Genomic DNA, 71,512 nt, shown 5'->3' with positions numbered 1-71,512 from the left:
CATCCGCACGCTTAACCGTGGAGAGGCACACGCAGCACAGCTGCTGTTGGGGTTTATTAATGTTGCACTGGGTATTCTGCCCCGTAATAGTACATGTACCAGGGAACCCGAATGTCAGAGAACGTGATGATGGCCATGTCTGAATTTACCATCATTCTTGGATGCAAGAGCGCTACAGGATTCCCAAAATCTTTAAAGTCAGCGTTAGGCGAAGGGGTCCATGCCAAGTGTCCCAGACGTCACGCTCAACCATCGCAGGTTTTTTGATAAAATTCGTGACTTAGCAACTGCCATGTGGGTACAATATTTTTTGGTGCCGTGGTGGCCGACACGAGATTCGCTCGGTAATTGAATGTTTTGTGTCATAGAAAACCTAATATTAGCATTTTACTGGTATGTAGCCTTACGAACGTTGCATGCGCCTCTACAGAGACTGATTAGACATTTTATTTTGAGAATTCAAAAATTCCTTCGTTCCCCTATGTCTCATTTGTTCTCGAAAACAAAGAAATTGATCAAGGCTATGATTCTGCATCAGGTAACTCGTTCGTTCCTTCAGCAGAATTGGTCGGAAAGCCTACTTGAATTTGAAATGCTCGGGGACTGATATGATTTAAGACATTTTTGCAAATGAAATAAGATAGTAGACAGTGTAGGTGACACTGCATTTTCGCCTGTAATTTGTGCAGCGATGTGCACCAACCAAAACATTTTGTATGTCGCCTATGATGACATTCCTTATTGGAAAGTCCGAAATAAGGCCTAAAGAAATTTGTTTTTGTTTCAAGCGAGAAAAATTCAATTGAAGTTGTCCTGCACTAAGTGTTCGGTATTGCTTCGCCTTGCAGCTTTGCCTCACAGCACGCCGTCCTTCCACTTTATCGCCAGTGGGCACTGCTGCAGGTTGCAAGGCACATGTCCGCAGTCTGTGAGTGCTTGTAAACCTTCCTTCGTCAGATGTGCCATTACAAATAAAAATTGCAGTGTTATTGCCTTGCCATGTCCGACAGTGCCGCCGACGGATGTAGCAAAAATATTCGCGGACGTGCTGTGCTGTACTCTGCATCGGCACGTTGGGCCTACTTAGGGTACCTAGCCTCTGGCAGGGTGGGCCAGCGTCCACAGGCCTTAAAGGGATCATATTATGGCACCAACACATTAACAGAAAGCCACATTAAAACATAAGTCCTTCGTGTGCACATTAGCACTGATGAAGAAAACAAAAAGCTCGGCTAGCACTACGGTTCAGGGAGACAGCTCCTTTAAGGGACAAAGGTAATTTTCACTTTTTAGAGCGAAAGAAGAAATTGAAATGTCGAGTTAGGGTCATGCAGTCACGCCGAATACTCTCTTTGATGTCTACATGCCACATGCGCACCCAATGCTTACAGTGAAAGCCTTGATTAAACATTCAAACCAGTACCGTTACATAAGAACAGAGGCGAATCATGCCCCTGATTTATAATTTTGGCGTGTTTATGCCTTTCTACGGGTATAATGTTTGTGCCGAAGTATATGTAACGCGATGTGCCAACTGACAATCCCGGAAGCCGAACTTCCCGCATTCGGCAGTTCTCAGCTAGCTTGCCAAATATCCTCCTGATGCAACGCGGAATCAATATTTTTAATTTTTGCGTAGAGGTTGCCATACGTTTGAGATCTTGCTAACCATAGATATGCGCCTTGAAACTGGAAGTAGCCGCCGAGTTTTACAATAGTGAAATGCCTCATTTTGCAAACCCATTTGTAGCTGCTCAACATTATATCCCAGCCATGGCTATTTTCTAGCGTGCATATGTATGCCATACGTAATTCCTTCTTGTGTGTGCAACAAATGTGCACTGGCCTAATTAACAGTTGTTGACAAGTAACCGTATGTCGCTTTGTTTGTATCCGTAATGCTGCCACGTGGAATATACCCACGTACGGCCGACATCCACAGTGTCTGTTCTGAAATTTTGAAGGAAGAATTTTAGCCTTGTGTGAAAGTTTTTATTTTCGCCTTTTTCTTTGTAAGTCAATAGCGGGTGCTATAAGATTGATAAACATGTTTTTTGTTTAATCGATGCTATTGAACAATTAAGCAATCAGCATAGGCGATTACCTGTCAAAACGCGAAATAGCGTGTTTAATATTTATTGAAATAACTAAGGATACCCCACTGCTTTCCTTCATGTTAGTTTTATCGGTATTTACAACAGGGTTTTGATTCGTGTATTTGATAAATATGCCATTAGAATTGCTGAATGGCTTTTACTTTGGGTTCCTTCGTTATAATTTATTAGGTTAAAGCTATTTTTGTGAACTAATTTTACATTCCAGAGCGCACCAACAACTATGAAACCACAGGAAGAGAGAGAGTGAACTTTAATGAGCACCAGCAGTTCAGTCGGCTGGGCCTAGGCCTCCCACGATGGGACGTCGAGGTCATGCCTCTTCGCCGCTTCGTAGGCCTGCTGGGTCGCCCAGAGTTGGTCGTCGAGTTGGGAGCTGCGCAGGGCGGCGTGCCATCCGACGAGAGGGTAACGGGATTAAGGTCTGCGTATTGATGTTTGCACTCCCATAGCATGTGGGGGAGTGTTGCTGATTCAGTTTTACAGACCTTGCACGTCTGGCTCGGGTAGATGTCGGGGTATATGGTGTGATAGCGTGTGAGGGAGGGGTATGTATTGGTCTGTAACAGCCGAAGGGTGGTTGCCTCTGCTCTGTTTAACTTGCGGTGAGGGGTGGGGAAGGTTCTTCTTGCGAGGTAAAATGACCTTACAAGGTCGTTGTATATTGTAAGGCGGTCGCGTCCTGCGGGTGCACCTGCACCGTCTCCAGCACGGTTGACTAGTCCTCGTGCTACGGAGTGTGTAACCTCGTTGAGGTTGGTGAGGTGCGGGTGGACAACGCCCACGTGTGCTGGGATCCCGACGAGGGTGATTTGATTTTCAGACGAATGCGGGGCTTGTTGTAAGATACGGAGTGATTGCTGAGAAATACGACCCTTGATGAAGTTGTTGATTGTTGTGCGAGAATGGCTCAGTATGGTGTGACAGGCTGCGTCAAGAGTGGCCAGGGCGATGGCCACTTCCTCGGCCGTCTCGGCATTTTGGGTAACGATGCTGGCAGCATGTAGGAGGAAGGCGCCTGCTGTGGTAACCGCCGCAAAGCGCCGTCCATCTTGGCACTCAGCTGCGTCGACGAAGGTGACGCCCGCGGTGTTAGCATAAGCTTTGATGAGGGAGGTAGCTCGTGCCTTTCTGCGTTCTTTGTTGTGGTCTGGGTGAATGTTTTGGGGAATAGGGTCGGCGTGTATCCATTGCTGAATGTCGCGTGGTATTGGGTGTTTGTCTCCATGTTGACGGCGGTACGTGATATGAAGCTTGGTCAGAATGCTGCGGCCTGTTTCCGTGAGGGTAAGCCGCTCTAGTTGAGAGCGACGTTCGCCTTCGCTTAACCCGTCTAGCGTGTTGTGGGTATCGAATTGTAGGAGAAGTTCCGTGCTGTTGTGGTTGGGTAGTCCTAAGGCCTGCTTATGGCTCCTCTGGTGATGATGTCTAGTTTAGTCTTTTCAGCTTTGTACCAGTTGAGAAAGGGCGCAACGTAAGTAATGTCACAGATGATAAAAGATTGGACAAGGCGGATGAGGCTTTCTTCCTTCATACCCCCTCGTCGGTTCGTCACTCGTTTCAGCAGTCTGGATATGTATTGGCGGTCTGTCGAAGGATCTTGGAGATAGCTGTAGAGTTAGCTCCGTTGGCTTCTATGGTCATGCCAAGGACGCGGATGCTAGGGACCACGGGTATGGGTCTGCCATCCCTCAGGTGGAGTTCGATTTCCTCGTATTGGCATTTATTCGTGAAGCCCCGTGGGGGCCGTCCACGGAGTGTTGGGCGGTATACGAGAAGCTCCGACTTTTCAGCGGAACAGCAGAGTCCCGTGCCTTCAAGATAATCTTCTACGACGTCAATGGCGTCTTGTAGAGCAGTCCCGATTTGGCCGTCAATGCCCTTTGCAACCCACATTGTAATGTCGTCGGCGTATATGGTGTTCAATGCCGTCGAGTTGTTGTAAGTGTTGTGCTAATCCGAGTATAACCAGATTAAACAGTATTGGGGAAATGACAGAGCCTTGCGGTGTGCCCGTGCTGCCGAGGGAGAGTTCCTCCGATCGAATGTCTCCGACAGACAGGAAGGCCTTCCGATTGGATAGAAAGTCTCTTACGTAGTGGTAAGTGCGTTCTCCAAGGCTGAGCAAGGAGATGCGTTCGAGGACGGTGGAGTGCCTTATGTTATCGAAGGAGCGCTCGAGGTCGAGGCCCAAGATCGCCTTCGTCTGACGGGATTTGCCATCTAGCATTTGATGCTGAAGTTGGAGCATAGCGTCTTGCGTGGAAAGATGCTGTCTAAAGCCAATTATCGAGTGGGGGTAAACAGATGTGTCTTCGAGGTGAGTGTTTACACGGGTTAGGAGTGCGGGCTCCATGACCTTGCCTACACATGAAGTTAGCGATATGGGCCGAGATTGGCGAGGCTAGATGGCTTACCGGGTTTGGGGATGAGAATTACTTTGGCCGTTTTCCATGTCGGAGGAATGGATCCTTGGCGCTAGCAGTTGTTGATGTATTCGGTGAGTTGTTGCACCGAGGGGTCGTCTAGATTTCTTAGTGTTTTATTCGTAACACCATCTGGACATTGCGCCGAACGGTTGTTCAGCTTGTGCAGGGCAGCATGAATCTCTTCCACGCTGAAATATTCATCAAGGGCAGGGTTGGAGGTCCCTGTGTATGGCTCGTGAGGTTGAGTGGGCCCAGATGGGATGTACTTTTGCCATAAGCTATTCTTACCGTGGTCTTGGCCATGCGTCTTGCTTTCTGTGAATAAAAGCTTGGTGAGGCGATCTTGTTGATATGAGCGGGTGGTGGTGCTATCAATCGAACGTTTAAGGATTTTCCACGAGCGGGGGTGGTGTAGTTGCCCGTCTTTAGAGTAAGAGAGCTCTGTCCATTGCTGTTGACTTAGAACACGGCACTGTGCTTCAATTTTCTTGTTGAGAAGTGCGACCTTCCGTCTGAGTCTTCTATTGAGCCGTTGTCCCTTCCATCTAGAGAGGATGGATGACTTGGCCTGGATAAGGTGGGCGAGTCTGATGTCCATGCGCTCAGTCGGGGCATCTGTTGTGATCATGCGGGTGGCCGATTTAATATCAGACAGTAGATCGCATGACCATGATTCTATGTCGGTAATGGGAGTGTCCGTCGTTGCTGTTACACGGCGTTTACGGAACGCATCCCAGCCCGTCTAAGTCCCTTGTCTTCTCATAACGGCTGTTACGTGTCGGACAGTAATTTCTGAGGTCGTGTTGGGTGTTGCGCCAATGGACGTTGTCTGCGTTTTTGGTCAAAGTGAGGTCTGGTGTCGTGTCTCGTTCAGTAGAAGTGCCGAGGCGAGTGGGGAAAGCTGGGTCGGTAATGAGTGTAAGCCCCAGATCACGGGAGTCTTCCCATAAGTTACGACCCGCAGCAGCGCTGTGTCTGTAACCCAGTCCTGTGCGCGGGAAATTGAAGTCACCTGCGATGATAAGGGGGCTGCTACCTGCGATGTTAAGGGCCTTTTTGAAGAGGGTTAGAAATCGGCTATGGCATTGGGATGGAGTATTGTAAATATTGAGGATAAATATTCCTTCCTTTCGTTTTCTGTGCGGGATGAGCTCAATGAAGAGATGATCGATGCGCCGATCGTGGAGATCGTGTTCGGTTGCGGTAATTTTTTTTCGAACGAGTGTGGAGACTCCGTGTGGAGCTTTGTTCGCGGTGAAAGGTTGATATCCTGGAAGGTTAACGGGAGTGTCGTGCGTTTCCTGGAGTAAGATTACGTCGGGTTGACATGAAGTAGTACGAAGGTGTTGATAGAGAACGGGATGTTTATGGAGGTAGCCTCGGCAGTTCCACTGCCAGAATGTTGTGTCATTGTTAGTGTGGGCCATAATGAAGGATAGGGGATGCCACAGGTGGCAGGGTGGCGGTGACGGTTACTGTGCTGTCCATGGCTACGGCCTGAGCGGTGGAAACGGTTTGTGTGAAAAGGGTTTGAATACTAGCTTACATGGCGGTGACTCTGTGCATAAGGGCGATTAGAGAATTCTGTAAAATTTCCACCGTGCTTTGGAGTGTTACGAGCATATCCTGGACTTCGGAGCGTACTTGGCACTGAGCTCCTTCGTGGAGGGCTCGCTTTTTGGAGCTGGTCTTAAGAGTTCTTCGGTTTGGCTGTTGGTAGCGGGTTCTGGAGCTTCTGGATTAAATCACGCATAACTGTGTTTTCTTTCTTAAGGTGTTCGATATCTGTGTTGTCTGTGTTGGGTTCAGGCAGTGGGGGGTATCTTACGTGACCCTCTCGCGAGGCGCCCGTCAGGGCCTCTGCGAAGCTCACCTTTTCTGAGGTATATCTGGGTCCTGGAGTCGACGTGGATATCGATGTGGAACGGCCCGACCTCGGTTTGGAGAGGGGGCGGGACCGGGACCGGTGTTTGCTCTCCATGGACGGCAAATCTTCTGACTGAAGGGCTCGATGCTGTGCTACTCGGCGTTCTCCGAGGCGTCTTCGTATAACGTACGGCGTTTTGTACCTGGCAGTACAAGCTTTGTCCGCTGTGGGGTGGGGTCCACCACACAACGTGCACTTGGGTGTACACTGGTGATCTTGATCTGGGTTGCGCGCAATCATAGGGACCCTTCAGGTGCATACGCGCCATCATCATCGCCACCTTGATGTTCCGTATTAGGTCCGAGTGCAATAAAATGATACCACGCCCCGCGCACCCTGTACTGCAGCAGAGACGAAGAGCGCACCAGGTGGAGGAGGTGGGTTGGTGGGCGCTGTATTCCCATTCCCATTCGCTCAATGTTGGAGGTCACATGATCAAGCGCACGCAATGGGGGGTAGTAAGTGGTGAGTTGCGTGATCAAGTGCGCACTGAAGGACATGTCATGTGAACGGGCGTCTCCTCCTCTTGCCCGTCCGCGGCTGCGCGTGGTTCTCCGCGCCTCTGAGCGCACCCGCAGTACGTGTGGCATATCTTGGAAGCATTCTAGGTGGGCGCAAAGCATGGCCAAGCAGAGATGGCTGGTTCATAATTTTATTAGCAAGCGAAAGATTACAGCAATTTGTACGAAGGTTACGTTGTGTGGTTGCCTAATATATTGATATCGTGCACAATTTCTTTGTATTCTGAGGGAAACTGCGACCTATTCTTCAATATATTCCATTCGTGCGGTCAAATTAGAAATAAATACTGGGCACTGGATTGTGCCATTTTATTTATTCTATCTAGCCATCCGACTAATAAGTAAATATTTATGTAAAATTGTAAATTTTTTACGGGATTGTAGCATTCACATTATTATTATTATTATAACTTCTCTTTGGGCACCTTTTAATTTTATACCGCCTGCTTCTTGGCAAATTCCCAGTTGTGGTGTGTGTCAATCTCTGGAACCATGATCTCCACCTTTCTACAGGCCTGAAATCTCATTTCCAATAATGACCATGATTATGATGATGACGATGCCTTCTTGTATAATGGCACAAACCCCTTGTGCGAGAGAAGCCGCAACAAACCGAGTGGCATATTCATCCACTAATTTCTTCTTGGTCCCTCCTATATAATGGGCATCGGCCATATCTTTACTGGATGACCACTGAAACAACAGCACCACCTTGCAGTTATGCGGGCCGGGCGAAGCGGAAGAGGAAGAGAGGGCGGTCAGCATCCGCGCTTTCACGCGGACGTGGCCGTCCTCAAGGACGGGATCGCCATAGCAGCTGCAACCGCGTGCCGAGACGACGACGAAGACGCGACGCCCCCCAAGACGCCCCCGCGGCCACCTCAGCTGGCGGGCACTCGCCGCCGGCTCAGCGTGTGCCGACCCATGGAGTCGGTCATCTTGCTCAACGAGAGCCGGGGAACAGGCTCGCCCAGCACCAGCGGCGGCGAAGAGGAGACGTTGCGACTCGAAGGCTGCCTGCCGGCTGAGAAGGCGCTGCTGGACTTTGTGCGACAGTACCCGGCCCAGGGTCATACCCTGCTCCTGTACGGCGCCTCAGGCTCCGCCTTCATCTACCTGGCCAAGATGATCGCCAAGGAGGACCCACGCTGGGAGGTGCACTACGTGCGCATGAAGCAGTTCATGGGCCGCTCCCCGGGTCGCGACTGCCAGACGGAGCTGCAGACCCTGTTCACCGAAGGGGGCAAGGACAAGATCAAGATGCTCTTCTTCTACTTGCTGGACACCATCTACGGCAACACACTGGTGCCTGAAGAGATGGAGTACGCGCACCGGTTCAAGGAAGAACTCCCCGAATTCTTAAGGCGCGTGGCGTCTGCCGAGAAGCAGCAACTGGCAGTCGTCGCATCCGCGAGAAAACCCTGGCTCTTCCCGGCTGACCTGCAATCGCTCTTCCAGAAGTGGGTCCACGTCGGGCTGCCGGGTTCGGCCGAGAGGATCCGGCTCATCAGGGCTCACATCGGACAGGTTCCCTGCTCGCTGACCGACACCAACATTCTCCAGCTGTCGCGAATGACCGAAGACTACACCTATTCGGAGATTGGGAACATGGTGGAAGAGGCCCACCTGGGGCCCTTCAAGAGGATCGAAGCGGCCACGCATTTCCGGCAAGTAGGCAGGTACTGGGAAGCTTGTTCGCCCAGCGAACGCGGCGCCATGCAGCTGTCCTGGCACACGATGAAGCCGACAGATGTGAAGGAGCCCATCGTGTACGGAGATCTCCTGGACGGGTTTGTGAAGGTGGAGCTGCGTCGATCTGACAAGGAGCTGGCGAATATGGAGACTGTCCAGCTTGCTCACCCGGAGCCCAAACCAGATCTCAGTGATCACACCGATGGAGCACGTAGCAGTGAAACGTGCGCAAAAGTTCGGGGCTGATTGTGTGATGTCTTCGTTGGGCGGCATTTGGCAGGGTTACGAGTTTCTTTAAATGTAAACATGATTTTTTGGCGCACTGTTTACGCTGGGTTCACTGTATATTGGTACCTCGTGACGAGGGCAATGCGCGCCCTTTAATAATATTCATTTAGCTTGGTAGCCTTGAAGATTGTGCAGTTGCTTATAATGTCCACTCCAGCGAATGTTACCGCAATCGCTGGACCTTGGTTGAAATTATTATTGGTAGTTCCCTGGCCGTGGAAGTTCCAGTCCAGGCATGGAACAAATGAAACTGACGCAACTTTTCATCGCAACATTGCTTTATTTTGATAAGATTATGCAACTACGTACTTCAGAGGCGAATTACAGTCACATTACATACCTTGTGATGATTCTGCAGATAAACCATCACATTTCAAGTTCTGACCTCAATAATTACCAAACTAGAGCTTCATATTTGATAATGTTATTAGGATCTATGTAATCGCAATTAACTCCGGCATTTCTTCTCGGAACGCATTTGAATTTCGCATAAATTAAAGCATGCCGGTATTTCCATGTGTAGTCTTATCCGCCATACTGCTTAGATTTTGCGGCGCCCCGTGATGCGCACGGTACGCTTGCCTAAACATGATAATGCTCCAGCTTTAAGCTTTAGTGCTTGTTAGTAGGGACAGTTGTTCCAAGCTCGCAATAGGTGCTTGTTCACACGAATAAACTGGCAAAAATTGTTTGCTCATTTGCCACACTAAATAAACAAACGGGTATACGAGCTTCGGTTCTACACGTCAGATCATTAGCGTGATTTGCCACACAGCCGTGTATCTTGTTGTTATTACATAAAAATACTGATAAGAAGGGGAATCAATGTCTTACGTTACTAGAATATATATATATATATATATATATATATATATATATATATATATATATATGTGTGTGTGTGTGTGTGTGTGTGTGTGTGTGTGCGTGTGTGTAACCTGTACGTTTATATGATACCTGTGGCCAGTAGTTTTTCACCTGCTTGCATTCACTTACGGTACTACATTTTATAGAAATGAACAAGTAATCCCCCATATGCTCTTCTTGTTGTCATTGTCTGTTTGCTTTATGTACTTGTGATTTCCGAAAACCAGGCCCTCGATCGCACTCGTTATTGTTCTTAAATATTTATTTATATATTCAATTTCTTTTTGATAGTACGCTTATCTAAAAAAAGATAGGCGGCTTGGTGGTAAATAGCCCAAAGTATAGAAGTGAAAGAGTGCGCGACGAGTCCGCGTCCTCGCTGGACCTGCAATAAAGTTTATTCACTCACTCACTCACTCACTCATATATATATATACACTGCTAATCCCAATCGACCTTATTGCAGGAGGGCGAAACAAAATGAGGAAAATAACAATTACAGATAAACTGTCAATACGCAGTTAAAGAATTTGTCCAATATTATTTGGGATTGAGGGAGCGATAGTTATATAGCGAAAGCCTTATGAGCAGATATACAGCAAATAATGATCACATTCAAGAATTGCCTTAGTAAAAAAAAACAGTACACAAGGTTTTAACGGTGGTGGTACGTAAGGAATTCTCAAGTATTGTTGCAAAATTACCCAAACCTTTACAACTAGTTATACACTCGGGTAATCTGTTCCATTGTTAAGTTACCTGTGGGAAGAAAAAAATATTTGAGACAGTTGCACTGGGATTCTTGTAAGGTTAGTGGAGAGAGAGAGTAAACTTTATAGAAGAGAGAGCACGAGCGTAGATAGCTCTTCCGCTCTGCAGTGGGTGGTCCCTTCAGTCCAGGAGTCCAGCGGCCTTAGCTGCCCTTCTCGCTCGGTTGACCAGGTTGAGCTGGTCCGTCGAGTCTGAACATGACAGCTCGGCCTTCCATTGCCTTGTGGTGGGCTTTGTTATGGGTGTGAGCTGCGGTGCGCTTGCGCAAGCCCATACCGTGTGGTAAAGCATTTCGCATTGATCGCAGTGTGGGCATTTATAGGAATGCAGCGCAGGGTGCATGGCGTGGTGGAGACTCAAGTGAGGACATGTGTTTGTTTGGAGTTTTCGCCATATTACGGCTTCCTCTAGTGTCAGAGCATTATGAAGCGGCGGTAGCGCTCTTCGTGAAAGGCGATAGTGTTGTAGAATGTGCGCGTAGGTTAATGGTAGATAGGTTCGCGGTAGAACTGCTCGGCGTGACCCTCTCGCGGCTCCTGGTGTGCATGCGCTTGTGCGTAGGCGTGTGCCTGGTGATTGCCGCATAAGGACTCATGCCCCGGAGTCCACACAACTCGTGTGTATGGCGCGAGCTCGTGCGCCCCAATCAGAATGCGACGTGCGGCCTTGGAAACCATGGCCCTGGAAAACTTTCTGCAGGCCGTCTGGGAGTCCATCAGAACTATGATACCCTCCTAGTGCGGTCTCGTTGTGATGGCTGCCTCTGCAGCGCTTGCTCTGGAAACCGACAATGCATTTATTTCGGTCCCGTGATTTTCGACTACGCTGGTGACAAATGCAGTGCTTCTTGATGTGCTGGCCGCGTCTGCGTATAGGACATTGGGGTGGTTCTCATACTTCCTCGCGAGCACCTGCGCTCGGGCATGTCGCCGTCCGGTGTGGAAGGTCGGGTGCATGTTTCTGGGTATTGGTGAAACTAGACAATCACACCCCAAACATCCACAAAATAACGTTAGTGGACGTTTGGGGCATCGTGATTGTACAGTTGCACGTTCAGATATAAACCTTGAACTTTCGCTCTTAAGCTGCTTATGAAGGAGTTGGAACGGCATTCTTTGGCGTGCGAATTCAGCGCGATTACTTAATGTCAATAGTCCAAATCTTTCACTTAGTTCTGTGAGTGAATCGAAGACACCATATTTCTTTTAAAGAAACCTAACGGATTTTATTTGTACACCTTCCAGATTGTTTATCGCTGGGAAACAAACTACGTCAGCATATTCTAATATAGGTCGAATAAAGGTAGCGTAGGCTAAGAGCTTTGTTTTTGGCGGTGCAGATTGGAGACGCCTTTTAAGGAAGAATAACCTCTTTAAGGCGGATGGTATAACATAGTTTTCCTGTGCTTCCCATCTAAAGTCATTTGAAATCACTAATCTAAGTTACTTGTGTTGCTTGGCAAAAATTGTTGCACTGTGCCAACGGTGGCACATACCTACAGGCTGGGGCAGGCCCACTCCTTGGACGTTATCTTGAGCTCAATATGGATGCTGATGATAATGAGCCTTAAAACATGGAATGTACCCGCAACCCGCATGGGAAATAAGTCAAGAATCACATAGTAGTAAGTTCAAATATTAACACTGAATCGTATAATTATAAAAGACAAACTAGAGACAGTGTTATAATGCAAAATTTAAAATTAAGACCAGGATCGTAGGTGAATAAATATTAACTAGCGTATGCAGAGCAGTTCACCTTTTTTCACCACAGATCAGCGCACGGGGAAGACGACGGCGAAGAGCGGGAAGCCGCTCCTACCGTAGGTCGCCGAGAAAGGAGTGCCACCCATGGCGACCGAAAAGTATTCGGCGGCCGCCTTCCAGTCGGTCTTGGAGAAGGCCAACGAGCAGGCGACCAAGGCTGAGCAACATGACCGCGACAAAAAGCTGCCGCAAGCGTTCGTCATGTACAAGCAGACCCTGCAGACCTACCTCACTGTCATTGAAGACATGCTATTCCAGTGCATCCGTTTCCAGGAGCGGAACGAGGACCTGCTGCGTATCATCACTCCGAACGACAAGTACCGCAAGCCCACGCATCCGCAACCCGACCGATCGAAGCAGGACACGGACGTCAACGACTTCGAGCCGACGTCGAACATGAACAGGCTCCCCGGAGTGATGTCCATCACGCCCGACAAGCCCGTCAAGTGGAGTGACGTCATAGGCCACGAGACGCCCAAGTTCGTTTTGAAGCTCGCCATCCTGGACCGGTGCCCGATAAAGCACCCTGTTATGTTTACCGGCAAACGTAAGATGCTCAAGTCGATTCTCCTGTTCGGCCCGACCGGTTGCGGCAAGAGCTACCTTTCCAAGGCCATGATTGGGGCCGCGAAGGACTGGGTTTGCATTGACGTCAACGTTGCCTCACTGATGAGGGACGCGCCAGAGGGTGCAGAAGACCTGTACGTGAAGTCGCTGTTCAAGGCAGCCAGACTGGCGGCTTGGTGTCTCCTAGTTCTCCAGGACGTCCAGGAACTCTTCAAGCCAACCGACATACCTGTAGAAACGCACAGGTGCACATGCCTGTTTTCTTAGTTGCATTTCATTTTTCACACGTTAAGCAGCTTAGAATAAGCAGGCGTAATATTCAGAGAGGCAATTTTTAGTAGGCAGGCGGAAAACAACCTAAAACCTAGCTCGTAAATCAATATACATAACGACGCCTTGCAGGACTAAGTGTTTGGTTTGGAGACGAGATATTTAATACTTCATTTACCTGCATGTACATCCGACCAGGAAACTAATTCTACTGCATGGGAACTACTCGCAGCCAATTCGAGTGAAGGGTAATGGTTGACGAGTTCTTGCTTACAAAGGAATGGCCTAGGTAGGACTAGGCAATAATAGATGTGCATAGAAATATCGCGTTGTCATACCACAACCGTGAGTTGAAATTCGCATCCCGGATGCACACTTGGTGCCTTCGTTATGAAGGATGATTTTACTATTTATTTCAAGCAAATTTGTCCAAGGTCCTGGCGGCTGCTAGGGTGGCATGGCGTCGGCGAGTATTGGTGGTGGCCGCGGAAGTCACCAGCATGGGTAGTGCGTCCACATCCTATTGAGAAAGGGGATAAGCGCTCGTCGATTAGTTTGCGACTTAGAGGTAATGATATCTGCATCACTACTAGTCATTTAGCACTCGTTGCTGTTGTGCTTCAGCAATACGCTGCAGTAGCACTTAAGTTAACCTGCATTTGGCCTAGTTGATCCGAAGAACGTTCAGCATTGATATAAAAATATTTTAATTATTTTTCTCTATTTCTATTCTCTATTCTATTCTATATTCTATTTTCTATTCTCTATTTCATGATCTCACAAAAAATGCGTGTAGCTCTGAATGAGCTGTAGTGCTAGCGATGGTTACTTAGCGTCAATGAACACAATAATATAGACAGGAACAGCATATAATACAGACGCTCCTATCCATATGGAAGCGAGCTTTGGTCTCGTTCATGCTATCACTTTCATCCTCATCTACGTTTAAGGCGAGCGTACGTGCTATCTTCGTAATACCCAAACGATTTCATAATCTTTGCTCGCGCTCAGCAACCCCAGAGCAATGCACTACGAACCAGGCGTGTAATACTAACAGATTAATCAGGCACGTGCACTTCTACGGCATCTTTATACGAGGAATGTTCGCGATTGGCAAACGCATAAGTGGTGATGTTTAATTTCATTTTAGTGGCGGGGCTGGATGGATAATTTAAGCAATTTGCATCTAGACTACAGCAGTATGGTATTCAATGTAATCAGCTTTTTTTTTCTTGGGCAGATACCAGAAGCTGCGCCAAAGCATCGCCAACGAGGTCAAGTTCATCAACGACAACATGACGGCTGAGATCACGCTGTGCATCGCTACCACTAATGCACCGAAGCTTATCGACTCCTTCTTCGCCACTGCATTTCAGAAGCGCATCTTCATCCCGATGCCGAGGCCTGAAGAACGCATGCGCATCTTCAAGCAGCACATTGGCAAGTCCCCGAACACGATCACTGACGACCAGTGGATCGAGCTAGCCGACAGGACGTCGGGCTACAGCGGAGAGGACATCCTGTCTATTGTCATGCACACTTTCAAGGACACCGGCGAGTTGACCTTCGAAGAACTCACCGCCGCCATGGAACAGTACAAGCCAAGAAACACTCCTGAAGACATCCAGGATTGTCTCAAGTTTAAGGAAGAGCACGCCAGCACTTCCGCGTAAAGGTGCGCCGCCCTGACATGATTGGTCGATATTCGCGTATCAACAGCAAATTGTCTGGCCAGGCCAGCGAGCCATAGAAGTCGGCGGTGTACAAAAATAAAGACCTTCGCTTGTTCGCTTCAGGAATCGCAGTTCATTTTTGCACGGTGGCGTTTCGTTTGGAAACGATTTTACTAGAAAGTCCATTCCCATCTAGCTGAAGATCCCAGTATTGCTTTACATGACCAAAAATTAAGGAAGGTGCACCATTAGGATGCATATATATCTACCTTTTCTGTTGTTGTTGTTTCCATGTAGGGACTTGCCTAACTCGGGGAAAAAGATAACGTGGACTCTGGAGCGTTGAATCAATGACTGCGCCGAATAGCTCGAACACTTTGTACACCTTCGCATGAAATATTAACCACAGCCGTACGGATAAGACCTATTGAATGTTCACAAGAGCTATGCTGAAAGTTCGTATTTGCTTGGTCGCCATTGTGCCTCTGCACTACTGTGCGCCAGTTTGTTTCTCATCAAGCCGGTAAACATCCACGAAGTCGAGACTGTGCTGATATGGTAAAGAGGTGAAAATTGTTATTTGGTGTGTCCGATGCAAGAGTAAGGAACAACTCTTGTGCATGTGTACAACTTAACAATGTAACATATGACAAGTACCATAATGCGAGAAATGAAGGGAAAAATAATTCGGGCAGGAATTGTAAGCCAACCAGCTCAAGAGCTGTGCTATTGTCCGCCTTTTTGTGTGCTTTTTCACGTTATGTAATCACACCAACTAGCCTTGCTTGTACTCACGATTGTACAAGTGTATACAAGCAGAAGTCACGAATAAGAATGACGATGGCCCCGGTCTTTCCACCGCATGTTCCGCTAGAACGACGGCATGCAGTGTGTGACGGTTTGGATATACAAGGTATGTGAGTGCGTACGCATAGAGACACCCTAGTGCGCGGCGTCTGTAATCTCAGGGGCCATAGACTGGGCAAGTATACTTTGTCGTAATTCTGGCTCATGGCATTCTCTACTCTACCCTTCATGATTCAGTCTATGTCCTGCAGTTGATGGAGTTATTTAATACAATTCTTCAGCCTCGTCTTGATCGGGCTTGTTAAGAAAGAGCCACAATTGCTTAATTCAAAAGACGTCCGAAACTATCAATCGTTCGCGAAGAACACTTCCTGCACTCTATTTCCAGGGATTACGCAAGCCTCCGCGCGCCTTTCAAGTCACTAAAAAACGCATATAAGCACAGGTAGGGCCTCACGCCATTTTCTCCCTGAATAAGGAACATGTCAGTTTCAGTTTCAGTTAATTCTTCATTAAAAAACAATGAGTAAATAACAAATAGTATGCAAACGAGGGTCCCAAAATCAATGACTGCAATGGGACCCTCGGTTCTAAAAAGAAAAAAAAAAAAGATGTGTACAAAACGTGGGTTAAAGCAGCAAAGATTTAAAAAAAGAACTACAAGGAAAACAAATTAATGCCCGTAATGCAATACATTGGTAAGAGAAACAAACAGAAAGTGCATATATCAAAACGCATAATTATACAGAGAACATGTTATAGGATATGACACTATTTACAAAAAGAAATAAAACATCCTAACTCATCTTTGGATAAATTCAAAGACGACGTTAGTTTAAGTGAATGGGGTAGGTCATTCCATATTTTTAATGCTGAAAACGGGGATGTCATTTTTCCACAGCTTGTGCTACATTTAGGTAATAAAAAGTTCTAATTATGCGCAAACCTAGTGCGGCTGGCATCAGTGAGTAATTTATAGTCCACAAATTCGTAAGGAAGCTGTTCGTTAAGTAATTTTAAAAAAGAGAATACTTAGATGATGTATAAACAAGCTGGATACAGGTAGTATAAAGTTTGCCTGAGAAAGCGGGAAAGCATTTGAGTAAAAGGAACCGTTGGTGATTATGCGAATAGCGTGGCTCTGTATGTGTTGAATACACGAGAGGTGGCAGTTATACGTGTTTCCCCAGGAAGCAATACCACAGGTGATATGACTATGAATGAACGCAAGGTATAAAGATAATTATGCGTGTTCTGAAAATAATGCACGTAACGCTATGAGAGTTCTAATGCCAAAAGCTGTTTTACGTTGAACAAACGCAATATGATTAGTAAATTTCAAGTGAGAATCTAATTTTATGGCAAGGAACAACACACAGTCCGCTGCAGGAATAAGGTGACTGTCGAGAGTTACTTGGGGGATGCACGGAACTATCCTCTGCTTTGTTTTAAATAACATGACTGAGTTTAGAGGGTTTAAAATTAAATGATTTAACTGACACCATTCAACAACTTTCGCTAGGTCATTGTTCAGTTTAAAGAGTAAGGTTGTTAAAGAGTTATCAGACATCGAAACAGTGGTATCATCACGATATGAAATAACATTTGAAAGGTCAAGAACATCGGGTAAGTCGTTAATGTAAATGCAAAACAACAAGGGTCCCAGTATTGAACCCTGTGGTAACCCTTGATTAATAACTGTCGACTGAGAATTAGCGCCGCCTACACAGGCTGTTGCTCACGGTCATGTAAGTAATATTTAAGAAAAGTTAAAGCTGGACCTGTTATAGCTAAAATTCTAGTTTGGTGAATAAAATGATATGATTAACAGTGTCAAAAGCTTAAGTAAGATCTAAAAATACTGAGCCAACAAATTTACCACTGTCAATAGAACACCATAGAATTGGCAAGATTTCAACAACTTAAACTTTGTTAGGTAGCTGTTTATACTTTTCAGAAATAATTTGTCGATAATTTTACTTGGGTGATAATTAGACACCAGAGATTTATCACCTTTTTTAAAGACAGGAAACAGTTTTGCCTTCTTAAGAGAACTAGGAGAGGTACCGCATTTAAAAATTAGATTATATATGCTGCTTAGCGTTTCCGCAATACAAGGGGAAACAAGTTTTAAGTGATAGGCAGAGAAATTATCTAGACCTGAGCAAGTGTTTTTTAGATTTAATATAGCAGAACAGACCTCATCGGCTGTGACGGGAAAAAGAAAGAATGTGTGAGTGCAACGGTTAGATGGATAGGAAGATCCTATCGCTCTATTACGATACACTTCCATAGAAGTACTCACTAAATGCTTGGGCTATGCAAGACGATTCAGTGTAAGTTTTATGTTGTTTTATCAATGGTTCTACTAGCCTAAGGTGCATTCGAAAAGTCGTAGAAAAGTTGCCCTTGTTTCTTGGATAATTGTTAGCCTTGCAGAATTCTTTCTCATAATAAAGCCGTCTTCATTTTTCGCCAAGCTTGTTCAAAACGTGATACTGCATTTTTTATAGCGATGTGCTGGATTTACATTGAACGGCTGTATTTTAGTCTTCCTGTAAAGATGATCTTTTTACGCATGCTGGTGAACAAACCTTTTGTTATCCAGGGATTACGTGGAAATTAAAAAATTTAAACTTTTCTTAGCATTTGACAGTCCCTGAGACAGGAATTCTTAAAATATTTTGGTTGCAGTTCCTGTATATCTTATTTCAACTCTTTATGAAGATGGTAAAAAGCAATACTAGCCAGACAGAATGTTTCTGCTAAAACCCGAGCTAAATATTACTTACTCACTTCCAAGCATCGGGAGCGTGTAATGTCGTTCTAAAGATTGGTCATGTTTTCCAACGGTTTCGTGCAAGCCCTGTCATCTAAATTGCACATCATGCCGCAGTGGTGCCCTCATACTAGTATTGGTAGGATCTGTGAAACTTCACGACTATAAAAACTCCATGAATGCCCACAAGAGCGTCTGCAACGGTAACAATGATCATGATACATTACCAATAAGCCATTACGAAGTAATCTTGTGCTCAAAGTATGAACCTATAAACTCACTTGAATAGAACGAAGTTCCCGATGTAACCAATGTCTTTATAACTCCTAGTTCATACAACATGGTGTATATTGAACTTCAACATAACACACTGAGTTTATACACGATCTCGATAAAACAAAGTTTCACTGCCACGACGAAGGAATAGAGAGACAAGAAATGAAAACTTCTGTGAACGCGGGTGGTCAAATGGTTGGATAACATGCGGCTGTTTGCGAACGCACCTGTCAAATCGCTCACCGTGCAATCGAGAGCGACCGCCAAAACGGAGCAGGGTCAGGTTCTGTATACAGTCGAAGTGGCGCCTCGCGCGCTGCATGTTTTTTGTGCGAGTGAAAGTTTCTGAGGGTAAGGCAAAAAGGGTGATCTCTTGATGAGCACCGCCTTCCCGCTCGAGCAAGGAGTAAGGGACGGATGGGAGCGAGCTCGCGGTAATGAGGCCATGCGAGGGCGCATGGGGTGGGGGTGGAGTGGGGGTAGGTTGGAGTGCGTCTCCTTTTGTAACTAAGGTCGATGGATATAAGAAGTTTCTTTTTAGTCCCCTAGCGCTAGAGCTTCCAATATGGCGAAAAGCCGTTGTCTCTCTGGCCGTGTGCTACAGGACCATGAAAAGCCAGTAGCAGCGCAGCGCGGTGGAGTGGAAGCAAGGAGTATGTGCGCCGCGCGTTAGAGGAGAGGAGCTAAGGTCCCTCTATAATTTTCAAGGTAGCGACATCTGCCGCGCGCGCCACGTAGGAACTTCCTGTAGCAGACGTCGCCCACGCTAAACCACGGCGCCGCGGCATTCGTGAAGTGAAAAAATATATGCTCACACGCGGAAATAAAACCTACTGGTGCCTGACTGTGGTGAAAAACGAAAGAAGGGCCCGAACTGTTAAATCTAGTCCTTTAATTTGAAATGAGCGCTGAAAGAAAAACGCTCAAGAGAGTGGAATGAGGGCTTGATCCCCTCGATTCCACATGTTTACATTTCGTTCGTTTGCGCTCAATCACCGCGAGCAGTCTTGGTGATTGCTTGCGCTGAATCCCGTTTGCTCTGTGAGTTCTTTTGCTTGTAAGTGTGGTGCGTACACATAGCGGTTACTTTGAACGAAGAATTCGCGTAAAAAAGAAGGCTGACAGTCGCCTGGACCGAAAAGCTTTCGATATACCGTCACTCAAACGTGCGACCCACACGGCAACTAAACAACATCCTGTGTGTGTGTGGAAACGAGTGCGTCAACAGCCTTCAGCCTTCTTGTCGCTGAGTGTGTTTATAGTGTAACGACTACGCGACGACTGTTCTGTTTCGTGGTTCAGTGCTACCAGCCAGTGCAACTTTTGTGCCATTTTGAAGCAGCGATATGGACCGTGCCAGCCTGTCTCCTCGATCGTGTTCGGGCTGCCAGCGCGATCTAATCTCGCGGCACACCAACATCGAGCGTAGTGTGTGCGCGTGTGTGAATGCGGTTGACCGTTCTGGTGAACCGTGCGACGTCGCCATGTAAACATGAATCATGACGCGCATTGTTGTGTTTATGCCTTTTCGCCTCCGTGCACCGCTAAAGCCGCGTAAGAATTTGAGGGCCTTTATACGAAACGCACTCGGATTGGCCTAGCTATTACTGTACTGTGTTTCCCTGGCAATCCGTGTATCGCTTCCGGCGTTTTTCTTATGTTGATTTGGGGTTGTGTCTTTTTCATCAGTGAAATGGCATCGCCAATTACCGAGACATCTTCGAGTGTAAGTGAAACCAGGAAAGAACGAGCTCGCAGCTGGATGTAATGTACTTTGATATATTGTATTATACTTTATTATTTGATGGCTAGTAGCAGTGGCTATGCAGCATTTGTTTTTAAAATCAGAGTAATGCAGGCACTTAGGAAGATGTTCATTCAAATGTGCAATGCACAAAATACGATTAGGATATTTGAAATGACTTTTTGGACATATTGCGTGCGAGTCTGCGCTGCGCTCTCGCCTCGCACAACGCAGCCAATTAAAGCGTGCCCGCCACAACTGCTGCAGCCAATAGGAAGCCGCGCTTGGCCGTAGTTGCGTCCGGCGGGGAAAGTGCCACGCGCGGTACTCCTCGTCTCACAGATGCTACATCAAGGCCTTAGAAGAAGTCGCGTCACAGTTCTTCGGAGATGGGCCATGGATGAGGCGGCGGGTTCATCTGGAGCACTGAGCTTGACGGAGCACACAACTACGGCTGAAAGAATACCGTGAATGTGCGTCGGTTGATCCTGAGATTGTAGCTAAACGAGGGAAGAGGTTGGAAGCAGACAGGTTGAGAAGAAGCCGCGCATGTGGATACTGTTGTACACAGAGGACGCCGTCTCGACGCTTATGTTCAGGCTACGCGAAACGTGCGGGCTAACGAAACTCCCGAACGGCGACAACGCGGCGTAGACGCCGACGTTCAAGCTATGAGGACTCGACGGGCGAAGGACACTGCCGGAGAGTAGGCTGCGCGCTTGGTCAACTACGTGCATTGAAGAGCGGTACGCACCTGCTGGGTGTGGAACATACCCAATAACCAATGGCGTAGCCAGAAATTGCGTTCGGGGGGGGGGGGGAGGCAGGTTTTGTCTATTCAATAGACAAAAAACCTTAGAACTATATCAGTTTGAAACCAGCAAGGCAGGGCATGCTGCTGATATGAAAAATGTAAAGACCATGAAATGAACACGTTGAGGACAAGTATGTCAATGAAACTTTGTCATTCAAGGACCTTGTTTATATTTTTGTACATATGCAACGGCCAGTGAAAAATCTCAATGACGCTGTCATTTGTTCCAATGTATTACGCAGGAGCAGCTGTCACCGGTCGTGTATTGTGAGTAATTGTACCGAAATTGTAATCGCAACAGACAAGACGTATAAAAAGCAGGAGTTCTGCAGAATGTACGAGGGCGAGCCAAGTGAAAGTGAGCCAATGTAAATATACGACAAAGGGTGTACTTTATCTTAAAGTAGTCTCCATGAGCATTTAGATATTTCTCCCATTGAGTAACAAGTCGCGTGATTCCCGTCTCATAAAATTCATCTGGGTGCTGCTTGAAAAAGCCTGTAACTGACTCTTTCACATCATTGTCCGACACGAATCTGGTTCCCTTGAGCCATTTATTTTTTCAGTTGCCCAAAAATATGTAAGCCGCAAGGCGACATGTCTGGGCTGTATGGCGGATGTTGCAGTGTTTCCCACTTGAAATTTGCCAGTTTTGTATGAACCACATCAGCTACGTGGGGACTGGCATTGTCGTGGAGCCAGATGACTCCATTTGTCAATATTGCACGTCGTTCTTGACTGCGAGACGCAGCCGATCCAGCGTTTCATAAAAACGGAAACAATTCATAGTCTCTAGAGATTTAGGAAATTCTGTCAGTAATAGCCCCTGACGATCGAAAAAAAAAGTCAACACCTCTCCGGCGGACTTGATGGCCTTTGCTTTTATTTGGGGGTGGTGAATTGGAATGTTTCAACTGTAAGCTTCGCCGACATGTTTCAGGCTCGTAGTAGTGGCACCATGATTCGTCCACGGTGACAACTGCTGAAGATAAGTCGTCACCATCATTGTGATACCGGATCAGATGAGTCAACGCAGCGCCGAACTTCTCCGTCTTCTGGCGGTGGTTCAAAGTCTTGGGCATCCGTTGCGCACACAAGAGCCAATAACCAAGATGTTCAGGAATTATGGCGTGAACCGAACCGTGACTAATGTTCACACGGCCTGCTAGTTCATCGATGCTTATCCTCCGTTATTGTCTAATCAGCTCATCTACCTTTGGAATTGCGTTGGGGGTGATTGCACGGTGGTTTTGGCCCGGTCTTGGATCCTCTTTGCAACTGTCACGTCCTTCTTTGAACCGTTTGCTCCAACGCTTCACAGTGGCCAATGAAATACAATGTTTAACGTACACGGCAGCCACACGGCGAAAGCCCCCCCCCCCCCCCCCCCCCCCACTCCCTGTACTCCCTCTAATGTATCGCGCGCGACGGAAGGCGACGCACATAAGACTCAGCCACCATCGTCGACTCACCCATGCCTCCCCTCTCCCCCCTACGCTTTCACTCGCACATACAGCATGCGGCACGCGGCGAAGATGTTATCGCCCTTGGACTTTATACGGAACATGAGGGCGACGGCGACGGCAGGAATACGCCTGAAGTCTCCATATTGCTATCGCAAAAATATAATAAGAGTATCCGGCAACTGACGCGTCCTGTGGCCTTTTACTTTCCGCAAAAGAAGTAACAGAATCGAACTTTCACCTTGAGACAAGTCGTTGCACAGCAACAATGTCTTCTTTTTTTCTTTTGGGGGGCGGAGGTACCAAAATGAAAAAAAAAAACGCAAGGGAAAGCACGATGGCCACAATCGAATTCCTACTTTGCGCACCTAATGTGGCTACCGAAGGAATATTGAAAAAAAGAAAACGTGAGAGGCTTGGTCCACCAAGAACCATACGCATACTGCTCGGTATCCTACACCGGCGAGACGAGACTTTCCCGAGAGGTTGCGCTTAAGCGAACGCATTGCAATCTCTCTAGTCCCCACAGTGATGGTGGCGAGCCACCATTGTTTCTTTTTCTCGTCCGCTAGCTAGAAAGCGTCTAAAATTTGCCAGGCGAAAATCCACTCGACCAGGGAAGTCCGCTGCTTGGTGGTAGGGGCAACACGAGAAAAACACATGCGCACGGACTGGCTCTGGCAGCCCGCGGGTAGGGTAGAGAGAACAAAAAAAAATAAAATTAAAGAGGCTCAATGTGTCCTCGCGAATAAAAGTCAAAGTAGAAAAACAAATAAAACGTAGTCACCTTTGCTGGCATTAGTGCCTTGACATGGAGGCTTTGGCGTAGGTGAAAAAAATGTTGATATTTTTTTCTTTTACACGACGGCCTAAATGCACCACCACAACGCTTCGTCTCAGCGGACCCCGCTGCGTGCTTTGTCAACTTGTCTGATAGTGTGTTGATTTGTCTTGTCCGATGTACGAATTTAGAAAAGTCAATGCACCTTTGGCGTCAAACGTTTATAACAACATTAAACCCTCACAGTTGCGGAATCGATAATCTAAAGCACAACTTTGGAAATGTCAATACACCTTCCACACCAAAAGTTCACGAAAACTTTATACCCATAAATTTCGAAATTGACATCCATACGCTCCGCAGATTCCGTGGCCTCCGCGAGATACCGCGACGAAGCCGTTCGCCAATAAAAGCCCTTGAAACTTCGTGCATGTGCATGGGCGTTGCCGCGTAATCCAGCCCGAGTGCGCAATGTTCGCGGCGAAATGTCTTTTCGAGCGTGAAAATAACATTCTAGACGACATCCAGAATGATTGCCGGCGCCGGAGGTTTCTTTGGTCGGCGGTGCATGGATGGCACGATAAAAATTCGGAAGAGGCTGAAGCCCCATAAGCCCCACACCCCTCCCCTTGGCTACGCCCCTGCCAATAACCCATGTTGACATCAAAGATTTTCATTGGAGACCGGCAGGGAACGAGTTACGCATAGCCATTATAAACCAAGAGAAGCTATGCAAAACTAGGGTTAACGGTCCTAGCGCTCAATTGTTCGTGCTTAGCCTCAGCTAAACCGCCAGCAAATTTCTTTTCTAGGGTCCGTATTCCTAGCGCGTCTGTGGCATGGTTATAGCGTGTCTGGGTACATACGCAGTCCACGCGTCCTCCTTTACAGGTAATCCGCTGCTTGTGCAAAGACTGGGTGAGCTGAGATGGTGTGAAGTCATGCGTGCTGTCTTCCCACTTGTTTATTGATGGAGGTTGCGCAATCTCGAGTTTACGAGACGAGCTGCAACGAGGGACAGATGAAGCATTCGCTCCTCGCTGCCAGCGCTTGTCGTGATAGCGTCGTCCCACTATTGGCAACACTATCAGCCACGGGAGTGTAGTGGAAGCAATAGCGTGGCTTTGCTTCGTATCGTCGGTGTGAATACATCGTCGATACGACATAAAACCATATCTTACGTCTGCGACTCTCAAATTTAAATAAATGTTATACGAAGCATATGGACACTCCAGGTGCCTTTCCGCCTTCTTTGTCGCTTTCTGCGTCGTTGTGATGCTCCGTATAAAGTCCAAATGCGATAACATCGTGGCCGCGCTCCATTTTCTGCGGGTGCGAGTGAAAGTGTGCGAGGGTAAGCCAAGGATGGTGACTCAATCTCGCGAGCGCAAGGTGCAGGGGGAGGAGGAGGTGGGGGAGTGGACCACTCGGCTGAGCAGGGCCGCTTGGGCCACTGTGATTGATCTCCGATGGGCACAGAGTCTGGGTGTGCCGACGGCTCATAGCTTCATGTACGCTGTTCTTGCCGCTTGATTCGTGTTGGAGCGAAATGCAGCAAGAAGGTCAATTCGCTTGCTGCTGCCGCTGCTCTTACGCCAGCGTTCTGACAGTGTGTGTGCGGTCATCGAGTGACAGCTGTTTAGGTAGCCTGTGCGGGCGGGACACCATGCTTGTTAATTTGGTTAGTAAGCGAGTGTCTAGAAGTTTCTACGGCCGATAAAGCTACTTGCGCGACTTGTTTTACCTCTCTACTAATTTGATATCGCACTCGGTGTTTCGCATTTCGGACGACACTGCGACTTTTTCTTTCTTTCAAATTTCCCGTTTCCGACTGCCGAATGATACGGAAAATTTTGCGGCCATTTTCGTGCAATAAATATCCATCGGCAATTATACTTATTAGCATAGAAAGTCAGCTTCAAATACACAAGGAATTTCGATATAATGAAGCAAATCGCTAATTTGATTGACTTCATTATATTGACGTTATTGCATTTTCCGCATTTGGCCGCAGTCGTGTGCTCAAGTTGTGCCAGTTCCATTACAGTGCAAGTTCGTGGTGCCATTGAAGTTTTGCTCACCGCAACCGCAGTGTGCGTCTATGTTCGAGTGAGTCTATTGTTTTAGGGTAGAATGTTTGGCGCAATGTACGGCACTTTTCAAGTCACAATTTAAAACCACGTAAGTAAGGATGTGTAAGTCTTTTAGGGGGGGGGGGGGGGGAATCAGGCATCCACGCATTCGTAGCAATTGCTATGAAGGAAACCCATACGGGTTCCTCTAAAGAAAAGCTTCACAGTCGAAGAAATATTTCTCCTGGTCCAGGACTCGCAGAACTATTACGTCAAACTCTTGCCTTTGCTTAGTGTTGTCGACAAATTCGACTTCGCCCTACCATCTGCTAGCCGCCTGGCTAGCTCACATGGTAGAGCAGCTGCCCCGGAAAGGCGGTGGTCCCGTGTTAGAGTCCCGGACCCGGACGAATTTTTCTTCAACTGTGAAGCTTTTCTTTCGAGGAACCCGTATATGGTTCTTTTGTAGCAATTGCTACGAACGGGTGGATGCCTGATTTTACCTTTATTAATTACTTCTCTCCACCTTGCGGGTTTCCGCAGAATTATTACATCAAGTTCTTTTAGGGTATCTGCAATCACCCACTGCATAGCGTACGAATTACCTACACTCGTTTCATTCAGGTGCTGTACTGTATATAGTTTATTCTCTCTCACCTGCTAATACTATTTTGTGAGCTATGTTATAGCGCGAGATTTATTATTACTATTATTTTGCGTGGATTTTGTGGAGCAGAAGTAGAGCATCGTAGAAGTATGGTAGCCGTCGGGCTCTTGATTCCAACTCAACAAATAACATTTCTTTCTCGTTTCAATTACCTCATGCATTCATTTCGTGATGTAGAGTAGTAGCCGGATACCAAGCTCGTGGCGGCTTAGCTTAGTGAGAAGATTCACGAATGGAGATGTTTCCCAATTTGAGGACACACCTACTATATCGCCCGAAGTGGAACGCTAGAAGGCACACAGCTGTGAATCGTGACAAAGGAAAAGTGAGGCTACTCCACGGAGCGGGCAGTTCTAGGCCTGCACGTGGGCTAGTCCACCAGGTCTTGCAGCTTGGTGTTGAAGCTTATGTTTTTGGGATATTGGTGCTTACTTAATGACGTAATGCAGTGCAACGTGAAAACTGCAGCTAAGGCACACTGACGCACGTCACAAACGCTGATGTGAAGATCCTGGGTAAAAGCAACGACAAAACACCATGTGAACTTTTGGAAGCCTTTTACACACAAAAAAAATGAAAATAATGGAAGTGTGAGGTGTAATGTATAGCGTGCAGCATAGTTTTTTACAATCTTGCCAATGATATTGCTGACTTTGATTAAAGCCCTCTTTAGCGTTACCGTCCGCGCACTGTTAGTGGTGCATGCATAGCACATCTCTCAAATTTATCGATTAATGCTGCCAGCATTTGTGACGTGTATCATTTGTGTAACTACTTTGTGGTTGCTCTCTTGCGCTACACTGTATCAAGAATCAGCTTAGTGTTGCGTGACCTTGAATATATAGCGGGATTCCGAGCTCATGGCAAAAGCATGGCAAAAGCAGCACAAACATAATGGCAACACAAGACAGAAAAATCCACAGGACATGCGCTGAACGAACAAATATTGCTCGAACAGTAAACTCCATAAGCTTCGTAGCGGTTTTTTGTTAGTTTTGCGTAGTGTAATGACTATCATGACTGCACTGCTTCGACTAGCCGAAATAATAACACTAATAGTAAATTTCATATTCTGCTAAATTTGAACAATATTATTTCTTTCGGGGGTTTCTGTTACGCAGTGGGATATGATGTTATTTTTCTGAAGAGAATACTCAACAAGTCACAAAATTGTGAATCGTCTATTCGGATTAAGCCAATGTAATACGGCCAATTTGTCATATTATATATAAATATTATTCCTTCTCCATTCGGTTCCTCTCTATAGTTAGTCTGTGTTCTATCATTTGAATGATGGCTACCCTGCTATGCCTTATTTTCTTTTTAAAACTATCTCGCGGGCTACCTATTCTTATACACCGGCTTCTTGGCCGATCCTCTGTAGTGGGTAACCGGCATCAATTGACGAGCAAGCAAACAAGCAATAATCTAGTCAGCTACACACAAGCGAAGCAATTGGCAGTAGTGTGTGTCGCAACATTACTTGATCGCTAAACACTTAAAATTTGTAATTCGTCGTGAGATGGCTTCTTCCGAATTTCCCCCTACCATTGAACTCCTGTCCTTTTTGGAGCTCGGGACGACTCATCATTGAAGCACGCCATGACCCGTGGAAAACGACGAAGTGCGACAGGCGGACTGTCCCGCCAGGAAGGGCGCCGGCGTGGCTCGAGAATCGGCTGGCGTCACACCCCTGTCGCGCCTTCCTAGAGGTCCGGCGAGCTAGCGAGGGACAGCAGGGAAGCGGCGTCACCCGCTAGCCATGGTGATTCCGGTGACGCTCATCAACGACATCAAGGCGGCCGTCGACCTGTCCAACCAGGCGAACGTCGAGGATGCCAAGAAGCAGTTCGCCAACGCCATCCGGCTCTACCGCAAGGCCATGGAGTCGTACCTGAACGCCGCGCTGCTCATACGCAACACGTGCGCCCCGTTCGTCGAGAGGGCCCAGAAGCTCAAGGAGTTCGCGGGCGATGCCGAGCAGGAGGTGGTCGGCGAGGGAATTCCCGACCTGAAGAAGGTCCACCAAATCGCTCTGCTCTCGCAGGTGGGTTCGCGTTCGGTTTGGGGGCCTTACCGTTTGCACGTGGTTGGGACCCCTGCTATCCAGTAGCACAGCGTGAGACACTCTTGTCTGGAGCTGACGATTGCCAATTTTCAACTGCAGCGCAAGAAAAGGCGACGAAGCTCAGAGTAAGAGGAGGCACACAAACACGATCGCTACGCTCGAAACATTTCTAAAGCTATGTCGTGCGTTGGACTCCTCTTTCTTTGTGCTTCGAGTTACGAAATTTTCTATTTTGAATAGGTATAGGATCAGCTTATTTTGTCGCTGTCTTAAGCTGCCTATAGGGACACCAGTGCGAGACAACTGTGCAAGCGAGTAGAGAAATCATATATCGTAGAACACGTCGCGCGTTCACAGGTGCCTCGAACAATCGCTCATGTCGCGGCAGCCATTTCCACGCTTTCGATATACATATATCAAAATCGGAAGTTTTAAGTCATAACCAATTCAGCAAACATATCACAAAAAGACGTGGATTTGTTCAAATATATGTTCACTTGCCAGAAACTCCTAATCCTCATGTATATATAGTCATAACCTATGGCAACAAACATAGACAGGGAGTACAGAAAGGGAAGGTATTTGTAGTTGCTAATATAATTATAGAAATGATAAATGAATGGCTATAGAAAGTGAATGAAAAAAAAAAGTAGCCTCTGGTGGGGCACGGCACCGCGTCTTTGCATTACACTTGCGATGCTCTAACCAATCTAGCTACTGCCGCGCCGTCTTCCCATCAACTTTCTGGGGTATTTATGTCTGTGTACTAGGAATAACACTGCGAGTCTTTGCCAGCGCCACCACTAACGGCCATGGCAGTCAATGAAGAACATGCAATCTACCTTGGGCAACACGTGTGCGTGAATTTTTCGGGAGAAGGCAACTGCTCAATGAAATCATACATGCTACCTTAAAGTTTCAATACTGCTGAATTTTGGACCCTCGCTGTGTAATGAACAAGAAGAAAGGAAACCGAGCTGCGCCATTTTTATTATTCATATCATAGCCAGCCAATAAACAAATACACCAAGGAGAGTTTAGAGGAAAACACTTGTACTTTTATTTGAATTAAAGAACTGATAAATAATTATGTGATAAATAAGTAATGAATAAATTCGTAAGAACATTGCGCACCTAATGCGGCTATGTGGGTTTGTTTCCAAGCTGTGGACAAGTTTGTTTTTTAACCCACTTTTATTTCTGTTTATTCATAATTTATTTATTTCAGTTATTAACAACAAATAATTACCACTTTGCAGTCTTTCATGTCATTGTTTCTTGCCTACTTATGAATGGCTAATAATGTTGCTAAAGTTTCTTAAGTAAATTGATTAAGCAGCATTTCGAGTTGGAATTGCTGGCTCTTCATAACTACAAGCGTACAGAAACACGCAGACAAAGACAGGCACATAGAAGACACGCATGCCGGCGCTGTTAACTCGTAAGCAAGCTGAACAAGCATCGGGGACTTTTTGTCATTCATAAGTTTTGGTAAGTGAATATTTTTGTAAGGCAGCAAGAGCTGTCAAAACTAAACTGCGCGGATTTGGCAAGGAAAGCGGCCAACTTTTTACTGCGAAGTACGACAAGCTGTATATGAATATGTTAGATTTAGTACCCTGTTACCGACAGTGTCTGTCAAGTGCAATTGGTCAATGTTCCCAGTAATGTCGAATTATCGTCTGCGGCTAAAAACCGCCGTTCTTATGCGCCTTTTGCTCAGCAGAAATTAGGCACCGGCAGCGCAGTCAACCTTGTCATGATTTATCATTTTTATTACATCGAATGCACGAAAAGCAGTTATTAAAGGTGAAGCTCTAACATGACCATCTTGACCATCATGACCGCGACCTAAAACCAGGTGGCGATCTTTCAATTGCCGTCGCCGACAATATAGTGTCCAATATGATTTCACTTTGGACGTCTTTTGACTTGGTTTGTGTTCGTGTTGTTGCAAGCCAACAAAAACGTTGCTCTGTGCGTGTTATCCGCTGCCAATTGCACCACCTACTTTATTTTTTTTTTTGATAAACTGCATGACACTCAGAATTTTCTCCTCTCATTATTTCCACGCTCACCTTTATTGCTTTTAGGTGACTTTAATTTCCCTAAAATAAAGTGGACTTTGCTGTCACCCTTCATTGTCGGTAGGACCGCCAACTCAATCTTTTAATAACTTCTACTTAGACTTTAATCTTACGCAACTTACATCTGGGCCTACTAGGACTGGTACTTCATCTAACGTTTTTGAATTGATCCTTGTCACAGAACCTAACTTAGTACATTCTTTAACGCGATCGCTGCTTTTAGGCATGAAATGCTTTTGGCTCCCGTTGTCGGTGACTTTCAAGTGACCTTGATCCTAAAGCCTGAGCTGTCATCCGGGCAAGTTGCGGGAACAAAACGAGATCATCCGAGCATCCAGTCAAAACTCAAGAAAATGCTGTCTTTGGCCCCCAACCCATTGTACAGGACAGCATTACATGCGCTAGTTACTGCCCACAAAAGTCAAAAAGATTTCGATTCCGAGTTCTTCCTAATGTTTGTTCACAATACCACTCAAACTGTAACTTCTGGTGCGCTGAAGTTTTATTTGTGATTCTCAACAGGGCGGCGTTCAAAAGGGAGATACAGGGCGCCGTACACGTCATTGTCATCTTATGGCGTTGAGGAGGGGCTGCATGTGCTCTTTTGAGCGCCGGTGGTCTGTGAGTTCGGCCGCGCGGGTTTTGCATCGCCTTGACAGATGGCGCCATTTTCAGGTGCTTTTGTTTTTTTAGCTGGGCAGTGCGCTCTGTACCCCTGGCGTCTTTAGCTGCCTGTCGTGCTGCCTCCAGCCGGTTCTCTTCTCCTAGCTGGGCAGCAATAATATGGACCAGTGCTGAGTATGGTGTGATGAGGTGGGGTGTGCCGTTGCGAACGTGCACTACACCCATTTTAAGATTGGGCATACTATCATCTCGAACAAATCTGCTTTGCCGGTAGACATTTCATGCTTACGCCTACTCTCGATAACGGGCGAGCCAGCCAGCCAGAGCAAAGCAAACTTTATCAGAGGTTATGCGAGCAGCGGTTACGCTGCAATTACTCATGAGTTTACGGCATTTATTGGCGACTGTATACCAGAATTTTTGAGCCATACCGTAGTAACTTGTTTAAAAACAAAGCCACCTCACTTGTCGCTATATATCTGCCACTGCGAAGACTTCGCAGGAAAGAACACTCTCCTTGGTTTTTCACGACATTAAAAAGACTGTCTCACAAGAAAAACAATGCCTTTTCCGTCATGCAAAATGCAGTCTGTCATCTACACGTTGGAAAGATCATTTTAATGCGTTGCATGCCTATCGTACCGCGTTAGAAGAAGAGAAGGACGCTCTTTATTATATACCAACCTACGCTCACTTCTTTCTATTAACGCATCCTAATTGTGGAGCACTGTTGAAATAGAAAACTCGCAGTTTGGCCCGAAAGGCGAAGCACCGATTGCGACAGCAAATTAGTAGACACGTATACAAGTAAGCATAGTAGTTTTATCGGCCGTGTAAACTTGTAAATATTCGCTTACTAACTCAAGTAACAATGATATAACGTGTAAGCGCAACTGAACGAGGATGAAGAAACAAACCGACGCACTAAGACAGCTGTATCTGTGTCTGTTTCTTTCTACGTCCCTGTTCAGTCGCGCTTACACATTCTATGACGGATTGAAACCAACTAGCCCGCCAGCGAGCTTTAACTAAATTAACCAGTGCGGTGTCACGTGCGCCCTGGTAAACATGAACCCATCTCGCTCGACGAGCGCTGAAACTCGCTGTCGAGATGCTGGAGTGAGGAATCGTGGCAGCAGCAGCGATCGAATAGACCTTTGTACAACCGTCGCTTTAACGCGAACGAAAAGTCTAATGAGCAGCGCATACGAAGCTACCGGCGCTACGCGCACCCTGGAAACATCGCAGCTCACTTTGAAGATAAGGCCCGCGCGGGCGCGCACTATGGCCACGTTGCAGCCCGCTTTCAACATAGAGCTTCCTACAATTTACTAGAAGGAACTCTGGCCCTGAAGTTGTTGTTCTACCTTGGGAAAGATGGGAAGTACGTGGTTTTCTCTGATCTTCGTGCTTGTGGTTTCAGATGTTCTTGTGGCTTTGTATAATACGCTACATAAACCTCCTTGTTGTAAGTTTCAGAGCAATCTATACTCGTCGAAGCGCAGAAGACGCCGCGAAATACGCGCAATCGCTACTTATTGCAACGATTGAACTTGTCGACGTTCCCTAATCGAAACACGCCGAGCGTCTCAAGGCACCGGCATGCCCGCGATAAATGATTAGGGCGTTTCACATCGCTTATTGTCCGTGGCTCATATGATTCTGCTTCTGGTCACCGACGCGAGCGGACGCAGGAGGGCTACAGGTTTTTTGCGAGCTGCCACAACGGCCGACGCTGGCCGCGGATCATAGTTGTACGATGTGCCAAAGCACTACTGGATTGTTTTGCCACCCATGCCCAGCGGAGAAGGACTGAATGCAATGGCTGTCCTACATTGCGACATCACAGGACGCCCGTACAACATAGATGTCTTTAGTCAACCAATGAGGGACGCTTGCATTATTGACCAGGTTCGTTGATGGCAAAGGGGCTTCCCAGATGTCACACGTCTGGCTAACGGATTTCCGTACTAAAACAGCGAAAAAGAAGTTGCTAGAAACAAAGCCTTTCCTTGTAAAAGGTAGAATGTGTGTCGTTATCGACCCCCCGAGGCAGGAAGTGCGCCTGAAAGTGCACTGGTGCGCGGTCAACGTGAGCTACGACGCAGTGAGACGGACTTTCGCAGAGTACGGGGACGTGGAGGAGATCACTGGCGACAAGTGGAAGCCAGGTGGCTTCGACAACGCTGACACAACAACGCGTATCGTGCATCTTATTCTCCGTGGTGGGGTAAGCCTTGAACGCGTCCCACACCTATTGCGCCTCGGAAACGGAACAGTACTCGTCACTGTGCCAAGCCGAGCATGGCACTCGTTGCCGAGATGCAACGAGTGCCATGCTTATGGACGCACGAAGAGGCGGAATGTGCAAGGTGCTATGCTCGAGTCGCTTTTCGAAAAATGGCAGAAAACAGCGAGTTCATAATGGCCGAGGATGAAGCGGAAAACGCTGCCGCGAACGCTGCCTCCGACACATGTGACAGAGGGAGACGCAGCTTATACAAGTGGCGCGAAATAAAGTGACCAACCCAGCGTCTCTATCTGCTTCAACCGAGGAAGGGTCAGTGAGTACAGGGACAGAGACGAAGGACGGTGGCGTTGCCTCTAGCAAGAAGGGGTGTGGTCGCGTACAGACGCGAGCTGATGATTCCACTGCTTCAATAGGAACAACGGCAGCGGTGGCGTAGAGGTAGAACACCCGCCTCGCGTGCAAGAGGTCCGTGGTTCGAATCCCGGTGCCGGCAATTTTCCACCGGATTAAAAAAAAAAAAAAAAAAAAGAAAAAAAAAAACCGCGTGTTGATAAAATTGCACAAACAGGCCTGGAGTGTGGCCTGATCCCGGTGACCAGAACCGGTAACGCACTCCCTCACCAGAGCAGGATTGGCCACCCTGGTGCAGTACTTGGCCACAACCTCCTATATGAACACAACAATCAAACCCCGGCCCTCAGTCCCCAGCAGCTGCGAAGCTACTGACCACGGCGGCGGTCAGACCTGCGACGCTGCAGAGGGTGCTAAGAATCACTGGCTCCGGACAGGCCGCCATTGGAATATGAACCTGGCAACGTTTAACGCTAGAACGTTATCTAGTGAGGCGAGTCTAGCAGTGCTATTGGAGGAATTAGAGGGCAGTAAATGGGATATAATAGGGCTCAGTGAAGTTAGGAGGCCAAAAGAAGCATATACAGTGCTAAAAAGCGGGCACGTCCTGTGCTACCGCGGCCTAGAGGAAAGAAGAGAACTAGGAGTCGGATTCCTGATTAATAAGAATATAGCTGGTAACATACAGGAATTCTATAGCATTAACGAGAGGGTGGCAGGTCTTGTTGTTAAACTTAATAAGAGGTACAAAATGAAGATTGTGCAGGTCTACGCCCCTACATCCAGTCATGATGACCAGGAAGTCGAATGCTTCTATGAAGACGTGGAATCGGCGATAGGTAGAGTGAAAACTAAATACACTATACTAATGGGCGACTTTAATGCCAAGGTAGGCAAGAAGCAGGCTGGAGACAAGGCAGTGGGGGAATATGGCATAGGCACTAGGAATAGCAGGGGGGAGTTATTAGTCGAGTTTGCGGAACAGAATAATATGAGGATAATGAATACTTTCTTCCGCAAGCGGGATAGCCGAAAGTGGACGTGGAGGAGCCCGAACGGCGAGACTAGAAATGAAATAGACTTCATACTCTGCGCTAACCCTGGCATCATACAAGATGTGGACGTGCTCGGCAAGGTACGCTGCAGTGACCACAGGATGGTAAGAACTCGAATTAGCCTAGACCTGAGGAGGGAACGGAAGAAACTGGTACATAAGAAGCCGATCAATGAGTTAGCGGTAAGAGGGAAAATAGAGGAATTCCAGATCAAGCTACAGAACAGGTATTCGGCTTTAACTCAGGAAGAGGACCTTAGTGTTGAAGCAATGAACGGCAATCTTGTGGGCATCATTAAGGAGTGTGCAATAGAAGTCGGTGGTAACTCGATTAGGCAGGATACCAGTAAACTATCGCAGGCGACGAAAGATCTGATCAAGAAACGCCAATGTATGAAAGCCTCTAACCCTACAGCTAGAATAGAACTGGCAGAACTTTCGAAGTTAATCAACAAGCGTAAGACAGCTGACATAAGGAAGTATAATATGGATAGAATTGAACATGCTCTCAGGAACGGCGGAAGCCTAAAAACAGTGAAGAAGAAACTAGGAATTGGCAAGAATCAGATGTATGCGTTAAGAGACAAAGCCGGCAATATCATTACTAATATGGATGAGATAGTTCAAGTGGCTGAGGAGTTCTATAGAGATTTATACAGTACCAGTGGCACCCACGACGATAATGGAAGAGAAAATAGTCTAGAGGAATTCGAAGTGCCAAAGGTAACGCCGGAAGAAGTAAAGAAAGCCTTGGGAGAAATGCAAAGGGGGAAGGCAGCTGGGGAGGATCAGGTAACAGCAGATTTGTTGAAGGATGGCGGGCAGATTGTTCTAGAGAAACTGGCCACCCTGTATACGCAATGCCTCATGACGTCGAGCGTACCGGAATCTTGGAAGAACGCTAACATAATCCTAATCCATAAGAAAGGGGACGCCAAAGACTTGAAAAATTATAGACCGATCAGCTTACTGTCCGTTGCCTACAAAATATTTACTAAGGTAATCGCAAATAGAATCAGGAACACCTTAGACTTCGGTCAAGCAAAGGACCAGGCAGGATTCCGTAAAGGCTACTCAACAATAGATCATATTCACACTATCAATCAGGTGATAGAGAAATGTGCGGAATATAACCAACCCTTGTATATAGCTTTCATTGATTATGAGAAAGCGTTTGATTCTGTCGAAACCTCAGCAGTCATGGAGGCATTAAGGAATCAGGGTGTAGACGAGCCGTATGTAAAAATACTGAAAAATATCTATAGCGGCTCCACAGCCACCGTAGTCCTCCATAAAGAAAGCAACAAAATCCCAATAAAGAAAGGCGTCAGGCAGGGAGATACGATCTCTCCAATGCTATTCACAGCGTGTTTACAGGAGGTATTCAGAGACCTGGATTGGGAAGAATTGGGGATAAAAATTAATGGAGAATACCTTAGTAACTTGCGATTCGCTGATGATATTGCCTTGCTTAGTAACTCAGGGGACCAATTGCAATGCATGCTCACTGACCTGGAGAGGCAAAGCAGAAGAGTGGGTCTAAAAATTAATCTGCAGAAAACTAAAGTAATGTTTAACAGTCTCGGAAGAGAACAGCAATTTACAATAGGCAGCGAGGCACTGGAAGTCGTAAGGGAATACATCTACTTAGGGCAGGTAGTGACGGCGGATCCGGATCATGAGACGGAAGTAATCAGAAGAATAAGAATGGGCTGGGGTGCGTTTGGCAGGCATTCTCAAATCATGAACAGCAGGTTGCCATTATCCCTCAAGAGAAAAGTGTATAATAGCTGTGTCTTACCAGTACTCACCTACGGGGCAGAAACCTGGAGGCTTACGAAAAGGGTTCTACTCAAATTGAGGACGACGCAACGAGCTATGGAAAGAAGAATGATAGGTGTAACGTTAAGGGATAAGAAAAGAGCAGATTGGGTGAGGGAACAAACGCGAGTTAATGACATCTTAGTTGAAATCAAGAAAAAGAAATGGGCATGGGCAGGACATGTAATGAGGAGGGAAGATAACCGATGGTCATTAAGGGTTACGGACTGGATCCCAAGGGAAGGGAAGCGTAGCAGGGGGCGGCAGAAAGTTAGGTGGGCGGATGAGATTAAGAAGTTTGCAGGGACGGCATGGCCGCAATTAGTACATGACCGGGGTTGTTGGAGAAGTATGGGAGAGGCCTTTGCCCTGCAGTGGGCGTAACCAGGCTGATGATGATGATGATGAATAGGAACAACGACAGCAGAAGCTGAGAACCTCTGTCTCCCGCTTCGACGTGGCCAGGACAACTATCACGCGCACCCTCCGCGCGCATCACCCTGACTCACGTGTTGCGGCGGGGACACCCCCTCGCCTCCTCCCCCGCGCCGGCCTCTCCCGCTGGGACAGCTCCTTTCTTCTCCGTCTCCGCGTCGGCTGCTACAGCACCGCCGCCCGATCGCACAGACTGCGCGGAACTGGCAGCCCCGCATGTGCGGAATGCGGCGAGGATGAGACTCTCGCACATCTCCTGCTGCGATGCCCATCGTTCGACGCTGGGCGCACCGCGCTTTGTACATCCTATCGTCGAGTGGGTCTACCCTGTAACACGGAGACAGAACTCCTATTTCCCGCAGCCCACGCCTCCATCGCCAAGAGAGCGTTTACTGCCCTTCTCGACTTTTTTGTCGACACACAACTGAGAGCGCGGCTATAAGCCCCGCATTGCTTCTTCTTCTTTTTCAACCCTCTTGTCTTTTTTTTTTCCGCCCTCTTTCATTCTCTCTAATCTTTTTCTCCCCACTTCCCCTACCCTGTGCAGTGCTGTTGAGGTGTCCTCCTTTGAGAGACAGTTACGGCACTGCACTTCTCTCTTCCCTTCACCTAATAATCACTACACACACAGCTGAGAAGGTGGGCGGCATGGCGACAAGTTGGGAGGGTGGCGGTGCAGTGTGGATGGACCTGGAAAGCACGCCTCCTAAGCGCCGCCACAACGACGCAACGAGTGTTCCTCCGCAGCAGCAACTGCGTCAGCCGGAGTGACAGCGGCGGATCGCTGGGAAAAAAAAGCGTGTCACCAGAACGCAACGCTCGTGGTGGCTTCCCCGCGACGCCACTGAGAAATCGCAAAGGCTGTTTCATCAGCACCATGTGGGATGCTAGCGTTCTTGTTAAGGTGGGCACCATACTGTTTGTCTGGTAACAATAACGAAACTAACTATGGCTGACTTTGAAAAGCACATGTTTGTGGCGACATTAAACATCAGAGGGCTGGCCTCAAGGTGGAGGCAAAATCAGCTTTACAGGTTAATTACCGAAAAAGACTTGGACGTTGCCGCAATTCATCATCATCATCATCATCATCAGCCTGATTACGCCCACTGCAGGGCAAAGGCCTCTCCCATACTTCTCCAACTACCCCGTTCATGTACTAATTGTGGCCATGTTGACCCTCCAAACTTCCTAATCTCATCTGCCCACCTAACTTTCTGTCGCCCCCTGCTACGCTTCCCTTCCCTCGGAATCCAGTCCGTAACCCTTAATGACCATCGGTTATCTTCCCTCCTCATTACATGTCCTGCCCATGCCCATTTCTTTTTCTTGATTTCAACTAAGATGTCATTAACGCGCGTTTGTTTCCTCACCCAATCTGCTCTTTTCTTATCCCTTAACGTTACACCTATCATTCTTCTTTCCATAGCTCGTTGCGTCGTCCTCAATTTAAGTAGAACCCTTTTCGTAAGCCTCCAGGTTTCTGCCCCGTACGTGAGTACTGGTAAGACACAGCTGTTATACACTTTTCTCTTGAGGGATAATGGCAACCTCCTGTTCATGATCTGCGAATGCCTGCCAAACGCACCCCAGCCCATTCTTATTCTTCTGATTATTTCACTCTCATGATCTGGATCAGCAGTCACTACCTGTCCTAAGTAGATGTATTCTCTTACCACTTCCAGTGCCTCGCTACCTATCGTAAACTGCTGTTCCCTTCCGAGACTGTTAAACATTACTTTAGTTTTCTGCAGATTCATTTTTAGTCCCACCCTTCTGCTCTGCCTCTCCAGATCAGTGAGCATGCATTGCAGTTGGTCCCCTGAGTTACTAAGCAAGTTGCCGCAATTCGCGAAACTATAATAGAGAGTCAAGAACAGACAGATAGCATGGTGCGCCTCTTTACCAATAGGTTCGAGGTATGTGTCTGTCAAGCAGTGGACAAGTCGGCATGGTGTGTGCTGATGACCCGTAGGGCATTGGGTGCATTCCTAGAAAAAAGTGTCATGTAATTTCGAGCACTTCATTGTTTGTGATGTGATGTTAAATGCCATTGGCGCATAATATGTGTTTATGCATATTCAAATGCAGAAGAGAAAAAACACATGCTTGAAACTATCAGTAACTACTGTGCTACGGATGTATTTGTAATTGTGATCGGTGACTTCAATTGTTAAAAGACATGTTTTTTGCCGCAATTGAACCCACACAAAAAGAAGACAGATAAAGGCAACACGGGCGGCACTTCCAACTGATTTAATTTGGGCTGTCACCCATGAAGATATATACACATACACGCACGCGCTGGCTGTTCACAGATCTGCGTGAATTGGAAAATCGGAAACTAGATTGTTTGACCGCTGGGTAACTTAGATCTATGAACAGCCAGCGCATGCGTGTATGTGTATATATATTGATAGGTCACAGCCCAAATTAAAGCAGTTGGAAGTGCCGCCCGTGTTCTTTATGTCTTCTTTTTGTGTGTGTTCAATTGCGGCAAAAAACATGTCTTTTAGCAAGCACCAACTAGGCCATCAAGCAGTTCTGTTGATTTCAATTGTGTATGCATGGCAAATGACAAAACCAGCTCGACCCCTTATAGGGATGTCAGGGTTATTTCCTTAATTATCTCATCATTCAGCATTGTTTAGAAGACGTCGGTGGATGTTGTGGGTTTGGGACTGACATTCGCTTTACCAATTTTCAAGGTCATAGCCACGCTGGGTTGTATCGCGCCTATTTATCTACAAATTTAGTGACGTTGATCGAAGAGTATGGGGTTCAACCAGTATCATTTAGTGATCACTGTCTCGTAACGTTTCCTGTCGGAAAAGAAAAGATAAAAAGTGTAGATTTGTTTGGGAAAATTGAAAACTAAAGGGTAATCTTTTAATAGGCGACGTTTTTACAAGCTATGTCATGGATGCGATAATCATAAATATCATCAAATTAATATGGCTAATATCATAATCATTAATATATATATATTGAAAAGCAAAGGCCCTAACACACTGCCTTGTGGTACACCGTTTTGCACTGGTAAGAAAACGGCTTGTTGATTATCTATATATACTGCCTGCTTGCTGTTTTTTAAGTAAGACTTCATTGGAGTCAGAGGTGTTCCGCGGATTCCACTAAGTGAAAGCTTGTAAATTAAAATATTATGGTTCAGACAGTCAAATGCCTTACTAAAATCGATAAACAGGCCGAGATTGAAAAGGTTGTCTTGAATGATTTTTTTAATGGTTAGCAGGGTGGTTTCTGTTGATCGCCCTTTCCGGAAGCCGAATTGGGCGTCACATATAATATTCTTACAATGGAAAAATTTAGACAAACGAGTGAATATCACCTTTTTTATTCCCTTGGAAAAGACAGGAATGACAGAGACTGGCCAATAATTGCCTGTGTCGTTTCTGTCACCGCCCTCGAATAAGACGCTCACCCTACTTTTCTTCACTTCAACAGGATAGACGCCAGTTTCTAGAAACAGGTTAAAAATATGAGCAATCACAGGAGTTATGAATTCTATGACATACTTAACTAGTTTTATTTGAAGTTTATCTGTGTCTAAGGCCTTGCTATTGTTTAAGTTCGTGAATGTCCTGTAAACCTCTAATTAGTCGGTAGGCTCAAGGAAAACACTGTCGGCGCATGTGTTCATCGGCGTTTCTGAATTCGCTATCTGATTTACTGGTTTTCCAATGTTCGTGAAATGACTATGGAAATGGTCAGCAAGTGCTTTCCCCGACAGCTCACTTCCTTTATGGTTTATTCTTCCTACTGACGCGTTCTTTCTGCCGCGGCCCATAACGTCATTTATCAATTTCCAAACTACATCGGGCTGTTTCCTTGTAAGTTGAGAAAATATTTGCTGATAATATGTTCGCTAGGCGTGTCTAAGCTCAGCGTTTAGTTTGTTTCGTGCGCTCTTGAATCTAATCAAAATTTCTGGCGACCGAGTACGTAGAAAAGCGTGGTAAAGCTTATTCTTGTTCTTTATCATTTTATTATGTGCGGGTGTGACCCACGGTTTTCAGATTTTTTTTAGTGTAATTTATTTGAAAGGAAAATGTGAACCGTACATTGTTATGAACTCGGAAATGAACTTTGTGTACGCAACATCTGCGTCTTTTATCCTGTATAAGTGGGACCAATCGTGAATACTAATGTTGTACTTGAATGTTTCCAGAGCGCTACTTGATATATCTTGAGCATAAATTGGCGTTTCAGGACGCCTACAATTTTTCAAATCTGTGTAATAGAACATAAACACAGGACAGTGATCACTAATATCTGAGGCAATGGTACCAGCTTCGTTGACGATAGTTTCAATGTTGGTAATCAGGAGATCAATACAGCATAAAGTAGTCTGTGTAACACGTGTAGGTGTGTTGATTAAATTCATAAAACCAGTCGACTGAAGGGTAATAAAACGTTGGGTTAAGGTGCTATCCCCTGTGACATCTACATTGAAATCTCCTCCACAGATGAGGCGAAAATTATTTGCGCTAACGTAGTCTAAAGATGTTTCAAAGAAGTCTGTGAAACTTGAAGTAATGCCATTGGGAGGCCGGTATATTACCGTTATTATTTCTAAGTTGCATTTCAAGGTTAACATCTCATAATCACTCGTTGAAATGCAGAACTCCGGAACAGTAACGCAATTGCGCTGTGTTTCAATGTATGCGGCAACACCGCCACCGCGCCTGCTTAGCCGGTGATTGAAATAATTGCTGTATCCATTCAGGCCTAGTGCGCTGCTGTCGCTATTGAACCATGTTTCCGTTAGCATAATAATATTAAAATGAAAACTGAATTCGCTCAGCAGTTCTGTTATCTGCTCTTCTTTATTATTACCGGAGCGAACATTGATATGTAAAATTGAACTAAAAGGCTGGTGTGGAAGCTGAACGCGAAAGGGTAAAATGAAATCGTAATATTTCATTTTGGACCGTTTATGAAGACGTATCAAATTGCAGAACTTTGTTCAGGGCCCGCCTTGGCCGAATCCGCTTCACCAGATAAAGGAAAGGCGTTCTACACAGTGAAATAACTAATCAGAGTCATCAACCTATTCTTCAGTCAGATTTAGATAACATCTCAAGGTGGTGCTCACAATGGCTGATGGCTTTAATTCCACTAAATGCAAAACTACGTCCGACTTTCCTCACTCAAACTCCCCTACTGTTTTCGGCTATATTATCCATGAAACCAACCGTGAGCACATGAATTCCTATAAATATCTCGCAATCCAGCTGTGCTTTCGTCGCATGCGTCCATTGAACACATCACTAACAATGCAAGCAGCTCTCTTCGCTATATACGCAGAAATTTTTCTAAGGCGCCACCACATTTAAGATTGCTGCTCTTCAAAACAGTAAATAGACCCAGGCTAGAGAACGCCTCGTCAGTTGGGGACCCTGGTAAAAAATTAGTAGCAGATACCACTGAGTGAGTTCGGAACAGGTGAGCAAGTTTCATCCTTTCAAATTATTCCGTCACAGCTAGTGTTAGTTTAATAAAATCAGACCTTGGACCTATTAATATGCAGCTGCGAAGAAAGATTTCACGTCTCTGCCTCTTGCAAAAGATCCTTTACCAAAATAACTCACTTAAACAAGAATTCATTTCATAACCTTCATGCACACCACCAAGCCTTGGTCATCGGTCTAAAATGTTTATTCCTTTCTGCCGCACAAGCGTTTTGTCAGATTGTTTTCCGCCAAATACCAGTGTGAGTGTATCCGACTTCCCCCCTCCATCGCCTGCATAGAGGATCAATTATCTTTCCATACTGAAATAAATTAATATATCCTGAGTTTAAGCTCTAATTACCAATAATTCTTTGCACGTGTGGTATTTTTATTGGTTATTGTATCTACCCCTTCTGGAACGACCTTTCTGGCCCCGAGGGTTATGTAATGAATAAAAATAAATGTAGTTTTGTCATAGTATAGTTACAACGGATAACTATGAAAAGGGGGCGTTCTTTGGCTTTTTGGTACGTGGACGACCCCAAATGTGCTGTCACCATTTGCTATTTAACCTCTTAATGCCCACTCGAGCCATACAGGCCATGCCATATCTGCAAGGGATGCTTCTGACTTTGTGCTCGCGAAAATCTTAGAGTGGCGCAAAGGCATAAACATGCCCCTTATAATGTGTCATTGCCTCTATATACGTGCAAGTTCATTGTGCTTATTTAAAGAAGCTACTTTATATAGAGAAGGTATTTAAGCCATCACAATAGGTTTTTCTTGAGAGGGCCACGCAATGCGACCACTTTATTGAAACGCTAAGTAATTGTCTAACTGCGCATTTCCCTTTCCCTCTGTAAGGTCCTGCCTCCATGGTGCACCGCTGCTGGAACTGTCACCTCTGGTAAGAAGCTCAACTTCAACGACGACATCCAGGGTATTGACCCCATCAAGCTTGTCCTCACTCAGATCCTCAGTGACCCGAAGGCAAAGGCTGCATCGACCATCCTACTTCATGGCCCGCACGGCACGGGAAAATCTTTTTTGGCCAAGTCTCTGTACGTCAAGTACCCCGAAAAGTCAATCTTCATCGTCGATGTGGACCAGTTCGTCAACGGCGGCATCACGCACAACGCTCTCAAGATGGCGCAGATGCTCGTGAGGAACTACAAGAAGCACAACACGGGAGTGCTGGTTCTTGACGGTTTAGACCAGATGTACCTGTCGGATTACCCGGACGTCAAGAAGCCCGTCGTAGATGCCGTCAAGACCGAACTGCTTAACTACATGAAGGACCTGGCTGAGAAGAAGGAATACAAGGAGATCGTGATCGCGACGGCCTTCAGGCCATGGCTCATCACGGACGACATGAAGGGAACGTTCGAGGCCAAAATCAACATTCCCATCCCGGAGAACGAGGAGGCGCGCAAGGCGATCATCAAGGCGGAGCTGGGCAAGATTCGTGTGCCCACCTACAAGGACGGCGACATCGAGCACCTGGCCAAGAACACGGTTCGCTTCTCGCGCTACCAGATACTGCGAATCATCCGCTATGCGCTGGCACGCAACTTCAACAACGTCGAAGCCATCACAATGAAAGAAGACGCCGAGCGGCTGAGTCACATGGTCAAGGAGGACATGGACAAAGTTTCTGCGATCATCAAGGCCGACCTAGCCGAAGAGGACGAGCCCAAGCACCAGGAGTTCATCGCCGCCAACCCCACGGCAAATTAGGAGGAGGCCATCTGCTCTCGCTGAATAAAGACTAGCAGCGCCACCTATGTTGTGAGACAAAAGGGGGAAACGAAATTTACAAAAAAAAGTGTCGCAGTAAAATTCAGCGTACATATCTCTAATTTTCTTGGGCCTGCTGGCATTTACATCTTAGTGCTTACAAGTTCGAAGAAGTGTTCGCAAACCCGGTTATAGTAAAAACTTGTGATATCCTGGAACGCCTTAGATGAAGATGACCTAAATTACTTCTCTCATCGGGCCTGTCAAGGGGAACCTAAATATCTGCCCTTTATTTGGTCAATGGCTCCGGACTTCATTTCATAGTGGTGTAACTTGATGTTCACAGGGTATATTGATCTTTAGCTTTGTATTTCTGTAACATGTAGGTTTACACGGTTGTAGTTTCTTCACTATGCTACGTGCATAGCGAACCTCTGTATGGCGCACTGTACCATACCGATGCATCTCTCGCAACTTATTCATCGAGTCATGTCAATACCATCAATACAGTAAATCAATACAATACATTACAATAATCCACGTAACATCGTAATATCATATTTTCGAAAAGATTGAAATTTATTGAAAGTCGGATATGATTTAAGGATATTATCGTAGCTTCTAGAATAATTACTCATATTTCACACATTTCACAACGTCTCTAGGCATGTCTCATTAGTCAACTGGAATTGCGCGGACACTCTAGGAAAACAAAATGTATGATTAACTCTATCTTTAATATGAACATCGCAGGCAATTGCAATACAGGAAGAATGAGGCGTATGATACATTTTATAAACGCTAAGAAAAGGCCGGGAGTACGGTGCCCGATCGTTCTAGTGTCTTGTACACATTTGTTATGCGCATCACGCGTCTCTCTTATTGGACCGTGGTCCAGCATAGTTGCTTGAACTGTTGCGTTGACACACGACGCTCATAGTAGAAGTTTTGCGATATGCCTTTTACATGTGTCTGTGCTCCTCTGAAAATATTACATGCAAGGAATCCTTCAGAAATTATCTTAATTTTCTCATTCCTCGTGGAACATCTTCCCATGTACATACCTTCATTAAAGAGACCTGCACCCCCCCCCCCCCCCCCTGCCTCAATTAGGCCAAATAAGTTATGCCTAACGGTCAGCATAGAATAAAAAAAACAGACTGACCAAACGTGAGTCATTGACTCAAAATTAGAAACTCTCCCCGTAGACCTTATATTTTTCGTCGACTTCATCTGTGCAAAAGCCTACCTGATTCGACGTGCTCGCGATACCTACACGATGTGTCATGCATGCCCCCATCAGGTGCCTGTGGACGGTGGCTTTTCATTGGTTCAACTGCCGAACACCGCAAGCGAGTTTGCAAAGTTAATGATGGACCGCACTTCCCAAAAAGCCAATTGATGGGTCACGGACATTGCGTGCTGTTCACAAAGACCAGCTAACCTTGTTGCTGCCTATAAACCTGGCTCTTTCTACTGTAGGCTACAGCAAGATTTTTCTAAAGCTGTCTTTAAGTAAGTATCTAGTCAGTTGCTCTAAAGGCATTTAAACGGGTAACGTTACCCTCCTTACATAACCCTGTATGCACCTTTCGAATCGTAAACTACAAGGACATTTCAATGTGTCGTTATTCTTTTCTTCTGACTGTGAATTTCGAAGTGTGAATGATAATGATGCCTTATTTATTGGCACAACTTACGCTCGTGATGACTTCAACATCAACTTTTTTTACGCGCTTGTGTTGTGTAGCTCATTAGGGCTGTACTTAGAAAGAAACGGGGGCAAGACTGTTTATACGTGAAAGGAAGCTTAGCGATTGCTATGTGACCCCTCATTTAAACTAATCTGTAAGAAAATATTTAGATTGCATACAAAAAAAAAAAAAAAAGAAACGAAGAGTGGCTGCAGCGACATGCGCCAGCGTTATTGAAGAAAAAGAGCGACCAAGCGCTTCCAGCATCCAGGTAATCATTGTACTCTTTTGCAGGGAGTAAAACGCCTATATTCGTCCGGGCAAATCCATTTACTACACCGTCTAATACTAGGACAGTTTTCTTTGGGCGTAGCTATGTTCTTCCAGATGCCTATCGCTACGAATCGGAGTTTTGTTTATCTTTGGTTCACGGATGTATTGACCGATGCCACAGGATCAGTGCCTATCTTTCCCCTACAGAACTGGCACGAAAGCGAGACGATCAGAATAACGACGGATTACCAGTGCTGCTCTTACGGTCCCTGTGATATTACTAGAGTGCCATGTTATCCAGCGTACTACTCATACTACATACTTACCTTACAAAACCACTTCAACAGTGATAATACGGTCGTCTTTATAAAATCAGCAGTGTCATATCTCTCGCTTTTCACGCGCCATTGTAGCTTAGTGGCTAACGTGTTACGCTGCTATACTTGAGCTGGCCATTTTGATCGCCGCCACGGGGACCGCATTTGGGTGGAGGCGAAATGAAGAAAAAACGCCTGTGTAGGTGGAATCAGGTTTACATAGACGTTAAAAGTGGTCAGAATGAATCCGGAGTGCCCCACTACGACGTGCTTCGTAATGTTACCGTGGTTTTGGGACACTAAACGTGAAGATTTAAACTTAACGCGAACTTTGGGCGTGTGCGGTGCACCAGCTTTTCTACCCTACTCTTTGAGCAGCCAGGGTTGATTACTAGTTATGGTGTTGCGCCGCCAAGCTTGAGGTGGCTGTGTCGGTTTACCGTCATGGCAGTGACATTGCGATGTGAGTGAATTGCAAAAAAAAAAAAAAAAAAAAAACGCTGGCGCACTTGCATGACGCTGCACGGTAAAGAACTCTAGGTGGTCAAAATTTTTCCTGATTGCTCCGCGCTGTGGTCCCTCAGAACCCCCTGTGTGCTTTCGGAATGACAAACCCAGTTTATTTCTCCCTCTTTCTTAGCTCTGTAAATACATTGACAGAGGCACTAGAACTTGCACGCAAGAAACAAATAAAATATTGATTGATTGATTGATTGATTGATTGATTGATTGATTGATTGATTGATTGATTGATTGATTGATTGATTGATTGATTGATTGATTGATTGATTGATTGATTCACTGACATTCTATACTGCCGGTAATCCGGTAACAGAATGAACGCCGAAGAAGCGGTTCGAATGGCGGTAGACTACGGTCGTCGCGCCGAAGCCGAAGAGGAGGCGCAGAACTTCGCCGAAGCCTTCCGGCTGTACAAGCAGGCGCTGTTCCTGTACTTCGTGGCTGCGCGGGAAATTCGAGTCGAGAGCAGCGGCTACCTCCAGCGCACGCACGAGTTCATCCGCTTCTTGGGGGCGCGGGCGGATGGCGATTACTCGACAGCCAGCTCGAGCCCATCGCCCACGGAACAGCAGCGCCGGCTACTCAGCAGCGGAAGCAGCCTCAGCGTCTTTCCGGCGTATGTCGCAATCGATTGTCACTGCTCTGATTAAGACGTATTCATGTTTTCCCTATTCTCGAGAGACCCGCCGTGGTTGCTCAGTGGCTATGGTGTTGGGCTGCTGAGCACGAGGTCGCGGGATCGAATCCCGGCCACGGCGGCCGCATTCCGATGGGGGCGAAAACGCCCGTGTACTTAGATTTAGGTGCTCGTTAAAGAACCCCAGGTGGTCGAAATTTCCGGAGTCCTCCACTACGGCGTGCCTCATAATCAGAAAGTTGTTTTGGCTCGTAAAACCCCATAATTTAATTTTTTTTTTAATTCTCGAGAGTATAGTATGATTTGTTGTTTACTGCACAATGTTAGGGATTTCGGGGACCCAGCCCAGTTGCCTCGAGCTGACTGACTCGAGCTGCCCGCGAGGTCATCCGCATATTGGTGAAAATTTTCCGTGTCAACCTTAACTTTTGCTAAAGCTAACTTCCTTGGAATCATTCTGGAAAGCAAAATAGTCTCTTCTTTAAAAGCTTTGGGCGAGTTAGCATAATTTGAGCGTGAGGTCACTGGTTCGATTACCTGCCGTGGGGGCCCCGTTCTGACGGGGGTGGAATGCAAAAGCGACTGTGCACGTTTATTTTGGTCCAGGTTAAATAAACCCAGGTTGCCAGAATTTAGCTGTGGAGCTATGGAATGTGGCCTCGTATGCAACAGGGGATTTCCCGGAAGTTAAACCCAGCAATTTATTTCGTTTAACTAAAGCTTTTAGCGGTGTTTGCTTAAAATCCTGCAGACATGGGCAACCTCTGTTCATGGTGAGGGGAGCAATGGCATTTCTATGTTCTGAGCTGGAAGGTTGTAATTCGTCACATACACCAGACGAACACTGATCACGAATTACTCAATTCGAGCCGCAAAACATTGGTGAGCAATGGAGCAAATCAGTTCGAAAGCACTTCAGTGTTAGAAAAGGAGACTGCACTTGCAGCCCTACGCAACATATACCACCAGATTTTTTAGAGCGCATCTCTTAGGCTCCAGTTCCAGGGTCGAGCGTCGGTGTTCCTCATCGCAACGGCAGAGAACGCGTTTGTGCCACTGCTCGTGCGTTCATCGTAGTCTTCATCCACAGCTGGCTCCGACGCCCCTCATCGCGCCAGAGTTCCCATACTGCCCCTCCCTCTGCGAAGTCGCTGATGGCGCTAACCTACTCCCAGTCGGTGCGGTGATTTCGGTATCAAATTTTTATTGCGAAGCAATACTACTTTAGGTCGCACTTCAGCCCGTTCCGTGGCGAGGCGGTGGTAGGCACCATTGACCTTTAGCGTGACCTCGCTGCATGACGTCACACCACGTGACCTAGAGTGACGTCACACCATCTGTGTAAAAACAGGGCCCCATCTCACGCCGTCGCGAGGCGAGGCGGTAGCCACCAAGGGCGGCCTAACTCCCGCTCCTCTCACCAGGGGCGCGGCGCGGCGCCCGAGTCATCCTCGCGTGTCGCGACATCAGCAGCGGCCTCCTCGCAGCCGCCGACGTTCGGCGGGTGTCGAGCATCGAAAACGTCGTCATGCGCTACTTGGACCTGTCGTCCTTCAGCTCGATACGGGTGTTCGCCAACGGCGTACTCAAGTCCGAGATGCACCTGGACGTGCTGGTGCTTAGGTGATTCACTGTAAGCCGTAACACTAGCATAACCCAAGACTACCACCAGCCATACTACCAGCTGATCCGAGAATAACGCACTATTGCTTCGCAATCACCAGGCTTAACCAAGCTAAGCCACGGCCGTTTTTTTGCCTCAAGATATCGCGAAATGGAAACAGGTGTTCTTCGCCTTGACCGCGGAAGCTGAAATAGGAGCGCGGAGAGGTCGTCGGTACCTAACCCTGTTGGCGAGATAGTGTTTCGAGGGCCTTCAATGTGTGCTACGCAAACCTTCGCACACAATTGGGGCAGTTGACGAGCAACTCCTGCCCTGTGGCGCATCACAGGGGCATATTCCGTGGTTGCCGCAATCGTTCCTGTTACCATTGGCCTGAGGAATTTGCGACCACGACCGCACGAGCTTACATAGGGTAGGTAGGCACGTGGCGATGCCATATTGCATAATTTGGTGTCCCATAAATATAGTTAAGGCCCTCATGCTCAGTCGTTCTAGGTGGGATGAATATTATCGTGTATAACAGTTGCGGCACTTCGAACACAGCAATCTAACAAAACAATCGAATAAAAATATGGCCTCCAAATAATATTGTACTCGTAGTATAACCAATTTATGTGATCATCTTTATAACTGCGTTATTTTTTAGTTGTCTTACGAATTGAAGCAAGCTGTTTTAGTCCACTTAGAAAAAGACCAGGGGCATCAACCTTTATGGTATTCATTCCTTCGCTGCTTCTACGGGGTGATCATTTTTTTAGGTTTTCTGTAATTTTCAAAAATCGCATGTGGCCGATAGCAAAATTCTTGTCCTTGAGCTGGATAATTGAACGAGGCCTACATCACTTCGGCGTGAAATCGAAATATATATTCATATATTTATTGAAAATTCGCCAATTATCGTCATAATTAATTATTTTACGCTACATATATAGCAATTTACGAATTTTAGCCTGTGAGTTTGCATGACGTAACCAGTTGGCTTGAATCTGCAGGATGACACCAGCTTCAAAATATCATTTCGCAAAATGTGGGATGAAATACTTCACCGTTCCAGTTACTTTTGGGCTTCAATGCATAATGTTCAATGCGTACTACGTTAATATTTATTTCTGTGTTGCTCACTGCTGTATCGACTGCTTTGGGGGAACTGTGACCTCGTCAGGCTTACCGCCTTTTGTCGCAGTTCCCTCTTTCATCTTTGAAGGAAAATAAACTTCAACCTTCAACCTTCAAAAGAGTATGCTTGTTACATAGTAAATGGAACAACAGTGCATTTCTACGCCGAGTTTGATGACGTATATCTCTATATTTGTGCCATCTTGGAAATTAATTCCAAGTGCAAACGCCTTGCAAGCACACCGGCTACAGCTCGTAAATTGCATTATGTGCCGCAAGTAAATAATTCAAAAATGAAAAATATTGTTATTTTATTCCATTCTACATGTGTGTCAAGTTTTCACGCACGTAATGTCTGCCTCTTTGACTAATCTAGCTCATGGACTAGAATTATGCTCTCTGCAACAGGCAATTTTCAGAAATGCTGGCAAACTGAAAATTTATCCCCTGTAAATCGATTCATTTGCTCATGCATTGCGTGCCTTGCTTTCTTTTGGGTAGAGATCGCTCTTGAGCCTACAATAATATGGCGTATAATAATACTGTATATATACGGTGCTTTACTAATAATATTGTATTCACGGAGTGTTTACTGCCGCGAACAAACATGCCCGCACTGATGCGAACAGTATTGATTGCTGCCAGCCGCACAATGATATTGTTGAAATAACGGAGGGCTTCGATTTTCGGAGGCTATGCTCGCCAGTGTCCTTGTTTCCGAACGTTCTTCTGCTTTCTGGCCTGAAGATTGCTCAAAACATCAATATCGTTTTTTTTTTCAGTTAGTCATCCTGGCAGCATCATTACCACATATTCAGTAAAAACATCGCATTTATTCTATATATATATATATATATATATGTGTGTTCTTAGATTAGAGCATCCGTGAGCAATAGGTGTACAACTGTCCCACAACTGTCTCATTTGTTGACGTTTGTGGACAACACGTACTGAGAGAAAGGGTAACCATGACTGCCGCCAACGTTGTGCACGCTGTCTTTCAATTTACATGGATGCTACATGTACGTTAAACTTTTAATGAAACATATATGAACATGGCGTACTTAAGTTGCATGATGCAGTCGATGTACTGGGGTGCTTTCGCATTGAACAGAACTTTCTTTTTTTACGTACCCAGTGCAGTGGCGCAGTGGCATTGTGCTTCTGAGGATGCGCTCGGTGATTCGATGCCCTAGCTCGACGGCAGCATTTTCTGTTGGAAGTCCAAGGACAAGAAACCCGCATATACTTAGAATCAGGGGCATGTTAAAAACCTCCGACGGCCAAGAATATTCAAGAGCCCTCTACTTCAATGTCGCTCACAGTACCAGTGATCCTTTGGCATGCCAAAAGCCACGAATCAATTATTTCTTCAGATATGTAAAGCCTTTAAGTTTGTCTGCTTACGCTAATTGAGGACAACCTGTGGCATTCAAAGCTAACACATTACGGCGCAATTATCGCTGCCCAGGCCCCACGGTCAAGAGGAGCACAAGGTGTTCCACACGGGTGGCGTGGTTGTGCTAGGCGAGGCGCAAGTGCGCTGGTCCGACGTGTTTGGCCTCGAGGTGCTCAAGCGGGCGCTCATGCTCAACGTGGTGTACCCCGTCAAGCACCCGGCGCTGTTCGAGAACGCCAAGCCACTCTCGAGCCTCATGCTGTACGGTCCCACGGGCTGCGGCAAGTCGCACATCGGTAAGGCCCTGGCCACTGAATTTAACGACTCCACCTTCTTCTACGTCATGTGCCAGCATTTCGCCTCCAAGTGCCTCGTCGGGAACGAGAACCTCACCGTGAGGACGCTGTTCGAGATGGTCCTCAACCACGCCCCCAGTGTGCTCTTCCTCGACGAGCTTGACGCCCTCAGCGGGAGCGGAGTCAGCGGCGAAAGCTCGGGTTTTCTGTACAGAGTGAAGGCCGACTTCCTGAGCCTCCTGGAGGGGATACTCTTCAAGCAGAAGGTCACTGTCATCGGAGCCACCAAGTCGCCGTGGGCCGTGGACCCGGCGCTCGCGCGCGTCTTTCGGAAGTGGGTTTACGTTCCGCTACCGACAGACGACACCCGAGAACTGATGCTGCTCAGTGGACTCAAGGATGTTCGCAATCAGCTGTTAGACTCAGACATCTACTACCTCGGGCAGAAGACAGATGGCTACACGTGTGAGGATCTCACATTGCTACAGAGGGAGGCCAAGATGCAGGTCAGACAGAAACTCAAGTCAGCGACTCACTTTGTCAAGGTCGAAGGGTACAGGAGGCCTGGAAGCGCGTCAAAGACCGGCGACTTTCTCACGCCATGCCCGCCGGACACTCCAGGAGCGATCAGATTGTCCTGGAAGGACATTCCCAAGGAAGCCCTCTTAGAACCAGAACTGAGCTTGCAAGATTTCGAGGCGGCGTTGCAGAAGTACCACGCCTCCGTAACATCCAGCGAGCTTGACAAACTGGACGCGTTCAGAACGAACCAGGAGTCAAATGTTCACACGGTTCTGCGGGTCGACATGAGTGCTTTTAATGTAGGCCACATGGCTAACGACGACGCTGAAGCTGTAGTGGAAAACTGACGCTTTTTTGGTCTTCCTTATCAACAGCCTCAATAAATCTCGCCCGGGAGCAAACAACAACGAAATAGTGGGCGCCATGCTAGAACGTCTGCTGGTTTTCAATTTTTAATTTCCTATTGATTATTAGCTAGTAAATGAGGTAACGTTACTGACAAATATTGCCATGCGCGGAGTAAAGAGGAAGTAGGGGAGCATACAAGTAGCCTCAAGTGGCAATTGGTCCAACGTCCTGCGACAATAATTGATCGTCTTGCTGCAGTTATACAAGGAGGCACTCGATATGCATGTAGATTGTTAACTTTACATGTACCGCTGCGGAAACAACACAGGCTGAAATCCTGGACATACTCAGCAAAACCCTCTGCAAGACAATTATAGGCACCAAAACAGCGCCATACGCTTGAACCATGAACTGAAATTGTCAGTCATGAATACTTTGTGCGTAACTAGCAGGCAATAAAGGAATACAATATTTCTTTTCAGACGTTTGTGAAAAGAGCGGGTCGACGTTCGTATACGTATATTTTGAGAAAGAAAGAAAAATTCGGCAGCATGTTACAGTCCTGTAACACGCGAAGGCGAAAGCCTGCTGCACACGTGTTAGTGCATTAAATTACGCGGTGGGAGGGGTCAGATTTCTTGCAAGACATAACGAGCCATACTGTCAAGTAAAGGTATGAATGGCACTGTAGGTTGACCATCTCAACGACACATGTGAGCACTTAGAGCACCACCTACCGGTTCTTTCGTTCTTTCTTTCGTTCTCTATTTCTTTCCCTCTTTTGTTCTTTCATTTTCTTCGCTCCTTCTTTCTTTCTTTCTTCCATCATTAGTTATTACCTTCGTTCTTTCTTTCGTTTCTTCATTCATATGCAGCCATTGCATCCTTGCTTGCTTGCGGGTGTATGAGCCATTCCTGATGGCGATTTTTTTTTTCACTATAGGGTATTCGCCGCTTTTTTTTTTGGTATGAGTCATTGGATTGAGCCACTTAAGGCTCTCCTTTTAAAAATCACCTAGCAAGCACTAATAAAAAAGTTGTCCGTTTGCAGGGCCGAATACACAGTTTGTGGGTCCTCTAATTTCTTCAAAGAATGATTCTCTCGGCACGTTATCTTTTAATCTGCTATACGCGTGGGAAGTTCGAACTGTGAAGGAACAAGTATACTGAATGTGATGACCAAAATTTCACCGTACAGGCTACTTGGTGCACATACATTACTCGAAGCTGCGTACGAGAGCGAATGTTTGTAGCATCAAGCTCAAACCAGATAAAAAGGTCAGAAGGACAGAGGGACTATTCTCATTTGCTGCTAACGTTGGTCCTGCTCCTACATTGTTTTACTGGCGTAGTATTGCACCTCACTGCGTGATAGTTAACTTCCTTACAGATTAGGTTGACAACTGTGTTTATTGTAATCTGACGGAACAAATACTTTGAATATTGACACGTGTACTTTTTTATCGAATGACCACGTTTCGTCGTCTAACAAATGTTATCGCTCAACGAAGGACGCGGCAAGATGCACCGGAAGTTTCTGGAATGTTATCGATGGTTCTATCCGCTGTCTTTTGTCGCCCAGCCTTGTGTAATTTGATTGCATGTATTGGTATGTGTCATAATAATAATATATTATCATTATATATACATATACCTATACATAATCTGATTGTATGTATTGCTATAGCACTTCTGCTTTCTTCACCGTCACTACTACGCGATAATATTGTTACACACGATGTGTTTAACGCAGAACCAGATGAATCTGGTTGATAGGCGCGGTTGTTGAAGAGCGGTCTCGCGGCAGCTTGGCCAACGTCGTTCTCTTCTTTCTTCTTGTTGTCTCCGCGGCAGGCGTGGTTCATGACAGCTTGTGACATTTCCCCGCTGGCAGACGAAGCCCGCCGGGCGAGTCAGTCATCTCGTGGGTTGTAACGCCTCAGACGCGCGACGTGCGTCACTTCAGCCTAGGCCGAGCGTCGTCCACTGCTCGAGACACGCGCAATGCGGTAGTTTACTTCGCTGAGGCGCTCCAGAATAACGTAAGGGCCGACGTAGTGAGCGAGAAACTTCTGGCACAAGCCACGCTTCCGCAACGGCGTCCAGAGCCACACAAGGTCCCCAGGATCGAAGGAAACGTGGCGGTGACGCCCGTCATAGCGGATCTTGGACCGGTCCTGCGATGCTAGGGTGCGTAGCCTAGCGAGGCGTCGCGCTTCTTCTGCTCGACATAGGATCTGATCAATTGATTCGTTGTCATGAGCGAAGTAGGGAAATATGGTGTCGAGGGTGTAGCGCGGCGGACGAGCATACAGAAGGAAAAATGGTGAGTAACCAGTGGTCTCGTGTCTCGCGGCATTGAAGGCATAGGTAATGAAAGGCAAGATACTGTCCCAATTCTTGTGTGCTGAATCGACGTACATGGTTAGCATGTTGGCAAGCGTTCTGTTTGTGCGCTCGACCAGACCATTAGTTTGTGGATGGTAGGGCGTAGAATGGCGGAAGCTACACGAACACAGACGAAGGGTTTCTTCAACCACGTCCGCGGTAAACTGTCGCCCACGATCGCTGATTACTATGCGAGGAGGTCCATGTCGGAGTATAACGTTAGCCAGCAAGAAGATAGAAACTTCTGTAGCTGTGGCCGATGGCAATGCGGCGGTCTCACAATAGCGGGTCAGGTGATCTACGCAAACGATAACCCAACGATTACCCTTGGAGGATCGCGGGAAAGGGCCCATCTATACCAACTTGCTCAAAGGGGACGCTAGAAGGGGGAACTGGTTGAAGCAGGCCATGTGGCGCTTGTGGCGGACGCTTGTAGCGCTGGCATTGAGAGCAGCTGGCGACGTACCGTTCGATATCTTTCCGCATCTTAGGCCAGTAAAAACGTTCTTGAGCCCGGTAGAGTGTACGTGTGGAACCAAGATGACCGGAAGTTGGGTCATCGTGCATGGCGTGTAATACTTGGTGGCGAAGGTTCTTGGGGACAACTAAAAGGTAGCGTGCACCGGTGGTCGAGTAGCTCTTCTTATACAGCGCGCCACCATCACGTAGGCGAAAGCGACTGCCTGCAGGTGACTCCTGTGCTGCCGCGAAGAGCGGTTGTAAGCTCTCGTCCTTGTGCTGCTCGGATATGACGGTACGCATATCCGGAAATTCCGGGGACACAAAAGCGATGTATTCATCAAAATTGTCCGCATCACATTCAGTTGTTTGAAGTGGCATCCGAGAGAGACAATCAGCGTCAGCATGTCGCCGGCCACTTTTGTAGCAAATAACGAAATCGTATTTCTGTAGACGGAGGGCCCAGCGCGCTAGTCGTCCTGAGGGATCCCGCAGATTCACAAGCCAGCATAGCGAATGATGATCTGTTATCACAGTGAAGGGGTGCCCATAGAGATACGAACGAAACCGTTGCACGGCGAAGATGACCGCCAGACACTCTTGTTCGGTGACTGTGTAGTTGCGCTCGGAGCGGCTCAAGGACCGGCTAGCGTAAGAGATCACGTGCTCACTGTCGTCAACACGCTGAACTAGCACAGCACCGATGCCTACGCCACTGGCATCGGTGTGAATTTCAGTTGGTGATGAAGGATCAAAGTGCCGAAGAATTGGTTGGGATGTCAACAGGAACTTGAGCTGGCGAAACGATGAGTCGCAATCTGCAGTCCACTCAAAGGGAACGCCTTTTTGGAGAAGGCGTGTAAGGGGATGAGCCATGTCAGCAAACCGGGGAATGAATCGGCGAAAATAGGAGCACAAGCCCAAGAAACTTCTTAACTGCTTGACAGAGTTGGGTACTCTAAATGCTTCTACGGCCGCAGTCTTTTGTGGATCTGGTCGGATGCCTTCTTTAGCGACGAGATGGCCTAGCACAAGAGTTTGTCGTTCCCCAAAACGGCATTTTTTTGAATTGAGCACGAGGCCCGCTTTCTCCAAGCAGTTCAAGACCAAATCCAAACGTTTGTTGTGCTCACTAAACGTTCGCCCGAAGATCACAACGTCGTCTAAGTAGCACATGCAAACTTCCCATTTTAAGCCGCGTAATATCGTGTCCATGAACCTTTCGAACGTTGCAGGTGCGTTACACAACCCGAAAGGCATCACGTTAAACTCGAATAGTCCGTCGGGTGTTACAAATGCTGTCTTTTCTCTGTCGTCCTTGTGTATAGGAATTTGCCAGTAACCTGACCGTAAATCGATTGAGGAAAAGTAAGATGCCGCAAAGAGACAGTCGATGGCGTCGTCAATTCGTGGGAGCGGATATACATCTTTCTTAGTGACGGCGTTTAGGCGACGGTAATCAACACAGAACCGCCACGTACCGTCTTTCTTCTTCACCAATATCACGGGTGCTGCCCAAGGACTAGATGATTCTCGAATGACGCCTTTGCATAGCATTTCTTGGACCTGATCACTGATTATCTTGCGTTCTGACGGAGATACACGATAGGGTTTTTGTCGGATTGGCTGGGCGGCTCCTGTGTTGATGCGGTGACGAGTTCTGGACGCAGGAATTGATGGCGGGCCCTCGTGCTGCGCAAAGTCGAATACCGAGGTATGTTTCGTAAGCAGGGCCATCAAAACTCGACGCTCGTGATCGCTGAGTGACTTGTCAATCATGGAAAGTATCTTCGAGCTCCCGGGGCTCGAGACACTGGTTGCTCCTCCATCGGGGAGCTCTGTAAGTACTGCCACCGATACGGGCGAGTCTTCCTGAAACGTGGCAATCTTTAGGCCTTGAGGTAGCACTGCCGCTTCAGTGGAACAGTTTAGCGCCCACAGCCCCGCGCATCCATTGGTCACTGAGACTACGCAGTGCGGAACTAACACGTTTTTCTTGAGGCAGTTCCGATGTACAGGTTCCACTGCAGCGTCGAACGAGATAGGAGCCGGAGATGAACAGGCGACGGCAACACGCATCGCGGATAAGGCGGGCACAACTGTATCCTCAGACACGCACAGCACACTCTCCGGGCAAGCTTCACCTTCAAAGAGCACAGGTGAAACACTGGTGTCGACACTGAGTTCTCCCGTCCGGCAGTCAACATTCGCACCACACAATTGCAAAAAATCAATCCCCAGAATCACGTCATGCGAGGAGCGAGGAAGAACAGTAAACTCTGCATTAAAAACTTTCCCACCCAATGACACATCCACGTTACACACACCAACCGGGTATAATGATTCACCACTGACTCCACGGAAACTTGTGCACTGGTCCCAACGAAACATAACCTTGCGTCCCAGAAGGCCTTTAAACCCCACACTCATGACCGAGACAGTTGCTCCCGTGTCGACTAAAGCCATTGTAGAGACCCCATCAATCAGTACATGAACCTTATTCTTTAGCATGAAAATAGTTGGAGGCAGTTGAGTCGGCAGCACACATTTTCCAGCGACCTCACCTCCATCGGCCGCGCTGGCTAGTTTCCCGGCGGGGGCGACACGAAACGGCGCCGAGGCGATGGTGACGTGAATCGCGGCCGAGGGGATGGTGATCGGGAGGCTCGGAAGGCTGGTGGTGGCGTCAGAGTACGGTCGCAGGCAGGGGAGCGGTAGCGGTTCCGGGTTCTTTCTTCTCCAAGGTAGGTCTCCTGGGCGCTGCATCGGTCCTCTCGAAAGTGGCTTCCTGAAGTGGAGTCTCCTGGCCACTGAGTGCGCAGTGTACGACCGCTAGACCGCATAGTGGGCGCTGACGATCCGTAGTTCGATGCTCGGCGTCGGCTACAGTACCTAGCTATATGGCCAGGCATGCCGCAGCAGTAACACACTGGCGAAGGGCGAAGTTCTGAATGCGGGTTGAAGTATTCTGCCGAAGACATTGGTTGAGGGTAACGAGGCTCTTCCCCTTGAAAGTCGTAGGTAGCGGCGAGTCTTCGTGGACGAAAGTTGCGTGGGCGTGGATCAAAACGTTGAGGGGGCGAATCATTGCGTGGTGGTTCGGTCGTAATGTAATGCGGTTCGTCTCTGGAGCCGTTAAGATCCGCGACGTTCACCGAGTGGTTCCAAGTAGCCGAAGGGGGTTCCCAAAGAGTGTCTCGGAAAACGGAGGAGCTGTAACGTGGCGCCGCATAACGTGCCTGTTCGTCATGTCGCTGTAGCTCCTCGCGGACTATCTGGCGGATGGCGGACGATAGGTCTGGGAGCGGAGGACTCGTGTCAACACTTGCTACAGTTGTTACATTGGCCAGCCGTCCAAACTTTGGTGTAATTCGGCGAGTCTTCAGCGCCTCGAACGTACGGCAGTGCCGTATCAGTTCTGATACAGTGTGCAAGTTCTCTTTACCAATGAGGAAGTTGTACACGTCTTCCGCTATTCCTTTTACCACGTGTCCCACTTTACCTTCATCTGTCATGTGAGGGTTCACGGTTCGGCACAGCTTCAAAATTTCTTCGATATAGGTAGTGCAAGTCTCGCCGGGTACCTGAGCTCTCTGGGCTAATGTGAGTTCCGCACGTTTCCTCTTTGCGTCCGAGTCACCGAAACACTTTTTGATCTCCTCAACGAAGCGTGTCCATGTAGTTAGCATGTCCGCGTGGTTGTCATACCATACCAGCGCCGTGCCGGCCAAGAAGAAAACAACGTTCCTAAGCTGACTGGCAGCATTCCAGTTATTGTATTGGCTTACCCTTTCGTAATGGGTTAGCCACTCATCCACATCTTCCTCTGCCTTCGCCAAAAACGTGCGTGGCTCTCGGTAGTGCTGGATAGGGACTGGGCTTGCCGAGGCACTGCTGGTGAGGGTATTTTGCTCTGTAGCCATGATTGAGCGCGACGGCGAAAGTCCGGCGAGGCGACGGCTTCGGCGTAGCTCTAGTGCTGGTGGTTCCGTTGTAAGTCGTGGGAGGTACCCCGCACCTCCACCAAATGTTACACACGATGTGTTTAACGCAGAACCAGATGAATCTGGTTGATAGGCGCGGTTGTTGAAGAGCGGTCTCGCGGCAGCTTGGCCAACGTCGTTCTCTTCTTTCTTCTTGTTGTCTCCGCGGCAGGCGTGGTTCATGACAGCTTGTGACAATATTATCAGAAGATTATGAATCTGTACGACCGAGCTCAGATATGATATGTCGTACCCGGATTCTGATTTCACATTAACTCAATCTGTCATGCTTTCATGGTAACTACTGGGAAAGTTAAAAACACGCTTTAATACATACCTGAGCGCTGTAATCAGAATATTTGTGTTTTATTTATACCTGAAAAACTTTCGAAATCGGCTCTCCTAATGTTAACACTGACCTGAACACGACGGAAGAAGCTTTCATTTAACTATATTCACTCGATACTCATTCGCGAGCGTCACGCTGATGCAACCAATAATATGAAAACAAGAAATTGATATTTCCGATAAAAAGTAACATATCGCGCAGAATTCAAAGAAAACAATCGTCAGAGAGGCACTGGTAGAACAAGCGAAGCAAGAAAGAAAGTCCATCCCACGCCATTCAATTATGCTCAATATGATTAGAAAACATAATAACTTGAAATTTTAAAGTAAAATACCCGGAAAATTGATATTGAGGATTCGTAATCATCTAATACAATTTTGAAATTGCAAAATTCTGTTTCAGTATTCTTCCTTTTTTACCAACAGCTGCGCGATTCATGGCTGATCTCCCGTGGTGGCTAGAGCCATTTCCTTGGGCACAAAACCAGGCCGAATCAATTATCAACAAATTATGCAGTTCCACACAGACGATTTCGACGACGTCCTAACCACTGCTACTCGGAGCGGCGGTCTAGGCCTCGCGTTTTGCGCCCGCGCACAGGCCATGGCCGCAATGGCCTCCTGCAGCAAGTGTCGCCGACAGAGATGGGCGGCGCCGCGCTGGGACCTTCGGGGCCCGACAACCCCTGCGGCGTCAATTGCTCGTCCGGCTCGACCTCTTCGACACAGAAGCAGCAGCAGTGCGTAGGTCCCAAGCCGGAAACCCTGACCAGGTGCGCGAAACTTCGGTCGAGCTACCTGCGCCAGTCCATGTGCCAAAAGGGGCTGAGCAGGCACATGGCGGGCTCCGTGCTCGTGAAGCCCTCCGTGGCATACGCGATGTCATCGAGGGAGAGCGAGGCCGCGTATCCGTCGGAGTCCGAGAGGAAGTATGGCGTGACGGTGGCCCGGCACGACTTAACAGGAAGCGGGACGTAGACCCGCCGCTGGAACAACGCCTGTACTCTGGAGGTCTGCAGCCAGGGGCAGTTGACGACGCGCACCGCGTAGACGCCGGATCGCTGTCAGAATCGCCGAGAACATCTCGTACGCATTCGGAGAATACCTGCAATGCAAGCAGATTCGTTATGTTGGCAAGGCCATAGTAGCTATCGTAAACTGGCGCCTTCTACGAGACCCTGAACCAGGCAGGGACTTTCTAAACCTTCCTAAATATGCGTAAACACGATTATTACATAGAAACTGTAGGAGTATTGGTAAATTGCTGTCTCGGATTTGACTTAATGCGCTCGCATTACGAGAACTCAAGTGTAAGAATGCTTACGCGTGGGAAGCCAGTCATGTGGTATAGGCAGAGACGGGATCACCATCATCATCATTATCTTGGTTACGCCCACTGCAGGCCAAAGGCCTCTCCCATACTTCTCTAACTACCCCGGTCATGTAATAATTGGGGCCATGTCGTCCCTGCAAACTTCCTAATCTCATCCGCCCACCTAACTTTCTGCCGCCCCCTGCTACGCATCCCTTCTCTTAGAATCCATCCCGTAACCCTTAATGACCCTCGGTTATCTTCCCTCCTCATTACATGTCCTGCCTATGCCCATTTCTTTTTCTTGATTTCAACTAAGATGTCATTCATTAACTCCCGTCTGTTCCTTCACCCAATCTGCTCTTTTCTTCTCCCTTAACGGTACACCCATCGTTCTTTCCATAGCTCGTTGCGTCGTCCTCAATTTAAGTAGAACCCTTTTGGTAAGCCTCCAGGTTTCTGCCCTGTATGTGAGTACTGGTAAGACACAACTGTTATACATATTTCTTGAGGGATAATGGCTACCTGCTGTTCATGATCTGAGAATACCTGCCAAACGCACCCCAGCCCATTTTCATTCTTCTGATTATTTCAGTCTCATGATCCGGATCCGCGGTCACTGCCTGCCCTAAGTAGATCTATTCCCTTACCACTTCCAGTGCCTCGCTACCTATCCTTAACTCCTGTTCTCTTCCGAGGCTGTTAAACATTACTTTAGTTTTGTGCAGATTAATTTTTAGACCCACCCTTCTGCTTTGCCTCTCCAGGTCAGTGAGCATGCATTGCTATTGGTCCCCTGACTTAGTAAGCAAGGCAATATCGTCAGCGAATTCCAAGTAACTAAGGTATTCTCCATTAACTCTTATCCCCAATTCACCCCAATCCAGGTTTCTGAATACCTCCTGTAAACACGCTGTGATTAGCATTGGAGAGATCGTATCTCCCTGCCTGACGCCTTTGTTTATTGGGATTTTGTTGCTTTCTTTATGGAGGTCTACGGTGGCTGTGGAGCCGCTAGAGATATCTTTCAGTATTTTTACGTACCACTCGTCTACAGCGTGATTCCATAGTGCCCCCATGACTGCTTAGCTTTCGACAGAATCAAACGCTTTCTCGTAATCAATGAAAGCTATATATAAGGGTTGGTTATATTCCGCACATTTCTCTATCACCTGATTGATAGTGTGAATATGGTCTATTGTTGAGTAGCCTTTACGGAATCCTGTCTGGTCCTTTGCTTGACAGAAGTCTAAGGTGTTCCAGATTCTATTTGTGATTACCTTAATAAATAGTTTGTAGGTAAATGACAGTAAGCTGATCGGTCTATAATTTTTCAAGTCTTTGGCGCCCCCTTTCTTATGGATTAGGATTATGTTAGCGTTCTTCCAAGATTCCGGTACGCGCGAGGTCATGAAGCATTTTCTCTAGATTCTTCTCTCTTTTTTTCTTTTCAGTTTCTCTAGAACAATCCGCCCACCATCCTTCAACAAATCTGCTGTTACCTGATCCTCCCGAGCTGCCTTCCCCCTTTGCATAGCTCCCAAGGCTTTCTTTACTTCTTCCGGCGTTACTTGTGGGATTTCGAATTCCTCTAGACTATTCTCTCCTCCATTATCGTCGTGGGTGCCACTGGTACTGTATAAATCTATATAGAACTCCTCAGCCACTTGAACTATCTCATCCATGTTAGTAATGATATTGCCGCCTTTGTCTCTTAACGCATGCATCTGATTCTTGCCAATTCCTAGTTTGTTCTTCACTGCTTTTAGGCTTCCTCCGATCCTGAGAGCATGTTCAATTCTATCCATATTATACTTCTTTATGTCAGCTGTTTAACGCTTGTTTATTAACTTCGAAAGCTCTGCCAATTCTATTCTAGCTGTAGGGTTTGAGGCTTTCATACATTGGCGTTTCTTGATCAGATCTTTCGTCTCCTGCGATAGCTTACTGGTATCCTGTTTAACGGAGTTACCACTGACTTCTATTGCACGCTCCTTAATGATGCCCATAAGATTGTCGTTCATTGTTTCAACACTAAGGTCCTTTTCTTGAGTTAAAGCCAAATACCTGTTCTGTAGCTTGATCCGGAATTCCTCTATTTTCCCTCTTATCGCTAACTCATTGATCGGCTTCTTATGTACCAGTTTCTTCCGTTCCGTCCTCAAGTCTAGGCTAATTCGAGTTCTTACCATCCTGTGGTCACTGCAGCGCACCTTGCCGAGCGCGTCCACATCTTGTGATTCCAGGCTTAGCGCAGAGTATGAAGTGTATTTCATTTCTAGTCTCGTCATTCGGGCCCCATCACGTCCATTTTCGGCTATCCCGCTTGCGGAAGAAGGTATTAATTATGCGCATATTATTCTGTTCTTCAAACTCTACTAATAACTCTACCCTGCTATTCCTAGAGACTATGCCATATTACCCCAGTGACTTGCTTCCATCCTGCTTCTTGCCTACCATGGCAGTGAAGTCGCCCATCAGTATAGTGTATTTTGTTTTGACTTTACCCATCACCGATTGCACGTCTTCATAGAAGCTTTCGACTTCCTGGTCATCATGACTGGATGTAGGCGTGTAGACCTCTACGACCTTCAATTTGTACCTCTTATTAGGTTGCGCAACAAGACCTGCCACCCTCTCGTTAATGCGATAGAATTCCTGTATGTTACCAGCTATATTCTTCATATCATAAGAAACCAACAAACACTGACACCAAGGACAACATAGGGGAAATTACTTGTGCTTAATAAACGAAATAAAGAAACGATAAATTAAGGGAAATTAAGTTGGATGAAAAAACAACTTGCCGCAGGTGGGTACCGAACCCACAACATATGACTTATATGGCTATGATAACATATATGTATATATATATATATAGCTATATTTTGATTAATCAGGAATCCGACTCCTAGTTCTCGTCTCTCCGCTGAGCCCCGGTAGCAAAGGACGTGCCCGCTTTTTAGCACTCTATATGCTTCATTTGTCCTTCTAACTTGACTGAACCCTATTATATCCCGTTTACTGCCCTCTAATTCCTCCAATAGCACTGCAAACCCGCCTCACTAGATAACGTTCTAGCGTTAAACGTTTCCAGGTTCAAATTTCAATGGCGGCCTGTCCGGGATGGGAAAGCTCAAAAGAGAGTGTATGTGTGTATTTCATGGTCTCAGGATAGAGGCCAGCAAGCCCCAGTCCTGGCTAGCTGCGCCCAAGAGCTGGCAGCTGCGCCTCGCACCACTGCTCGCGCGTCCATCATCCTCTCCTTCCACTACATGCTGGAGTCCACATTGCCGAGTGTGTGGCCAAACAGAAACTCTAGCGTGTGGCCACGCTCCCTCTCCCTCTCATGCTACGCGACCTGCAGCACAAGCAAACCGTCTCCAAGAGCTAGTTCGCGTTCCCACAAGAAAGAAGAAGGAGGAGGAAACTTTTTATTTAAGGCCGGCACTCAAACCCAGTAAAAAAGAACACTTGCTCCGCTAAGCCCCGTGGTTCATCCGCCGAATCCGAGTGAAGCAAAGCACTGCAGGAAGGAGGGAATGGGTAAGGGAAATAAGGAGAGTTAACGGCAGTGTTACATGAACAGAGAATGCGTTCTTTATTTGCCCTTATCTCCGGACACTTGAGACAGTGAGACGTGCTACGCCAACATAAGTTTAGAGCATTAGTGGGAAATGAAGAAACTTGGCCTATTTAAGTTTTTCGAGCAGGAAAGAAAGTGTGGGACAGCTGTAAATTACCCCGTTCACTTTGCCCTTGCGTGCAGCGGCATTACTCTTCTCTCGAAGAAGTTTCATCTGAAGAATCTGCTGGACGGAGACTAAGCGTATAAGTAAGCTGCAGCCCATGGTTGAAGGAAAGCGTAGGAGAGGCCCTGGCCAGCACGGACCTGTTGGAGAAAGTGTGGCGGAAGTCACGTGTTATTTTTTTTATAGAAAACAGCACTGGGAATGGTACCACAAACGTAAACGTTGCCATAGCAACCGCACTCCTGAAGTTCTCGCTGCTGCTCTAGGCCTATGAAAAGTGGGTTAAGTTCTTTCGGCCCATGTCTTTCTCGCAGCACATTCTGTTCGCGAGACAAACTGACTTCGGAGCGTGGTGTGCAAGCTTTAAAAGGTTTTGGGTCTGTGAGTGCGAGTGTCGGTCAGCAAGAAACGCATCAAGTAACCACGGCGTAGGCCTGCGTCATCTTCTTCGACGTGCCGTGGAAAAGCATCGGAGGGCAACGAGGCATTCGCAATCCTGCGCCGTCTGCAGACGTCGCCTCCAGTTTCGCGTTACTAGAACCCGATGGCACCTACAGAGGTGCACACTGATGCCTGCGGTGTGGGCCTCGGCACAATCCTTGCGCAGCGCAAACACGGGTTTTCTGAATACGTTGTGGCTTATGCAAATCGCACGCTTGCGAAAGGCGAAAGTGAATACACCCTGACGGAAAAAAAAATGTTTGGCGATCATCTGGGCTATTAATAAGTTCCGCCCATATTTGTATGGCCCCCTGTTTGACGCCGTCAGGGACCATCATGCACTTTCTTGGTTGTCGTCGATGATACACCCCTCAGGCCGCCTTGCCCGTTGAGCACTTTGCCTACAGGTGCGCTATAACGTAAAGCTATTCCAAACTTTTCTATTCCAATTCTGCAATCAGTCTTCCGTGGTTTAGACCTCCCCCACTTCGCCTGTCTGTCAGGCAACATCACGGAAACCGCGATAGCTCCCCGTCTTATATGAAGTGTACATGTTGATTATGTATGATTGGATGGAAGAAAATAAAAATAGTCATTTCTGATTCGACGCCTTTTCGCTATTAGCCCACTGCTATTGATCAAAAGTTTAATGCTGCACCCACTTCACCTGCCTGTCACTCGACGTCACAAAACCGCAAAAAGTTATCGTGTGAAAGGGACGTGTACGCGTTAAAGATGCATTAATATGCCGAACAAAACATAATTTTCTTCTGAAAAGCCACACGCTGCCCCGTTCCGAAAGGAATAAAAGATGGCTGCTGCCAATCGCTCAGGCACTGGCTGCTCGCACCAGACCGAGAGCAAGGGTTTATTTGCGCATAATAAAACTTCTAACGTTTTCGAGCCCTTTCGGCACGTTCACGACCTCGCTCTACCAATTCTTATTTGCTGAAGATTCATATTAGCGGCATTCTTAAGCTTGCGTTGCATACCGCCGCGATTGTCGATCAGGCCGCAAGCTAAGTGAGGGAAAGCGGATAAACGGCAGGTGCCAGCACCACCCTCTTCATCCGGTTATCCATTTTCAGTACGCTGGCTCGGCCCCATCGAACCCTCTCCACTTGAGCATGCTCGTCGCCTCCTGGCACCCAATTACAAACGAAAAACCGCTCAATGTAGGCAATGTTATTCATATTGAAAGCAAAGAAAAGTGAACTCCTGTAATCTAGGAGAGCGTTTGATTGGGTTGTTCAAGCAAAGCTGCGGGTCCCCGCCCGATGCTTGCATCGGCGGTTACGCAAGTTTGACGTCAGGAGATTGAAATAAAAAGATGTTGGAATAGTTTTACGTTATAGGACCCCAGGACTACGATATTCGCGTGCTCTACTACAGCGGCCGCTCCAACACGCTCCGACACGCTCCGACTCCGACTCCGACACGCTCTCGCGCTCTCGCTTGCCCGACGACAATGCTCGCTGCTCCGTATCCCAGCTTGCCGGTTCCTCCATCGACGTTCGCACCATCAGTTCACCGAATACCACTTATCCGCTAATTCTTGCAGCATAGGTTACTTTTTTGTGTCTGTGTGTTACTGTGCAAAATATTTATTTAGGTTTTTTTTTCTGGAGATAACTAATTATTCATTCTAATTTTGCACCATCCTTCATCCATTTCCGATAGAGGGTGAAAGCCATATTTTGAGGCAACCTAACCCATCTTCCAACTCATCGGATTTTAGCGCCATTAGCCCTTTCTGATGCAGCTGGCCGTTTGCTATATGTGGGAGTAATATGTGTTCCTCGCCACGATGACTCGTTACCGTTACTTACTCGGCGACGTGGCTCCAAACGTTCTTGTGCAGCTATATTCATCTGTTTACAAGTTTTTAAATAATCACACTGCAAGTACAGGAGGGATGAGCCGCTCTACTTCCAACTGCCATAGACACTTGCGCGACGTTTCCCTCTGGTAATTTTTGTATGAAACTCCATGGGGTGTATATACTTACGGCTTCAAGGTATAACATCACGACTTGTTGAACGAGGATGAAGCCGAAGACCATACATGAGCATGACATGGACAAAAACAAACTAGTACAACGACAGACCACGGCGACCATTTTTCACCCAAAGCCTTACGTAAAGTCCGCAACTACAATTTATCTTTTAAGGATAGGATAGGAATAAACCTTATTTGTCCAACGGTTATTGATGTTGGTGCCCGGGGCTAGGCTGCCAGGGGTCCGTCGCCCGAGGAAAATCTTTCGAGACCCTCGGAGACGGCCCTGGCCCGCTGGACGGCCCATTCCTGGTCTTCGGGTGCCTCGCTGAGGAGGGCGGCTTGCCATCTCTCAGCGAGGTGCCCCGCTTCGGAGGATTCGGCTGTTGTGTTCCCCCTTCCTCTTTGTCCTTGTTCCACGTGGCGTTGGCATTCCCAAAGCACATGGGCCATATCGGCCCGTTCGTGCTCGCACCACGGGCAGCCGGACGACGGGTGCAGCGCGGGTCACAGGCGGTGCAGGTGGTAGGGGTTAGTGAAAGTGCCCGTCTGCAACCGTCTCAGGTCGGCCGCCTGGGACCTGTCTAGGCGCCCGTGGGGTTGTTGATATTTTCTTCGTTCTTTCCTATAGTGACCAAGCACCTCTACGTGCGTTGCCGGAAACTTGGTAATGTATTGTCCACTGCGGCTTCTTTGTCTTCCGCCTTTCTGCTATGTGCAATGGTACAACCCGTGCCCCCGACTTCACCATGGAAAACCACACGCAGTTCTTGGTAATCCCCACTTTCGCTGTTTCATTCGATAGGCTCTCCCCTCTCTCTCTGCAATCCTTTTCCTCTTTTATATATGAAGCGCCAATGCCTTCAGCTCGGAGTACCTGGTGCAAAAGATGGCAAGTAACATCGTTTTGCATTCTTCCTAATCATGTGCGTACCTGTTATCACAAGGCCCGATCGCAAATCTCTAGCTTTGAGAGAATGCATGAGAAGTGCTCTCGCTATCTGCGCTCGCGCACCGGTTGCCGACGGCACGTGCCATCTAGGGAGTTCTCGCCGTCTTTCTTACTCAGAAGAGGAAGATGGCTGGAGGGCTTGCAAACCTATTCTGTCCGTACACAGGAAAAAAGACAGTTGCCACGGCGTGAAATTTATGTTTTCTTCGGTGCAATATACAGCTTCTGTTCGGATGTGAATTGAAGTACGCTTGGCGAATCAAAATACAGGTGCCTCGGTTGTGCAGGTAATCTCTTATGCTACCTCTTATATGGCCAGGTGAACATATCTTTCTGCGATCTCTGCGAAGACCTGCACGCGAACGGTGCGCTCCGGCATCTAGAAATTCAATGCACGCAATTCGCTGTGCGCACGTGCAGCGCTTACGTGACATTCGAAGTCGTCCTTCAATGAGAGCTCGCTCTTTGCGTCAAGCGGGCTCGTAAATACTACAACCGATAAGCAGAGGAAAATTTACGACTCGGCGTAGCTAACTCAAGCAACCAGGATTGCTTTCTTGCGTCTGCGTATGATATACTGGTGTCCATATGCGTGTATGCTTGACCATTTCTAAATCTAGGCCATGCACCAAATTCAACGAAAAAGCAGGCGAAGTTCTCTCAATACTTAAATTTACGGTATATACGACACTGATGTCATTAATGAACTACTGAAACCCGTCTCAGAGAAGTTCATGTTCATACGGTCCTATAATAATGACAGCCTTAAAGAGGCATAATTCATCATGAGAGGAAGTGTCAGGCTTTGCTTCATACTTAAGTTTTCGTTCCGTCAGGTCTTAGAACAACAACGATGAAGAATAAATTACAGGTGGAACATATACGTGACTGGCGGCACCAAGAATTATGTTATAACGCTTTCTCGGAAGAACCGCCCACACTCACGGCGACGCTCTTGAAGCGAAACAGAAGCCGGGATATCTATTGAAATGGCAGGTAGAATCTAATAAGGGGAACCGGCTAATACGGGGGCAATCAATAGAGGAACCCTATATATAGTCACGAATAGGGGCCTGTGTTTTTTGTACGTGAAACCCCTACGAAGGCAGAGGGCCGATAGACTGTGAGAAAGGTGTCGTGGTATTGTAACAATCTTCACTTCTATGTGATAAATGAATATTTCGGTGCCCTCGCTCTTCTGTAAGATCATGTCACATGCGGTGAGCGCTTGAAGGAACCCGTCGTCTTCGTCCATGTCATTATTGCAAGGTTGGACGGGAGCGCGCGACATCGTGTCGGCATCTTCGTGTTTGCGGGCCCATTTGTAGACGAGGGTGACATAGAACTCCTGCAGACGGAGACTGCATCGTGCCAGTCGCCCAGACGGGTCTCGTAATTTGGCCAATCAACAAGAGCAATGGTGTTCTGTTACCATTTTAAAATAGCGACCGTACAGATAAGGACAAAATTATATCATGGCCCACAATATATTAGATGTTGTAGCGGTGATTCGGCGCTTCAATGACTCTGCGCGCGTTTCAAGCCCTAAAACTTTTCTGTGTGTTTCACTGCATTTCAAGTAGCCATTCTGAATGCTCTCGTGTACATAATTACCTGCAGCAGAATATACAAACAGCACTTGGCACTGCAGTTAGTTGTAAATTGCTGCTGCAAATGCTATTCGAGGAATTGTAATTTGAATGGTATAAAAAAGCTACTAAAAATAACCTGGGTGACTTTTGCAAGTTGAATAATCATGCTGATGCAGACAAGTAAGAGTCGGTTCAATAATAACTATTAAACCACAAAAAACGTGAGACATAAGACGCAAGAGAGGGATGAACTCCCACTTTCTGGAGAAGAGAGAGAAATATATTTTCTGCTCCGAAACAGTGTCGGCGCAGCTCAGAGCCCTGCGTCACCAGCTCTGCTATGGCCCTTCGTTGGAAACAACGAGGATGCAGAAGGCGCTCGTGTGGTGCGTGTGGGAGTGTTAAAGGGTCCGCCACATTGGATGCAGAGCGGCGGCTCGGAACGTGAACCTGTCGAGTCATAGGAAGAACGTCTTTCGGCGCGCAGGTGAAAATTTTATTAGACAGACAACGACTACACCACAGCGAGCATTTGTGGATAGACAACGACAGTGGCATCAAAATACCCTGGCTAATGAAACTTTCCAGATAAAACGGTGTCTTTACTCCGTGAAGTTTGTAGACACTGCTGAATTTCCCCAAAGCAGCACTTGAAGCACACTTCCTTTCTTTCTTTATTTATTTTGCAAGTGTATGCTGCGTGCGCTCCACCCACCGCAGTTGCTTAGTGGCTATGGCGTTGGACTGCTGAGCACGATGTCGCCGAATCGGAAAACAGCCACGGCCGCCGTACTTTGATAGGAGCGGAAACACCCGTCCACTTTTATTTAGGCGCACGTTCAAGAACTTCAGCTGGTTAAAATTATTCCGGAGTATCACACTACGGCGTGAACCATAATCAGGTCTTTTTTGGCACCTAAAACCCCGTAATTTAACGTTTTTTTTCTTCCGCTAGTTCTCTAACAACCGTGTTTTTTATGCTTTTCCAATGATTGCGTCTTAAAAGCGTGGCTAATGCACACATTACACGCATTTTAATGCCGGGTGTACAACGTTATTGACGTTTACATTTACCGGGCTCAAAGCAGCAGACTCGTTATCCCACTCCTGCCGAGCTATTCGATATAACTTTCCAAGATTGTTTAATTAGCTAGCACTGAAGCAGCCCTCGAGCAGACACATTTCCACAAGGAGCTGTGTTCGCCATCGAGGCGCTTCTTTAACTGCTCTTCAGAGCGGGAGCGAAAGTGATGAACCGGATGCATTGTTGAGCTACTCAGTGCCCTAAATACGTGTAGAACTTTCCAGCGTGCTCGCTTTTTCTATTTGACAAGGCTATGCCCCTGCTC

At 47.1% G+C, this 71,512-nt stretch overlaps 4 protein-coding genes across 4 annotated transcripts; all 4 read left to right on the top strand.

Annotated features, from left to right (window-relative positions):
- Positions 1 to 7,711: 7,711 nt before the first annotated feature.
- LOC126519078 (vacuolar protein sorting-associated protein 4A-like) lies at positions 7,712 to 8,929 on the top strand. The gene has a single exon (XM_050168689.1). It carries the CDS (start codon positions 7,712 to 7,714, stop codon positions 8,927 to 8,929), a length of 1,218 nt encoding a protein of 405 aa, XP_050024646.1.
- A 3,459-nt stretch (positions 8,930 to 12,388) lies between these two features.
- On the top strand, positions 12,389 to 15,007 carry LOC126519080 (vacuolar protein sorting-associated protein 4-like). Its single transcript, XM_050168690.2, has 2 exons — positions 12,389 to 13,187; positions 14,453 to 15,007. Exons 1-2 carry the CDS (start codon positions 12,460 to 12,462, stop codon positions 14,883 to 14,885), a joined length of 1,161 nt encoding a protein of 386 aa, XP_050024647.1. The 5' UTR covers positions 12,389 to 12,459; the 3' UTR covers positions 14,886 to 15,007.
- A 12,825-nt stretch (positions 15,008 to 27,832) lies between these two features.
- LOC126518999 (vacuolar protein sorting-associated protein 4-like) lies at positions 27,833 to 44,312 on the top strand. Its single transcript, XM_050168611.3, has 2 exons — positions 27,833 to 28,335; positions 43,318 to 44,312. The coding sequence occupies exons 1-2, from the start codon at positions 28,051 to 28,053 to the stop codon at positions 44,188 to 44,190; spliced, it is 1,158 nt and encodes a 385-aa protein (XP_050024568.1). The 5' UTR covers positions 27,833 to 28,050; the 3' UTR covers positions 44,191 to 44,312.
- Positions 44,313 to 45,380: 1,068 nt separating this feature from the next.
- LOC126519081 (vacuolar protein sorting-associated protein 4B-like) lies at positions 45,381 to 52,945 on the top strand. The gene is made up of 3 exons (XM_050168691.2): positions 45,381 to 46,155; positions 47,310 to 47,612; positions 51,845 to 52,945. Exons 2-3 carry the CDS (start codon positions 47,311 to 47,313, stop codon positions 52,935 to 52,937), a joined length of 1,395 nt encoding a protein of 464 aa, XP_050024648.1. The 5' UTR covers positions 45,381 to 46,155; position 47,310; the 3' UTR covers positions 52,938 to 52,945.
- The last annotated feature ends 18,567 nt before the right edge of the window (positions 52,946 to 71,512 follow it).

Source organism: Dermacentor andersoni, chromosome 10 (genome assembly GCF_023375885.2).
Source record: "Dermacentor andersoni chromosome 10, qqDerAnde1_hic_scaffold, whole genome shotgun sequence".
Classification (NCBI taxonomy): Eukaryota; Metazoa; Arthropoda; class Arachnida; order Ixodida; family Ixodidae; genus Dermacentor; species Dermacentor andersoni.
The sequence above is the reverse complement of the archived record's forward strand: the minus strand, read 5'-3'. Positions and strand labels throughout refer to the sequence as shown.

Excerpts from the sequence above, each read along its gene's own strand:
- LOC126519078 (XM_050168689.1), top strand. The coding sequence starts at position 7,712 with ATGCGGGCCGGGCGAAGCGGAAGAGGAAGAGAGGGCGGTCAGCATCCG.
- LOC126519080 (XM_050168690.2), top strand. The coding sequence starts at position 12,460 with ATGGCGACCGAAAAGTATTCGGCGGCCGCCTTCCAGTCGGTCTTGGAG. Across the intron at positions 13,188-14,452 it reads ATACCTGTAGAAACGCACAG|ATACCAGAAGCTGCGCCAAA; the intron begins GTGCACATGCCT and ends TTTCTTGGGCAG.
- LOC126518999 (XM_050168611.3), top strand. The coding sequence starts at position 28,051 with ATGGTGATTCCGGTGACGCTCATCAACGACATCAAGGCGGCCGTCGAC. Across the intron at positions 28,336-43,317 it reads AAATCGCTCTGCTCTCGCAG|GTCCTGCCTCCATGGTGCAC; the intron begins GTGGGTTCGCGT and ends TCCCTCTGTAAG.
- LOC126519081 (XM_050168691.2), top strand. The coding sequence starts at position 47,311 with ATGAACGCCGAAGAAGCGGTTCGAATGGCGGTAGACTACGGTCGTCGC. Across the intron at positions 47,613-51,844 it reads AGCCTCAGCGTCTTTCCGGC|GCCCCACGGTCAAGAGGAGC; the intron begins GTATGTCGCAAT and ends ATCGCTGCCCAG.